The following is a 72,089-nucleotide window of genomic DNA, read 5'->3' as shown; positions in this document are numbered from 1 at the left end:
TAAATTCTGTTCTTGATTATCTTATGGTTGTCATTTATCCAGCTATGTGTCCTTGGGCGAGTCTCTTCACCTCCTCTAGACTCTGGTGCCTCCACCCCAGTAGAGAGAAATAAAACATCTATAGCACAGGGTTATGGCAAGGGATACATGAGAGATTGTATGTCAGGATATTTTATAAAAAAAAATTTAAACACTAGGCAAACAAAAGTAGTTAAGTGGAAGGAGTCTGGGAACCATAAACGCTGGAGCTAGTCCTGACTGTCCCTGATTAGATGTGTGACCCCAAGTTTCTCCATTCCCCCTTTAAAAATTAATCTGTTGGACTTCACTATCCTGTGGATCCCTTCCAGCTCGAATATTCTTTGTATGAGACTATGGAGTGAGCACCGAGGGGAGATCTGAGCAGTTAGATGAGCAGAACTGTATTGACAGGAGAGTCCATATAGGAATCAGAAGTAGAATCCAGGGCACATCAAACAAGTAGAACAGAAATCTGAACATCAACACACCTGAGTCTTGCAGCTTCTTTACCTATCCCATGTCACTTTACCTCTGAGTCCCTTGGTTTTCTTCTATAAAATGGAAGTAACGGTTCCGCCATAGTGGAAACTGTGTGAAATATACCACTCTCTAGAAAGTGCCTAATCAATTATGGCCTTTCAGATAACTGGAAGCGAGGTGGAAGGAGAAGTGGAGGGAAACGCATCTCCTCTCTTAATTGTGGCAATTTTTGTGCACATGAGGTTCTGAAACACTAGACTGAAAACGGGATTAAGAGGAGTGATTGGCAAGGGAACCTGCAGGAAAAAAACCCAGGTATGCAGGACCTATGACTTAAATCTTCAAGCTTTCTCAGATCAGAACTGGGCCTCCTTCTCCCAGCTCTCAAGTTTACCAGCAGCATGGCAGTCACACCCACAAACGTCCCCTGGTGCCACATAATCTCATCAATGACCAAGATCCAGAGATTCAGAAATAAAGTTCCTGGAAGAGAGCAACATAGGCCTTACCCATGAATGAATCCGCTCTATAATCATATTCTAAATTTCAGAATTCCTAGAGCGCATGTCTGCTCTCATACGCTACCCCACTAATATACCAAGAGTAGTACAAATTTATTTGGGTTTAACATAAATGTTAGTGATAGCACAGCGGTAGGGTGTTTGCCTTGCACTCAGCCAACATGGCCGATCCGAGTTCGATTCCTCCGCCCCTCTCGGAGAGCCCGGCAAGCTACCGAGAGTATTCGATATGCCAGACACAGTAACAACAAAGTCTCCAATGGAGGTAGCGATAGCACAGCGGGTAGGGCGTTCGCCTTACAAGCGGCCAACATGGCCGACCCGAGTTCGATTCCTCCGCCCCTCTCGGAGAGCCCGGCAAGCTACCGAGAGTATTTGATATGCCAGACACAGTAACAACAAAGTCTCCAATGGAGACGTTACTGGGCCCGCTTGAGCAAATCGATGAACAACGGGAGGACAGTGACAGTGACAGTGAACATAAATGTTAATAATCTCTTATACAAGGGCTTAATGGCTCCAGAGTGAAATACAACAATCTTCACACACTTTCCTCTTATGGTGATGTGAAGGTACAGTGGTGGTGGGGTTGATGTTTGAATATTAAACGTAATAAATTACTGTAAACAACTTTATAAAAATAAAATTAAATTTAAAAAAAAAAGAGGAGTGATTTGTTCAGAATGATGGTGGAACTCCAAAGGTGGAAAGGATAGTGGTAAAGGATAGTGAATTTTATGTTGAGTTTTAGGAAACAGAAATAATTGGATAAAAAAAATGATATGTCCCAGATCAGGAATGTTTATGAAGGTAAGAGGAGAACCAGAGAATCTCAGAGCCGTGGACTCTGGGAGAGAGCGTTTTAAGGATAGTAATTGGTCAGTAATGCAAATGGCAAATCCTGAGGCCAGAAGGATGAGGGTTCTGAGTGAGGAGCTGCTTCCCTCCTTCCCACACTGCAGAACTGGAATTTCCCCTTCCTGATTCACCTACCAGAACATTCTATTTCACCTACATGTCCTTTTTTACACCTTCTTGGGGCAAATGTAAAGCCTTTCTTCACCTGGATCTGCCCAATTTTCACCCGTTATCTTGAGACTTCTGAGCCAGGAAGCTAATAGTACAACCACCTAATGGACCCTATCCTTGGCAGGCAGGTTTGCTTCTCTCTGAGCCACAGCTCTTCTGAGCCACCAGACTTCTTCAGCACCTGCCATGGGTGCATTCAGACCCGACCTGCCTCTGTTGTAGCCGTGGAATCTGCTGGAAATGACTTACTTCCTGCTTTACACCCCACTAACTTTCTGTGCCCAGTTTGTAGTTTCCAATCCCTTCCAGTCTATCTTGGTGGATTTTGTGTTTTATCTTCCTAGCAGGCTGTTAGATCTCTCAGGAACATCTAGTGGAAGTCAACAGATGGTCTTTGGAGTTCCATTACCGAACTAGTTTTCTCTGCTGTAACACTGGTTCCTATTCTGCCTTCCCCCAAGCTGGTCCCTTGAAGTATTAGGCCTAACCCTTGAGCCCCTGAATGCAGTGGCTGTCAGGCTCATAACCACTGTGTTTTGTGCCTTTTTCAAAAGTGCCGGTGATGAGATCATAGAATTTCTCCCAAAAGAAAAATTCCCATTTATATCCAATCTCTTCCACCTGATAAACACCCTATTAAATCCTAATCTCTCCTCTTCTGGTAGAGAAGAAGGACAGGACTCCTGGTCAGGGAGGTCCAGGGCATTTAGGGTGTGGGACAGGAGGGTGCTCCTGGAAGAATCTGTACAAGTCTGGAAAGGGCCATAAAAGTAGCACTGGAGATCCCACTCATGCTCAGTGAAGGAAAGTGTCCTTCTGCATAAGGCAGAGAAAACTAAGTTAGAGGTGACATACACAACACACACTGTCACTCCCATGTTCATCGATTTACTCGAGTGGGCACCAGTAACGTCGCCATTGTGAGACTTATTACTGTTTTGGGAATATCAAATACATCACGGGTAGCTTGCTAGGATTTGCCGTGTGAGTGGGATACTCTTGGTAGCTTGCTGGACTCTCTGAGAGGGGCGGAAAAATCGAACCAGGCTCTGCCAGGTTGGGCGGGGCAGCTGTGAGCAAGGCAAACGCCCTACCCACTGTGGTAGCCCTCCAGCCCGGAGGTGACATAAGGCAGACAAAACTAAGGAAGACCCCCAGTGTCCTTCTATCTCACCTGCAGACATCCACACCTTCTCTTCTGTCAGAATATCTCCTTTCTTCTACAAAGCCTTCAGTCTGGCTTCTCTGGTCTCTGTGTTGCCGTGGAAAGCAGGTCACTCCTTCTCCCTAGCAAGGAGGTCATGCAGAGGGGATCTTATGAGTGTTTTGGTTACAGAGAAGCCAGGAGGGAGGGACTTCCAGCTGGCAGCCCCAGGAGTCTTCTTCACATCAAAATGAGGTAGGAAGGTGCATCATCAATCCCTTGCCAGCTGAAGCTTCCTCGTCCACAATGTAACACAACATAGAGCCCCATGCCAGATTAGATTAGGAAGATTAATCCCCCAAGACATTTCAACCTTTGTCACTAGAGCTAGTGAGCTGGACATCCTTCTGAAATTTCCATTTGGGAACTGAAACTTCTTTTCACTGAGACTTAGAGGAGAGCAAGGTTTTACATGTCTCTGTGTGAGTAGTGACGACACTAGTAAGATGTGTTTGGTTTCATTCTGTAACCTTTTTTTTGTCTTTAATATCCTCAGTCATATCATATCAATAATAATAATAATTGCTATAATAAAAGGAAGGAAGAAAGGAGAGAGAGATAGAGAGGACATGGAGAAATGAGAACATATCCCCTGTTCATGGATTTAGGCAATTAAAATCATTAAAATGGCAATACACTCAAAAGCACTGTACTCATTCAATTCAGTCCTCATAAGGATACCCATGTCACTTTTCAAAGAAATAGACTAAACATTCCTGAAATCCATATGAGACAATAACCACCACCACCATTCCGAATAGCTAAAGCAATCCTTAGGGAAAAGAAAATAGAAGGCATCACTTTCCCCAACTTCAAACTGTACTACAAAGTAGTAGTAATTAAAACGGCGTGGTAGAGGAATAAATTCAGACCCTCAGATCAATGGAATAGAGTTGAATATACTGATAAAGACCCTCAGGTATATAATCAGTTCCTCTTCAATAAATAATCAAAAAACATGAAGTGGAGCAAGGAATGCCTCTTCAAGTGGTGTTGGGAAATTTGCCAAAAAATATAAACATGCAAAAAAATAAACGCAGACTTCTTTCTATCGCAATACACAAAAATCAAGTCAAAATGGATTAAAGGCCTCAATATCAGACCTGAATCTTTAAGGTACATAGAGGAAAACATAGGCAGAACTCTTCGTGACATTGAAGCTAAAGGCATCTACAAGGACGAAACACAACTGACCAAGCAAATGGAAGCAAAGATAAACAAATGGGACCACATTAAACTAAGAAGCTTCTGAGCCTCAAAGGACACAATGACCAGGATACAAAGACAGCCCATAGAATGGAGAAATTTATTTACTCAACACCAGTCTGAGCAAAGATATATGTAAGACTTTGGTAGAACTTTACAAGAAAAAAACACTCAGCCCCATCAAAAAAAATGGGAAGAAGAGACAAACAGAAACCTCCTCAAAGAAGAAATACAAATGACTAAATGGGACATGAAAAAAATCTCTACACCACTAATCAGGGAGATGTAAATCAAAACAACAATGAGGTATCATCTCATGCCTCAGAGACTGGCACACATTAAAAAAAAAAAAAACAAGAACAACCAGTGCCAGTGATGATGTGGGGAGAAAGGTACTCTCATTTACTGCTGGTGGGAATGTTGACTGGCCCAGTCTTTTGGTAAAACAATCTGAATAGTCCTCAAAAACACTTGAAATTGAGCTTCCATATGTCCCAGCAATACTGCTCCTGGGAATATACCCTAAGGTCCAAAAACACTATGCAGAAAAGTCATCTGCACTCCTTTATTCATTGCAGTACTTTTCACAGTAGCCAGAATCTGGAGCAACCAGAATCTGGAAACAACCAGAATCTGGAAACAAGTACCCAAGAACAGATGAGTAGATGAAGAAACTATGATGCAGCTACACAATGGAGTACTATGCGGCCTTTAGGAAAAATTAAACAATAAAACCTTCTTATATATGGATGGTGTGATAGCACAGGGCTGGAGTGATAGCACAACGGTAGGGCGTTTGCCTTGCATGCAGCGAACATGGTCGACCCGAGTTCGATTCCTCCGCCCCTCTCAGAGAGCCCGGCAAGCTACCGAAAGTATCTCACCCGCACGGCAGAGCCTGACAAGCTCCCCGTGATGTATTCGATATGCCAAACACAGTAACAACAACGTCTCCAATGGAGACGTTACTGGGCCCGCTCGAGCAAATCGGTGAACAACGGGAGGATAGTGTGACAGTGTGATATATGGATGGACATAGAGAGTATCATGCTGAGTGAAATGAGTCAGAGGGAGAGGAATAGACATAGAATGATTGCTCTCATTTGCGAGATATCACTTAATCACTTAATTTGCGAGATATATATATTTTTTTAAAAAAACATGGTTTGAGAATAATACCCAGAAACAGTAGAAATGAGGGCCAGGAGGACTGGTCAATGGTAAGAAATTTTCCACAAGTGAGGGGGAGTGCAGTTAGGACAGAGAAGGGACCACTATGACAATGATAGTTGGAAATGATCACTCTGGAGAAGAACTAAGTGCTGGAAGGAGGTAAAGTGACATACACGATAGTTTTTCAATAGCAGTATCATAACCCACAGTGCCTAAAAGGAAGAGGAGAGATAGGTGTGGGAAGAGGAGAGAGAGAGAGAGAGAGAGAAAGAGAGAGAGAGAGAGAGAAGTGTCTGATATAGAGGCAGGCTGGTGGGTGGATCTCTAGGGACATTGGTGGTGGGAGGATGGGTGGTAGATCATTGTATGACTGAAACTCACTGTAGCACTGTCTTCCCGTTGTTCATCGAGTTGCTCGAGCGGGCCCAGTAACATCTCCATTGTGAGACTTGTTGTTACTGTGTTTGACATATTGAATATGTCATGGGGAGCTTGCCAGGCTCTGCCATGCAGGCAAGATACTCTTGGTAGCTTGCCAGGCTCTCCAAGAGGGGCAGAGGAAATGAACCTGGGTCAACCGGATTGGCCACGTTCAAGGCAAACGCCCTACCAATGTGCTATCACTCCATTCATGAATAACTTTGTAACTGAGTATCTTATGGAGATTCAAGAAAAAATTAGAGAGAAAGAGAGAGAGAGAGAGAGAGAGAGAGAGAGAGAGAGAGAGATGGGTAAACAATTTGAACATTCCTCAAAAACACCTGAAGTTGAGCTTCCATATGACACACTACTCCTAGGTCTTTGAGTCCAAAGTCATCTGAGTAACTTTGTAACTGAATATCTCATGGTGACTCAAGATATACACAGAGGTTAATTCAAGTGGATTAAAGACCCCAATATTAATCTGAATCCAGAAAATGTATTGAGGAAACAGGAAGAACTCTCCAGAATGTGAACCTTGAGGGGTCTTCATTGACTTGACTGTATTGGCAAAGAAAACAAAACCAAAGAAATTAACGACACAGATCACAACTCCGGGTTCAGCCTGAGTGAGTTCCTGTGCGTGATCAGAAAAGGTCCTGCTTGACCTTCTGGCCCCATGCAGGCCACTTGGTGCTCTGAGTTTCCAAACCTGCATCTGTCAGACAGGGTCAGTAATGCATCAAGCATTTCTCATGTATCATATGCCTCAAAAAAACCCGGTCCCCACTCCCCCAGCCAAGTATTATTACACTAGAAAGAACATAGCTCCTTTTCACAGGCAGGAAACCAAGGCTCTGGGAAGTTAGCTGACCAACCATATCTGTCTGATGACAAATCCCTGGGCCTTCTGGGCACCAGCTGCTTCCCCGGAGGAGGTTGTTGTCTTCAGAGCCTCCTGAGCAGCAGGGCGGGGCCCTCCCTGTGCCCTCAATGCCGAGTGTCTGCAGGGGCTATAGGCTGGCTCCTGATTGTTGGACAGATGCACCTGGGAAATGGGAGGGATCAGGGCATGAGGGCTTATCTAGAAGGGAAGAGCAACCAGACCCCCTACAGCCCTCAGAGGAAAGGCAGGGCAGGTAAGGGCTCCAGAAGGGCATTGGGGTTCTGGAAGCAGGTGAGGGAGGGAGGAGAGTGTGATAGGACGTGAGAGAGTGGGCGGCAGAGGGTGCCTCAGTGGTGTGCCAAAAGGAACAGACTTTCAGGTTCCTCTGAAGCAGTGTCCAGGTGTCCAACGAGCACTGGCAGGTGTGAGTGCCAGTCCCAGGGAGGAAGTGGCAGGCGCTGGCACGCCCTTTCCCAGGGAGGCTTCAGAGACAGATGCTTAGCTCTTGGGGCTCCTGGATTCTCAAGTTCACTCCCAGGAGTGGAGATTTGGTGACTCTGCAGTTTCCCAGATCAGATCTTGGGGTAAAGGTAAAAGGTAAAGGCCCTCCCGTTGATCGTCGATTTGCTCGAGCGGGCCCAGTAACGTCTCCATTGGAGATTTTGTTGTTACTGTGTCTGGCATATCGAATACTCTCGCTGGAGAGATAGTACAGATCTTGGGGTGCTACTGAGAATTCAGGAAGAGACTTGTAACCTAGAGCATAGAAGAGTAAGGTCAAGAGCTGGTCAGCTCTTGTCTGCCCTCCACACTGAGTGAAGCCCTGACCATAGTATCTGAGGAGACTTGAGATGGACCAGGGCTGGATGCCAGGGGCTAGACAAAGTCCATCAGTGTTCTTGGAAGCACACATGTAAGTAAGGTGTTCTGTGCAGGGGTGGGAGGTGAGGGGCACAGCCCACACTGCAGCCCCAGGGTCTGATACCCCCAGGCAGTTGAGAGTCCATCCTTTCCAAGCTAGTGACCCTCAGTGCCATGCCCTGACATTGTCTGCCCACCATGTTAATGATGCTCCTTGGTGGTCTCTGGGTCCCTCCCGCCCCATCTGTCTCTGCTTGGGACCTTTTCCATCCTTGTGCCCTTTGATGGGTAGCACCTGACCCCGACTTTGGCAGCCCACTGTCTTTAGTCTCCCAGGTTCCTCTGGCTGCTCGGGGATCTCACAGTTCACTCTACCTCTCCCAAGCCCTTAGGGAAGTCTTGCTGCTCGAGGCTCCCAGCCAACCCCCCAGCTAGCCCTTTCCCACCTTCCCTGGCCCCCAGAGGGTTCCAGAGGCTTCTGAGTGTAGCGTGAGGGGGATATGCACGAGCAGCCTGCTCTGGCACCACCTGCCAGGGCTCTGCCCTTCACTCAGGGCATCCGTTCCTCTGGCAAAGATCTGGGAAGGAGGGGGCTGTGGAGTGAAGGGCAGACAGGATTGGAACAGGCAGGGAGGAGACCCTGCAGCCTCACTGCTGCCGGGCGGCAGGTGCCCTGCCCGCTGTGCTACCGCCCCACTTCTCCTCCTGGTCCTGCTCCTCCTGCCCCCTTGTGCCAGCTTCTTCCCTGGAGGAGGTATGAAAAATGAGAGTAAGAGAGAGGGGTGGCAGGGAGGAGGGAGGACCTACACTGTGTTCTTGTCACAGAGGGGTGACAGCCATGTTCCTGGGCAGCCGTGTCATCTCTTTCCTTTGTCTGAAAAATAGGCTGAGGAGCACGTCATTCGAAGGTTGGCAGTGCAGGGCTCACGCTCAGCCTGTGGGCACTCAGGGACCTCCTAGTCCTGTTTGCTTTCGCAGGTAGCTGTTCTGATTGGAGGGCACCCAAATTAAAGGTTAAATTTCCAACTATCACCCTCTTATGGAGATAAAATACAAGAATGCCAAACACATGTAATTGTGTGTTGCAATAACTAGGAGGTAGTAACATTCTTAACATTATTGCCCTAATGAATTATTATTATTATTATTATGTTTTGGCCTGGATAGGAGTTGTAGATATGAGTGCCAATTCCACCCATCTTTTTCCCTCAAACCATTTGTTGAATTCTTGATTTCTCCCAGGGCACCATGACCTTTATTCACAGGTAATTTCTTCCAGGTCTCTGAGGAACTGAAGGGAAAAGCATAGGGAGATAAAAAGAAAAATCTAGAAACTTTCCTTCTCTTTTGGTCAAGGCTGCCTTGTGTCTCTCTGATAATTACTGTGAGATTACAGAAGGAAGCAACAAAATTTGGAAGCTATAGTGCTTGGTGAGAATGTACCCAATATACAGAATCTCTAATAAAGCCTTGCCATGAGCTGGAAAAGGGTCCAATGAACTGAGAAGCTGATAGCCAGGGGTTCTGGATACTAATTTTAACCATACACCCAACTCTCACTGTGGCACGTCATGTCTTCTCTCTTCATGTGGTATCTTGGGCCACTGTGATAGCTTCTCTATCACAGTGAACCCTTGCAACAGCTAAAATTCTCTTTACAGCCTCACTTGTCCAGAAGGCTCGTGACCAAAACTAGTGTGATTCATAGGAGAAAAGCCAAGATGTTGGTATAATGATCTTATTTTGTTCCCTATAGACAAGGAAGTCCTTTGAAGGTTTGAAATGGTGGTATGGCCATAGTTTTGATCTAGAAAGAATGCTCTGGAAACCACTACAGAGAATGGATTGGGCATGGATCTGGGCTGAGGGGTCTGAGATGAAAGCCAGAATAAAGGGAGATGTCAAGAGTTTGAACTGGACAGTGGCCAGGGAATTGGAGAGGAAGTGTATGGGCAAGAGGGATCTTGGAGGTGGCAGCTGTGAAACTTGGTGATGGGTCGGATGAAGGGGCATGAGAACAGAGCTGAGAGTTTTCCAAGTTTCTGATTGATGTGTCTGCCTGGGCATATACACCACTATCCCTAGATCCACATCAATTAAATTAATTCTAACACAAGATTCTTTGCCCTCATTAGTTGCTTTTCCCCCAGGATAATCAAGGACAGACAATGTGTTAGCAAATTGAGTATTCCGCTCAGTTCATTCTTGTTATAAGTTTCAGTTTTGCTGCACATGGGAATTCTTCCTGCTGCTGAAGATAAGAAGACTCAACCAAGTAGTGACTTTTTGTGTCTTTAAAACCCCCACCTGTGAGATGGAGATAATAATTCCATTCTATACTTTCCAGAGTCATCATGAGGCTCATAGAGAACATGACTGTCAAAGTGCTTTGTAAGATAGGCTCATGGCTTCATTCTCTATTTTTGATGCAAACAGAGGAAGAGAGCTCAGATCTATCATGGAAGTTATTGTATCTCCCTTTGTTATTCCTCACAGTGATTTTCTGGTTCTTATTCCTGAACATTAGGTAATTTTTCTCTAGGAAAAAATTTATCGTAAGGAGATTCAGTGGAAGGTTGATGGAGAGAAAGGAATCTGGGTGTGAAATAGCATCTGTAGGCATATGGATCTTCATAAATAGCTTGTTCCAGCTGCCAACAGCCTCCTCTCATGGTTAAAAAGGGTTGAATATTCTCTGACACCAGTTTTTAGCACAATCTCGTTGTATTAAAAAGTTAGATGTGGAAGAACATTTTCTATGCATGGCCTCAATGTAAAATATTTTCATTTCTATTTTATAGGAAAGGAAACTTATGCTGAGTAAATGAACTCAGTCCAATGTCAAATAGCAAGTAAGGCCAGGGATAAGATTCAGCAAAACTCACTATTTCTTTCTTTTAGAGAGAGAGAGAATAACGTACTCAAGAGAAAATGTGGGCTACACTAGAGTGAAGAGAGAGCCCCAGTACACATTTCAGCATTAGATACGAAAATACACAACTCAAGAGGGGATATATGGATGACACAGGTGCTTGGGCACCACATGTTCTGGGCAGCAGCAACACATGGGCACAGTCAGCACATGGGCTTGGGCAGCACATGAGTGCCAAAACCCAGTATTTCTAAATCTATTTCCTTTCTATCTGGGGAGACGAAAGCCCCTTTGGTCAAGGATATAGATTTATACAAAAGCTATCTGCCAGGCCCCTAAAAAGTCCTGGATAATACCTCTAAAATTCTATAAAAAAGCTTAAAGTTTCCAACTGTGCTATGTTCTTTGAAGTCAAAAAAATCGTTTGATATATTAAACAACATTGGCTGTTGTAAAGATACATTCCTGATGCTCCAAAGGAGAATGAGCAGATTAGAGAACTGCTTATTATCATGTCAGATAAGTTGGTGCAGAGGCAATAGCACTGACAGCATCAAGAGTTCTCCTCTTCCCTGGGACCAGAACGAAAGTACATGGAGGAAGGCATTGACTTGCATGCAGCTGAACTGGGTTCAATCCCAGCATCCCATATAGTTCCCTGAGCACACCAGGAGTGATTCCTGAGTGCAGAGTCAAGAGTAACCCCTGAGCATCGCTGGGTATGGTCTGAAAACCAAAATGAAAAAGAAAGTTCTTCTATTCCCTAAGTACTGACAAGGCATCTGACTGCTTGCTACTGAGGCTGTCCTCCCCTGTTCTTCACCAAGAAATTACAGCTCAGAGAAGTCATGTTGAACGTATCTTAGAATTGGTAGAATTTTAAAAGTGAACGTGATACTTACTCGTGTGAGAAGAAGCAAAAGAGATCAGGCATCTGAGAGAATGAAAATTAATAAAGGCACCCAGTATGGTGCAATATTGTTAAGAATGTTTGTTCGAATAGCTAAGATTGCATTGAAGTCTGGTTATGAAGAAACATCCATATTTTTTAGCTTAGATCTTTTGGGTAATTTTTTTACACAAAAATATCATTGAGTCCTTACAGAAAACTTTAAGTAAAACTATAGTAAGGAGACATGTTCTCATTTGTACTGAAAGAGGGAATGAAAGAGATACAAGGTTCATTCCAGGTCATTCTTTAAATATATTATAGAACCAGGAGTTAGAACTTAGCTCACGTTGTAGCATACCAGAGCCTGGGACGAAGTTAATGGTAGTCAGAAAACTGCCTTGGCCTGGGGGAAAACTGAGAGTACATGGAAAATAAGTTGATGTCTTCAATATGACTAAGTAAGTTCTTTTACTAATGAGCCAAATTACAGAGTCTGTACAAATAAATGCTTGTGTAGAAAAAACAAGTGTAAAAGTATAAACAAATATTTACATATTAAAAGTAAAAGGCCCTCCCATTGATCATCGATTTGCTCGAGCGGGCCCAGTAACGTCTCCATTGGAGACTTTGTTGTTACTGTGTCTGGCATATCGAATACTCTCGGTAGCTTGCCGGGCTCTCCGAGAGGGGCAGAGGAATCGAACTCGGGTCGGCCATGTTGGCCGCGTGTAAGGCGAACGCCCTACCCGCTGTGCTATCGCTCCAGCCCTATAATACATTATACATTATCCAGCCCTATAATACATTATAGGGCTCCAGCCCTATAATACAAATTATAGACAAAAAAGTATAAACAAATGTTTATTGGTAGATGCTGGTTGCCTTGCTAAGAAAGGGATGTAAAGGGGAAATAGAGCATCACTTGCCCACAGTTCCATTTCACAGAGTAGAAACTAAGGCTGAAATGGGTATCCTTTTGAGTCAGAGGAAGAGCATGGAATGGATGTGGAAGCCCATATCTAGTTTTCAATTTCCCAGGAGTTACAGCAGTGGGCTGTCACATTGGGGTGGTGGATTATGGTATTTCATCTTCACTAGACATTGACCCGTCCTAACCTCAGTAGTAGTTTCTACCATGGTCCATCGCTTTGCATGTTCTCTGTCTGAAATCGTGTCTTTCTTTTTCATTAAGAGGTAGACCACAATGCAAGTGCCTAACCAGTCCTCTGTGACTGAATTCATCCTCCTGGGCTTCTCCTTCAATCCCAGGAATACTCCCCTGCTTTTCTCAGCCTTCCTGATAATCTACCTATTAATTATTCTGGGGAACAGCTTGATCTCCATCCTCATCTGCCTGGATTCCCGCCTCCACACACCCATGTACTTTTTTATTGGCATCCTTTCTATGCTAGACCTGGGCTACACCACTACCACTGTGCCTCAGATGTTGGCACATCTGGTCAGCAGGAAGAAGACCATCTCTTTTGCCAGCTGTGTGACCCAAATGTACATTTTCTTAGTTCTAGGCATCACTGAGTCCTGGCTCTTTGCCATCATGTCCATAGACAGGTATGTAGCCATCTGCCACCCCCTGAGGTACAAAGTCATCATGAATCCATGGCTCTGTGTGTCAATGGTCATTTTCTGTGGACTTTGGGGTGTCCTCTCTGCTTTGGTCTATACTTACTTTGCCATGCGCCTGCCCTACTGTGGCCCCAACAAGATCAACCACTTCTTCTGTGAAATTCCTGCAGTCTTAAAGCTGGCCTGTGCAGATACCTCAATCAATGACCGGGTAGACTTTATTCTTGGATTTTGTGTCATCCTAGTCCCACTCTCCCTCATCCTTCTTGTTTATGTCAACATATTCATTGCCATCTTGAGAATCCGCTCAGCCCAGGGGCGAATCAAGGCCTTCTCCACCTGTGCCTCCCACATCACAGTGGTCACCATGTTTTGTGTTCCCGCCATGGTCATGTACATGAAGCCTGGCTCTCAGTCCTCCCCAGAAGACGACAAAAAGTTGGCTCTCTTCTACAATGTCATCTCTGCTTTCCTCAACCCCATCATCTACAGTCTCCGGAATAAGGATGTCAAGAGGGCTTTTCTCAAGGTGACGGGGTGTGGCAAGGCCACACAATGAGACCCAGAAGGACATTTGGGAACTAAAAAATACAATTCAGCATGCATCCTAAGAACTCACTCACATGGCCCCACAGCATCAGAATAGCCCTGAATCTCAGCTTAGCACAGGCCATTGGGGGACAGCCCACAGTTTGGCTATCTGACCCATCATTATGCTCTCAGACACAAGTCCTTCAGTTCTTTTTGGCTTTGGAGCAGTGTTTCTCAAAGTGGGTAATCCCCTCCCTAAAGGAGCCATCCAGGGGACACTAGTAACCCCAGATCTACAAACATCTCCCTGACTAGATGTGTGCTGACACCTAATTTTGCTCTCCCCTCTCCTCAGGTGTGTGTTGACCAATTATTTGCCATAAAACTAAAATTTGAAAGAAAAAAAAAGACTCTGGGAAATTTCTGTGTTTGTTCACTCACAGAATATACAGAAGGTATATTTCTAGGGGTGCACTGAGTGATTTTTTTCCTGAAAGGGAGCAGTTGACTGAATAAGCTTGAGGACCTCTTCACTAGAGTCTTAGTGGTACCAAAAAGAGGTGTCAGCATCATTAGAACCTTTGGTTTCGACAAAAGGAAAGGCCCATGGGCAGTTCCCGGTGCCTGGGTTTTGAGAAAGTTTGAGTACTCTGGAAGTGTCTGCATGGTGTTCTCTGGACAGAGAGGGAGGAGCACAGACTGAAATGGAGGATCCTGGTCCAAGGTGGACCCATAAGTGTTAGTACAATAACTTACAAGATGCGTTTATTTATTTTAAACTTCCATGCAGATTGAAGACAAGCTGGGATGGACCAAGGCCATCTGGTCTCTTCGACTTTCCCAGGCTTATCTCAGGTCACTCTGTTCCCTTCTTCTCCCTCCAAATAAACTGGTTTTCTCTCTGTGCCTTGATGTACCATACTCTTTCCCATCCTACCCATGTTCTTCCTCAATTCCTCACCTCCAGCCTCACACCACCTCCATCCTTTTCCATTTTCATGTCAATTCCTATTTCTCTGAAGAGTTCTTGCCATAACTGCAATTTCTTAAAGAAACTATTACTTGAGACTCCACGGTGAGTTAACCTTCCATATCACATTACATCTCTCATTTAACAATGTGGCTCAACAACTGAATTTTCTGCAAAATTGCAAATTCCATGAGGCTGAAACCATGACTGTCCAGCTCACTAGGCGTTTTTATTATTTTTGGGGGGAGAGGGGAAGAGGTGTTGTTTGGTTTGTTGGTTTTGAACCACACCTTATAGTGTTGAGGGTTTATGCCAGGTTCTGTTCTCAAGGATTACACCTGGCAGGCTCTGGGAACTATAGAATGTCAGGGATTGAATAGGTCAGCCATGGGCAAAGCAAGAGTCCTGCTTGCTGTACTATCTCTCCGTCCCATTTCCAGCTGACTGTTTTGTCCTGAGATCAGATGAGATCGGGCGCGTTCAGGGTGGTATCTCGCCCGCATGGCAGAGCCTGGCAAGCTACCTGTGACGCACTCGATATGCCAAACACAGTAACAACAAGTCTCATGATGGAGACGTTACTGGGCCCGTTCGAGCAAATCGATGAACAACGGGAGGACTGTAACCGTGACCGTTTTTGTCCTGAGGCTCTAGTTCCACGCATTCCATATACCCACCCTCAAAAGATAAATAGCATTTAAAAAAAAAAGACTAATATATGCTAAACCTCAAAGAGGAAAGGTGGGGCCAGTAAGTGGGGTATTCAATGAATTAGGCTTAACAAACTGTGGGGGGAAGTTGCAGGGAGTAGATAAAAGGATTAGATGTTGCTATTCAGCTACATTATTTGAAAAAAAAAAGCTACTTGCCTTCAGTCCATAAGCATGGACTGAAGCAGTGGAATAGCATTGCTTTACCTGTCAAATTAGTGAAGTTAGAAAAATGGTAACGATAATCACCATTACCATTTTTGAGAAGGATGAGCTGACTGAACACCCATACTCATTGGTGAAAAGAATTTTATTTAGGGAGCAGTAAAATAGCTCCAAAGACTGGAACACAGGTTTTGTAGGCAGCATGTGGAAGACTAGGTTTGATCCCCATCACTGCATGATCCCCCCAAGGACTAAGGTGGAGTAGCCCCTGAGCACTGTCAGGTGTAGCCCAAAAAGAAAAGGAATAAAAAAGAAAAAAAGGAAAGGAAAGAAATCAAGAATTTTATTGGCTTTTTTATTAGTTTTTAGATCAGTGCCTTCTACATTGTAAACAATTAATACATTTGTGAAATGAGCAATAATAGTACTCATAATTCTGGCTTTGTTTTTTGAACTTAAGTGCCAATACAGTTTTATGAATTTTACATATACTAGTTCAGTTAGTAAAAATATCAACAAATACAAAGCACCCAACAATATATATCATGAGCTTTTACAATTTTGTATACTTGGACCTAGTAATTTTACTTCTACGTCCAAAGAATAGAAATAGACCAAGTTTTATGTACTCTACTCATCAAAGAATATCAGAAGTAGCTATATCATGTATCAACTATATGAAATAGTATGCAATCAGTACAATGTTTTCTTTTTTGGCTTTTTGGGTCACACCCGGCGATGCTCAGGGGTTACTCCTAGCTCATGCACTCAGGAATTGCTCCTGGCGGTGCTCAGGGGACCATATGGGGTGCTGGGAATTGAACCTGTGTCGGTCATGTTGGTTGCGTGCAAGGCAAATGCCCTACCCGCTGTGCTATCGCTCCAGCCCCCAATCAGTACAATGTTTTGAAGTAAAATTTATTTACTTTGTAAACTATGCCATGTTATATGGGGGAAATGAACATAAAACTGTATATAAAAAAATGAACCCACAGTTGTGAGTCAGAGGTAGAGTGCCAGCCTCACATGTGTGGGACAGTACTTCCAATCCCCTTATTGCTACACACTGCTGTGTGTGATTCCTGATAGCACCAGTGTCAACTCTCAGAAGCCACTCATGTAAGCCCTAGCACTGACACAAATCTAGGTTCCTGGACAGTGCAACAATGACAATCAACACCAAGGGAAGGAAAGCAGAAGACAAATCAAATAAGACATGGAAAAGTACCTTTCAAAAAGTTAATTCAATTTTAATAAAGTGTGCATATGGACTTTTTATATATGGAAGGATAAATATTAACATATTAGCAGCGGATATCTCTGAGTAGTAAGATAAAAGGTAAAAGGTAAAGGCCCTCCCGTTGTTCATCAATTTGCTCGAGCGGGCCCAGTAACGTCTCCATCGGAGACTTTGTTGTTACTGTGTCTGGCATATCGAATACGTCATGGGTGGCTTGCCAGGCTCTGCCGTGCGGGCGAGATACTCTCGGTAGCTTGCCGGGCTCTCCGAGAGGGGCAGAGGAATCGAACTCGGGTCGGCCATGTTGGCTACGTGCAAGGCAAACGCCCTACCGCTGTGCTATCGCTCCAGCTCCTTTTGGCTAAGATCAAGTGTAGAGTAGTAAGATAAGTGATCTTTATATTTGCTTATAATTTACTATTTTTTTAAAATTTCTGTCATCATACATATTATCTTTAGCAGAAAGAAATAAAGGGTTTTTTTTTTTTTTGGCTTTTTGGGTCACACCTGGCGTTGCACAGGGGTTACTCCTGGCTCATGCACTCAGGAATTACTCCTGGAGGTGTTCGGGAGACCATAAGGGATGCTGGGAATCAAACCCAGGTTGGCCGCGTGCTAGGCAAATGCACTACCCGCTGTGCTACCCCTCCAGCCCCAAGAAATAAAGATTTCTTGAAGAATATTTGTTGTTCTGACGGGGAAAAAAGGCCATGGTAGCAGCATCATTTATTCATCACTGCCTCCTCTATGGCAGACCTACCTCTGGGTCCCATGACTATATGATAAAGAATCTGTGTTCCAATCTTGTGAGGAATAAACAAGGGATCAGTCAAGGTGCCACAAAATACTGCTAGACTCGTGTTTAAAACTTGGAGGGAGTGAGAAGTGAGGAGGTGGGCTAGGCTTTACAGATGATGCCACAATTCTGTTGAGTGTTAGGAAGCATTTGTTAGATATCCTGGAGAAATGAGTCAAGGGATGGTTGAGCATATTTCAAGACAGCAAAGACCAGATGCTGGAAGTTTGGAGAGTGGAAGGACATTTTGAGGAGAGGTCCAGGCAGGGAGAGCAGATGTGTCATGTAAAGAACTGGCAAGCTATTAAAGAAATCAGGAATTTTCCTTCTTTAGAAAGGTATGTCCCAAGGACTGGTACCTGTAACTTTTATTCTGAAAAATATTGTAAAGCAAATATTTCCTACCCAAATGGGCTCAGAGGGGGTATGATGCCACCAACAGATCAATCTGTACCTGGGTGAGTTCATCAGCAGTCTGATGGTGACTTCAGGCTTCCTGACACCTCAAAATTGTTGCTGTGCCTTTGGCCGGACCCCAGCAACTTGGAACCAAGTTTGCCAAGAAATTAAATGGCCGAAAGTTAGGTATGTGGGAGCCATGCTCACAAATCACCTCTGACTCAGCTATACAAACTCACTTATTGGCCTTATTTCAGAGACCCATAGATAAATTTTAAAAGAGATCAGAAGACACAGTTAATCTCAGGACTGCGCATGGCTGAACAGACTGGGGTAAGTCAGACGAGGGCGGCTTGGCCTGGTGGCCCACCCAACAAGAGCCCCCAGCAACCACTTCCTTCCACAATCCAAAATCACCGCTATATCCCCGGCCTGACTCCACTGTCTCAGGACGGATCTCACCAAGATATAATCTGTTGAAAATTCTGGGATGCGGGTTTGGTGACTGAAACCTCCAGACTTTCCCAGAGTTGGAGTGGGCTACCTCCCCCCACTTCCCAATACTCATGGGAGCACTGGCAGTCACACCCACAAACCAACTCCAGCACCATCCTATAAGCTCTACTACATGGTCCTGCTTCAGAGACCCATAAATAAATCACTAAAGAGATCAAAAGCCTCAGTTAAGCTCAGACCTGTGCTTGGACCCACGTTTCAGCATGGACCTCACCAAGATATACTCTGCTGAAAATTTTGGTATGCAGGGGATTTTTGGGATTTGTTGTTGTTGTTGTTGTTGTTTTTGCTTTTTGGGTCACACCCGTCGGTGCTCAGGGGCTACTCCTGGCTCTGCACTCAGGAATTACTCCTGGTGGTGCTTGGGGGGGGGGCATTATGGGATGCTGGGGGCTTGAACCTGGGTTGGCCGCATGCAAGGCAAGTTCCCTACCCACTGTACTATAGCTCCAGCCCAGTATACTGGTTTTGTGACGAAAATCTCCAGGCTTTCTCTGAGTCGGAATGGGCTACCTACCCCCCCACCTCCCTGTACTTCCAGAAGCCTTGGCAGTCACATCCACATCCCAAAGCTGCCATCCAAGTGAAAAGCTACTTTAACCTTACCATCCCGATAAAAATACCGAATGCCCTGAGCAAACACCTTGACCTCTTAGCATCTATATTGCAAACCATAAAGCATAAAAGGAAAAGGAGAGAGAAAGCATGAAGGAAAGGGGGTGGGGGACAGGGGATGGTGGTAAGGAGACAGGGACATTGGTGGTGGGAAATGTGCACTGGTGGAGGCATGGGAGCTGGATCATTGTATGACTGAAACCCAATCATGAACAACTTTGTAATGGTCTATCTCACAGATATCCAATTAAAAAAATTTTTAAAGTAATGTGAAGTTCATGCCCAGTCCAATTAGCTCAATCAATGGCTGAACAAATAGCAGTACTCTTACATTTTTAAAAAAATGGTCTTAGAAACACTGGTTTCTTCACCTTTCCATGCTTCATAGCCTATAGTGGTACATAAAAACTCTGTGAAGATTGAGAAAATCAGCAATATATAGGTAAACCACTTAAAAACAAGAAAACACCTATGTAATGAAATATTTCCAAATATTGGTGGGTCATAGAATCCTTTCCTCCTGGGAATAATCCTTTCTTCCCAGGATTAGTCCAAGATACTGGTACTTCTAAATATTTACTTTGAGAAAAGCTACAGTTTACATGGGTGATTTGACGGGGGGAAGGAATACTGACATCTGAAGAGACTAATGTTTACCAGAAATTCCAGCCCTGTGTTAGGAATAGGTGCTGAGGCAAATCACGCATTCCAGAGGCCAGAGCGATAGTACACTGGGTAGGGCATTTGCCTTGCACACAGTCGACCCAGGTTCAATTCCGGCATCCCCTATGGTCCCCCAAGCACTGCCAGTAGTGATTCCTGAGTACAGAGCCAGGAGTAACCCCTGAGCATCGCCGGGTGTGACCCAAAAAGACAAAAAAAAATCATGCATTCCAGCCCTATGAGACATCTAGCCTTCTGAATTAACTCTTACTAATAGCTTTGTTGATTTATATGCTTTATGTTATTGGTATAATTTCACCATTACTTTTATGTCATATGCTTTTATTGTCCATAATTTTACTTTACTTTCTTTCACTTACTTCAATTTAAATATTTTCTATTGACCTGACTTCCAGTTTACTAATATCTCATTAGTTGTTATGTTATGCTGCTGTGAAACCTAGAAATTAATCCTCAATGATAATATTCATATTTAGTTCTAAAATTTCTATTTTAATCTTTTTTTAAATTTACAAATCTCTACAGAAATTCTTATTTCTACCATATAATCATAGTTGTTTAAGTCCAAATCTGATGGTTCCAAGATCTACATTTCTTAGAGATCCATTTCCCATTGCCTCTGTTCCCCCTTAATTTTTTTTATTTTTATTAGTGAGACACCATGAGGTACAGTTGTAGACTTATAAATTTTTGTGCTTGGGTTTCAATTATACAATGATCAAATACCCATCCATCCACCAGTGCCCATTTCCCACCACCACGGATCCCAGTATCCCTCCCACCCCCCACCCCACCTCCATCCGTTAGGCTGTTAGGAAAATGCCTCTGTGGCAGGGCATTCCCTTTTGTTCTGCTCCCCCTTAATTTTGAATCAATTATTAGTTATCTTTTTGTTTGCCTATTGAGTTATTATTTTTGATCGGGCAAAGATCTGGTCACACTCTGCAGTGTTCAGGGGTTTTCTTGGCTCTGTGCTCAGGAGAGACCCCTGAGGGTTTTTAAGTCCATATTAGTACTGGGGATTGAACTTTGGTCCAATGCATGCAAGGCAAGAGCTTCACCCCTTTATCTCTCCAGTCCATGCCTAGTAAGTTTTATTTGAATTCCAGAAACTGTGTATTAAAAAACCTTATACACATGACTTCAGGCTCTGGTTGAAGATCACTTGAAAAGTGAATTTACTTTTTGCTTCTGATAAGCAGCTGGGCAGTGGTAAATCACATTAAGCTATCAGGTTTTGAATATACTTAAAGATGAACCTATGTCTTTGCATTTATTTCTAGTTGACTCCGTGATATTTGCCAGGTGCCTCCTCTGCAGACTGTCAGAAATCCAAGGTTTTGCTTTTTCATGAGGGAGGGGTTTGGTCAGTCTGTTGGTACTCAGTGGCTACTCCTGGATCCCAGCAATACTCAGGGGACTGTGTGGTGCTGGGGATCAAACATGGACCTCTGTATGCAAAACAGAGGCTTCATGTTTTGTCCTTCATACCTCTGAACTCAGCATCTCAGTCGCTAGTCTTCATGTGTCTTCATTTTTCTCCAAAAGAGAAGTAAGATGTAGTTAAAAGGAACCTAATGTGAATTTTATAACTGAAAATGTTAAGGTACTAAAACAAAACAAAATGAATCCGCTAACCTAAAGAGTTACCATCATTGCTTATTCCTTCGGTTGTTGTTCACGATCACGATCACGATCATCCTCTTGCTTGTCCATTGTCTCGAGCAGGCACCAGTAACGTCTCCTTCGTCCTAGCCCTGAGATTCTAAAAAGTGCCATATTCAAGGCTCTTTCAGGGTTAAGAGAATGAGACCCATCATTGTTACTGGTATTTGGCAGATTGGGTATGCCACGGGGAGTTTGCCGGACTCTGCTGTGTGGGCAGGTTACATTCGGTAGCCTGCCAGGTTGTCCAAAATAAGAATGAGATAATAAGATGCCTATAGAAATTTTTTTTTCATATGAAAACGGAAGAATTGGGAAGGCTCCGCTCTGGCAAGGACTTCCTACCTGGTTTGTGGGAGCAGGTGGGCACCAGGTAACCGTGCCAATTTAATGGGTCCTTTAAAACTTTGTCCAACCAAAGACGGAACAGGTCAAAGCAGACGATGGGGTAAGATAGTTAAGAGTGCCCGTTAACAAACGAGTGGTTAAAGAAACCATGGCACAGCTACACCGTAGAGTACTACACAGCTGTTAGGAAAAATGAAGTCATGAAATTTGCCTATAAATGGATGAATATGGAGAGTATCACACGGAGTGAAATGAGTCAGAAGGAAAGGGACAGATAGAGAATGACTGCATTCATTTGTGGGATATAATATATATATATATGTGTATGTATATATATATGCCTTCTTGAGCAAATATATATATATATATGAGCTGGAGTGATATCACCGCGGTAGGGTGTTTGCCTTGCACGCATCCAACATGGCCGACCCAAGTTCGGTTCCTCCACCCCTCTTGGAGAGCCCAGCAAGCTACTGAGAGTATCTTGCCCGCATGGCAATGCCTGGCAAGCTCCCTGTGACGTATTCGTTATGCCAAACACAGTAACATCAAGTCTCATGATGGAGACGTTACTGGGCCCGCTCGAGCAAATCGATGAACAACAGAAGGACTGTGATTGATATATATATCCCTAAGCACAGAGCCAGTTTGAACACTGCCGGGTGTGGCCAAACCAAACAAAGAGAAATAGTTAAGAGATGGGGAGCCCCCCCCCAAGACCTGAGTCATTTCCTCTTTGCCCGCTTCCATGCCCGAGAGACTGCAAGGTCGTCACCCCAATGCACGTGGCCATGACCAGAGGCACTCACGACCATGTTAGTTGGTTGTTGTTAGTTTGAAAAAAATCTATTCCTCCTTTAAATCTGAAGGATAACATAGCTGGGAAGAGTATTCTTGGTTGGAGACCTTTCTCATTTAACAACCCCCCACACACACACACACACATAATGATATATACAATATATATCATGTTGTTCTCCTCTTACCTGTAGAGGTTTTTTGGAGAAAGTTACTTATATTTTATGGGGTATAGCTTATGTGTGTGAGTTTTTGCTTTTCTCTTTCTGTTTTTAGAATCCTCTCTTTATCTTTGATTTTGACTATTTTTATTATATTTGGGGGACATACCCTGTGATACTCAGGACTTATACGGTTTCTGAACTCAGGACTAAGGGATCACTCTTGGCAGGCTCAGGGAAACATATGGAACGCTAGGGATCAAACCTGGGTCGAACACATGTAAGGCAAATGCTCTACCCTCTGTACTATTACTACACCCCCCATTTTCATGATAATGTGAGTTTCTGTGTATTGTTTTGATTGATTGTGTTTGGAACTCTTTCATATTCTTGGATCTGACAGACTAATTTTTTTTTCAAATTGTGGAAGTTCTCATCTTTTATCTCTTCAAATAAAAACTCTACCTCTGAAAAACAAGAAATGGCAGAGCTGGAGTGATAGCACAGCGGGTAGGGCATTTGCCTTGCATGCGGCCGACCCGGGTTCGATTCCCAGCATCCCATATGGTCCCCCAAGCACCGCCAGGAGTAATTCCTGAGTGCAGAGCCAGGAGTAATGCCTGTGCATCGCCGGATGTGACTCAAAAAGAAAAAAAAATGGCATAAGGACAGTGGTGGAAGGTCTTTGTGGTGGTAAAGGTAGAGTAGCTTTGTACAGAAAAACATTAACATTAACATTAACACTATTGCAACAAAGTTACCTAAACAATGAAAACAAAAAATCTTAAAAATTTAGAATAAGTAATCACTTGATCACTTGACTTCCCATTAATCATCGATTTCCTCGAGCGGGCGCCAGTAATGTCTCCATTCATCCCTGTCGCGTGCTAGTGTAGCCCAATGGTGTCTGCTCGTTCTAGGCACACGAAATGCCTCAAACCGATCATTCAGGGTTTTGACAAAGAAGTCTGACCATCTTGTAGGTGGGCGGACACACAGTCTTTTGACTTCCCTTGGAATCCAGTCAGTAACGGCTCTAGTCCAGCGGTTGTCTCCAAATCTCATTACGTGTCCAGCCCATCTGATTTTCGACGCCTTGTGAAAGCTAGTATTTCTTGTACAAAAATAAAAGAAGTCTTTCTCTTTTCTCCTGAAATTACTATGGTGTGACTATTGCTCCTCTTGGTTTTGTTCTGATGGTTTCAATGCTATCACTGTTTTTTATTATTGGCCAGTGAGGGTGGGGATATTTTTGGATGTTTTCTGATTATATTATTTTTGTCTTATTCTATTTTGCTATTTCCACACCCCATCATTGTATTTGTTTGTTCAGCTACTGTATTCTTTAACTCTAGTATTTATTTTTTATTTTTTTTGTCTCATACTTTCTCCTTATTGTTGAAGTTCTCTTTCAGTGATCTTTTTATTCCAGTAAGGATCATTAGCATGCTTTGAAGTTTTAGCAACTTGCATCTATCAATATGTGTGAATCCCTCTGTTTCCTCACTATATCTGGTGCTTTATGAGGGTCTCATTGGGGGTTGTGAAATTTACAGTCATACATAACAGTCCCTTCTGGGGCACTGAGTTCAAACAGGCCTAGGTGATTAACAAAGTCTTAAAATCATACATACATTTTCTGGGGCATTTTGATTGATTGAGCACACTAGCTGGGCCCAGGACCTTCCCAGGTAGGTTCAGGCTGGCTAGCTACACACTGTTCCATTGCTGGGAGACTGAAACTGTTCCATTCCAGGAACTGAACCTGAGGCCTAGCTGATTTTGCTGATTTCTGCCACCTGTGGCGTAGTTTCTGCCTTACAGCTTCAGTGCCTACTGATCCATTGAAATGGATCTGGCATCGGTCATCCTGTACTTCCTGAATTTTCTATTATCTGCATGGTTTATGTGTCTTTAAAAAAATAACCACACAAAAGAAGATCTGGGCCAGAGCAATAGGCAGGAGAATACGTGATGACTGAGCAGCATTTGGACTCAGTTTCTTTTTCTCTCAAACATAAGGTTTGGGGCTGGAGTGATAGCACAGTGGGTAGGGCGTTTGCCTTGCACGTGTAGATTAGTACCAGGAGGTTTGCTTCATGGCTTGGAGGCCAGCCACACATGCTAGGGGGAAAGGGAGCTCAGATAGAGAAAGGAGCACCAAATAAAGGGTGTTGGGAGGATCCTCCCAGGATGGGAGAAGCATGCTGAAAGTAGACTATAGACCAAACATGATTGCCACTCAGTGCCTCTTTTTCAAACCACAACAACACCCAAAAGGAGAGAGAGAACAAAAGGGAATGCCCTGCCACAGAGGCAAGGGGGTGGGGTGGGGGGATGGAGGGTGGGAGGGATACTGGGATCCCTGGTGGTGGAAAATGGGCACTGGTGGAGGGATGGGTATTTGATCATTGTATAATTGAAATCCAAGCACAAAAATTTGTAAGTCTACAACTGTACCTCATGGTGTTTCACTAATAAAAATTAAAAATAAAATAGAATGAAAAAAACCATACATCCATGGGGGCACCTGTGTGCCGAGTTTTAGTGCATCTTGATGTCGTTAGCTAGATGTTTTCTGGGGAACCCAGAAGTGGTTTCAAGAGGAAGCTAACCTCTTGGTCCCAAATGGCGATAGGACATACTCTCTAAGGCTGTCAGGGAGCAGACTGAGAGACTGAGGAATGACAAGGGAACACAGCAGGTGCTGACTAGCTTGTTCATATTCAGGAAGTCTGCAGGGTGCTTTCTGTCTTTAGAGTTTCTGGTTTGCTTGCCACCAGTAAGCAGATCTGGGCTAAGAGGCGTCCAATCTGTTTCTCATCTAGGCATATGCAATCTTGGCAAGTGTGTCTCTGCCCCACCTAGTTCAGTTATTTGCCAAGAGTGAGTGGAGCTTTCCTTAGGAATTTGCCCTCATAGCCTGTTACTCTGGAAAGAAAAATCTAACTTTTTATTCCCTTTGTGATGCCAGGGACCAAATCAATGATATTACACCTAAAAGGAAAAGTGTTCAACCTCTGATTACCTCTGAGCTATGTCCTTGGGCCTTGGAGAACAAGCTCTAACATGACATCTGCCAATAAGCTTACACACAGACCCATGGTTATACCCTAACATATCCCATCTTCCATCTCAGTGTTATAAGTATGGTACCTAGGAATGGGGTGCCAGGTGCCCAGTAAAATTCCTCCTTGCTTTCCACAATGGTGTTCTACACCTCAGTGATCTCTGCCTCATTGCTTGTTATTGCTCCATGGTAGGCTTTCTCCTGATGAGCACATCATTCTGCTCCAATCACTCTGGGTGTTCTCCTTAGTTCCCTCAATGTGAAAACTTTGTCAGGTTTCCCAGTTATCTTGTGTGTAAATAATCCAAATTTTGGTATGGATTTGCTATAATTGATGGAGGAAGAAAACATAAGTTCTCCCTATATGGTCACCTTGGTCCCAATATGATTTTTTTAAAAAAAAAATAGAATATGTTGAAATATTCTCATGACCTGAGTGTCTCTGAAAATATTGCATTAGAACAGATGATCAGCTACCTCCCTCCATTTCCCAAAAGTATTGATATAATGATCACCCAGGTGTATAAATCATTAATTGAATTTAGATCTTGTTATCAGATAGAGGGGGCTGCAGCGATAACACGGTGGGAAGGGCGAGCCCGGCAAGCTACTGAGAGTATCTCGCCCGCACGGCAAAGCCTGGCAAGCTACCCGTGACATATTTGCTATGCCAAATACAGTAACAACGAGTCTCACAATGTTACTGGGCCCGCTCAAGAAAATCGATGAACAACGGGAGGACAGTGCGACAGTGCAGTGCTATCAGATAGAGCCTTAGATTTTGCTGCCATCACAGAATAACTTGGACCGAATAACTTAAGAAACTCAAATTTATTTCTCACAGCTCTGGAGAATAGGAAGGCATCTGTGCAACTGGTATCTGGGGAGGTCACTCTTCCTGATTTGTGTCTCTTGCTGTATCCTCTCTTGGAGAGAAGTGAGCTTGTAAGTCCACTAACCCTATTCATTGAAGGCTTTATTTTCAGGACCTAAGGGCGTTTGCCTTGCACGCAGCCAACATGGCCGACCCGAGTTCGATTCCTCCGCCCCTCTCAGAGAGCCCGGCAAGCTACCGAGAGTATCTCGCCCGCACGGCAGAGCCTGGCAAGCTCCCCGCGACGTATTCGATATGCCAAACACAGTAACAACTAAGTCTCCAATGGAGACGTTACTGGGCCCGCTCGAGCAAATCGATGATCAACGGGAGGGCCTTTACCTTTACCTTTACCTTACTACCGCCCAAGGTTCCACCTTGATTTAATTGGGACACAACACGAAGTTCATAGCAGGTAGAGCCTTCCAAGGAAAGTGTTTTCATTGTCTTAGTTCTTATAGACAGATAATTCTTTTTGTTTGTTTGGTTTGGTTTGTATTTTGGGGTCACAGCTGGCAATGCTCAGAGGTAACTCCAGGCTCAGTGAATAGGACCTACTCCTGATGGTGTGGATTGCTAGAGATTGAACCTAGGTCATCTGCATGCAAGGTATCTCTGGCTCCAGACCAAAAAGTCTTGACTTTCTTTTGTGGGAAAGTTTATAATTAATTAACTTGGGGGGGGGCTCTTATATTATGCCAAAGGTGACTTAGGCTAGTGGGGAATAAAGGGGGTAATCTTGAGTAGTACAAAATAGTGCTACCACCTTTCTGTTTGTCCCTCCATGGTTACAAGGGGAGAATCTTAGAGGAAAGTCCCTGGAGTAAAGTCACTTGATCACTTGATCACTTGACTTCCTGTTAATCGTCGATTTGCTCGAGCAGGCGCCAGTAACGTCTCCATTTGTCCCTGTCGCGTGCTAGTGTAGCCCAATGGCGTCTGTTCGCTCTAGGAACATGAAGAGCCTCAAACCGATCATTCATGATCTTGATGAAGAAGTCTGACCATCTGGTAGGTGGGCAGCCACGCGGTCTTTTGACATCCCGTGGAATCCAGTCGGTAACAGCTCTAGTCCAGCGGTCGTCTTTAAATCTCATTACGTGAGGTTTTTGACACCTTGGCAAACGAGACAGCGTCCCTGATTCTTGATAGTCGACAGATGTCAGAACTCCGGATTCTTTCTCTCATTTGAGTGAAACGTGATATTCCAAGCATAGCTCTTTCAGTTCCTCTTTGAGAGACCTGAATAGCGTTCTCATCCTGTTTGCGTAGGGCCCAGGTCTCTGAGGCGTATGTTAATGCAGGAAGAACAGTGGAATCAAAGAGATGTGCCCGGAGCCGGAGGTTCTTCGTCCTCTTAGCTATTTCTTCGACGCTCTTGAAGGCATTCCAAGATGCTCTCTTCCTCCTGCGCAGCTCGGGTGCCAGGTCATTTGTCATGTTGACCTCTCGACCTAGGTACACATAGCTGTTGCATTCGGAGATGGTCGTTCCGTTGAGAGCGAATGGGGCATCAGGAACGAGGCTGTTTCTCATAAACATTGTCTCTGTAAGATTCAGCTGTAGTCCAACCTTTCCACACTCACGGCCGAAGTTGGCCAGCATTTGTGCCGCTTGGCTGATGTTTGGTGTTATTAAGACAATGTCATCAGCAAAGCGGAGGTGGTGTAGTTGCCGACCATTTATCTTCACTTCCATTCCTTCCCATTTCAGTCATCGCATGATGTTCTCGAGGGTGGCACTGAAGACTTTCGGTGAAATGGTATCACTCTGCCGAACCCCTCTCTTGACATCAATGATTACTTCGTTGTAGAATGGTGAGATCCTGGAGTAAAGTCAAGACTGGTAAAATTTGCTGTGAACATATATGCATCACGAACATTTGTATCCAAACCATCTCCACGAGGCAGCTGTCAAGCAATGCTTGAAGTCCACTTGATCTACATGGTAGAGTAACTGATATCGTCCACCTTAGTTCTCTGGGAGTCATGTCTGAAAGAGGAAAGTCAGTACTGACCCCTGAGCATATTTCCCAGGACTGGTACTTTCCCTTATAAAGAAAGATTTCAGGAGGACACAGATGATGTAGTAAAATGGTTCTTATTTAGAGAAATATGAGGTGATACAGAGGAAAAGAGAAAGGAAGGGTAGAAGATGGAGAGAGACAGACAGACAGATGGAGATCACAGGCTTCTCCAAAGGGAAAATATTCAATACACTTCTCACGTCTCAGGTTGAGATGGAAGTACAAGAATTAGTTATTTCATGACAAGATATAGATGAATCTTCAAGTTGGAGAGAATATGCTGCTTATCTTTTCAAAGTTAGTTTTATAATAGACTTTTTTACTAACTGCCTCCACCTGGCTAAGAGTCAGTTGTTAAGAAGAGTCTTGGAGGGCTGAAGCAATAGCACAGTGGGTAGGGTGTTTGTCTTGCATGAGGTTGACCTGGGTTCGATTCCCAGCATCCCATATGGTCTCCCGAGCACTGCCAGGAGCAGTTCCTGAGTGCATGAGCCAGGAGTAACCCCTGTGCATCGCCAGGAGTAACCCAAAAAGCAAAAAATAAATAAAACAAATAAATAAAGAGTCTTGGAATCTTTTTTCCCCTTATATTTGGAGGGGAGGGTTGTTTACTTGTTTTTTTATTAAGACACTGTGATTTACAAAGGAGCCTTAGATTCCTGATGATTTTTAAAATATTCTTATCCTGGATAAGATATCCAGAGTTAGGCAGAACCTATAAAAGTTCTGGAAAAAGACACTGGAAGTAGGTTCTCAGGCGGAATGGAATATAACTGAAATCCCAGAGACAAATTCTCAGCTATATGGTCATTTAATCTTCAACAAAGGTGCTAGGTGCAGTAAGTGGAGCAAGGAAAGCCTCTTTGATAAAACTGGTTGTCCGTGTGCAAAAATTTTTTTCTTTTAAATAATAGATCACCCACACATGAAGGTTAATTTACAATAGATTTTAGACACATTAGACCAACATCTATTAAATACACCAAGAAAACATAAGCAGAACCCTGGAACATTAATTTTTTTTTATTATTATTTTTTCCCCTTTATTGTATTTTATTTTTTTTAAAGTTGTAGATTTACAATTTTTTGTGCTTTGGTTTCAATTATACAATGATCAGATACCCATCCCTCCACCAGTGCCCATTTTCCACCACCATGGATAATATCCCTCCCACCCCCATCCCCCCATCCCCCCTGTCTCTGTGGCAGGGCAATCCCCTGTGTTCTCTCTCTCCTTTTGGGTGTTGTGGTCTGCAAAAGAGGCATTGAGTGGCAAACATGTTCAGTCCATAGTCTACTTTCGACATGCATCTCCCCTCCTGGGAGGATCCTCCAAACATCCTTTATTTGGTGCTCCCTTCTCTATCTGAACTGCCCTTTCCTCTAGGATACCCGGCTGGCCTCTAAATTATGGAGTAATCCTCCTGGTGCTGATCTCAGCTATTCTTGGGTATTAATCTCATACTTTGTTACTTTATATCCCCCAGATGAATGCAATCTTTCTATGTCTATCCCTCTCTTTCTGACTCATTTCGCTTAGCATGATACTTTCCATATTGTACCACTTGTATGTAAATTTCATGACTTCATCTTTTCTAAGAGCTACATAGTACTCCATTGTGTAGATGTACCAAAGTTTCTTTAACCAGTCATCTGTTCTTGGGCACTCAGGTTTCTTCCAGTTTCTGGCTATTGTAAAGAGTGCTGCAATGAACAAACAAGTGCAGATGTCACTTCGACTATACATTTTTGCCTCTCTGGGATATATTCCCAGGAGTGGTATTGCTGGGTCAAATGGGAGCTCAATTTCTAATTTTTTGAGAATCGTCCATACTGTTTTCCAGAAGGGCTGAACCAGTGGACATTCCCACCAACAGTGAAGGAGTGTCCCTTTCTCGCCACATCCACGCCAGCATCGGTTGCTTTTGTTCTTTTGAATGTGGGCTAGTCTCTGAGGTGTGAGATGGTATCTCATTGTGGTTTTGATCTGCATCTCCCTGATGATTAATGATGTAGAGCATTTTCTCATGTGCTTTTTTGCCATTCGGATTTCTTCTTTGAGAAAGTTTCTGTTCATTTCATTGCCCCATTTTTGGATGGGGTTGGATGTTTTCTTCTTGTGGAGTTTAACCAGTATTTTGTATATCCTGGATATCAACCCCTTGTCAGATGTGTATTCGGTGAATATCCTTTCCCATTCTGTAGACTGTCTTTGTATTTTGGTCACTGTTTCTTTGGAGGTGCAGAAGCTTCTTAGTTTAAGATAGTCCCATTTATCTATCTCTGTTTTCACTTGCTCGGCCAGTGGCGTGGCATCTTTGAAGATACCATTAGCTTCAGGAACATTAATTTTTAACAGTACTGCAAATCAAAGTGCCTGGTTTTTTTTTTCTAATGATGTGATAGAAAACTAAAATTAAAGTGAAATTGTCTTAATCTACTTTCATTTCATGTTTTGAGATATTTCTCTGTCCTATTAAAATAAATATAAGCATCTAATAGTTACTACATTCATGTGAGTTGATGTATGGGTTGAATTTGAGTTATAACATCAAATTCCTTTATTTCATGTAAATGATTATGTTCTAATGTGACTTTACGTGCTCCCATTTGAAAACCTTTCAATTTTTTTTCTCTGTAGCATTCTTCTCTACTTGATACTTCTTGCTTAAAATTTTGTTTTCTCCTTGCTTCTCTAGCAAATATTAAGGAATTAGAAGAAAAACTTTCTACTAGAGACCAAACCAAACCTGGGTAAGTAACCTGAGGTTTCATCTTGGAGAGGACTAAAGGGATAAATAGTTCTGAATAAGGAACTGATCTGAAAACACAGAGCTGTGCATATCAAGGTATAAACAAAAATTATTCACTGGGGAGAATTGAAGTCCTTGGGGGTAGCCTGGGAATTTCCAGATTGATTGTCAAATATCAAAACAAAGAAAAATAAGTCATGGGGAAGAAAAGAAAATTTGTTGAGAGAAGAAGATGTCATAGATGTAAACTCTAAAGTTCAGTACCATTAAATAAAATCAACTCCAATTCCACTGAGTTCTTGAGATTCAGTATAATAAAACTTAGAATGTTAAAACTCATGAACATTCATCTGGGTACCTCTACTTGACTGACAACTATCTCAGAGGCAGCTCAAACATAAACATGTTCAAAAAAGAGCTCATTACCGTTCACTTAAAATCTGTTCCTCCCATGAGTTTTACATTTCATCAAATGGTGCCATCATCAGCCCAATTGTCCAAAGTAAAAGAACACCCATCATTCAAGTAAACAATTTAATTCTCTCTAGTCTTCTTCATGAAGGAGGCCCGGATGCCCAGATTTGATCCCTGCATCATATGATCCCCAAGAACCACCAAGAATGTCCCCCAAGTACAGAGCTGGGAGTAACTCCTGCCCTGTGCCTTCCCTCCCCACCAAAAAAAAAATCTCTTTAATCTCTTCCTTTCTTTCCATCCCCAGGAACCCTAGCCAATAATGTCTGGTAATTTTGACTTGGACTTCTTTAATAGCTATAAATTGACCTTTTTCCTTCCACTCTTAATAACCAAGAAAACTAACAATCTTCCCAAAACATTATTCTGATCATCCAATTACAATTTCTGGTGAGTATTTCATAATGAGTTCTCTTGGAAAAAAAAAACCAAACACTCTCGTTTTTTGTTTGCCAGTTTCTTTGGTATGAATATTCCAACAACAGCTAATTTACCAGTGTGATATCACTGAGCACACAGTAGGAAAATGGTGAACACAACTGGCTCTCATAAGTTAGCATTCAACTGAACCACTCTCTCGAATAAAATTTTCAGTGGATCCTTGATACACTTAGGCTACCACATGAACTTTAAGCCTGGCCTATAAGATCATCCATGAACTGGCTTTGAACAATTTTTCAGCTTGCTTATTCACCATTTGCTAACACCTATCCAACAATTCTTTTTGTGCTCTAGTCCTTGGGGACAACAATGAGGGGAAGAGATTTCTTGGGTCCCATGATGGAGAAATTAAAAAGGGTGGGCAGATACAGAAGTGAGAAGAGGTCAGGAAAGATTTGTAGTTAGTTTGACCTTCAGTGGGATAGAGATAAGACCTCGCATGATAAGAGACCTACTGCTCATCCTTGCTCTATCTTTGTGACTTCCCACAGTTATTTCTACACTCTGGGCCTCTGTTTTCCCATTTCTTCAATGTCACTTTGGGAAGGCAATGCCTAAGGTCTTTGCAGTTCTGACATTCCGTTTCTTTAGTGGACCTAAAGTTCAAATCAGACAAGCAGAGCAGCTAAAACTTGGGCTTTTGGTGTTAGCATCTTTGTTGTACTTACTGAGGGACCCCCAAAATGAAGGTATGAATAAAAAGATCAATTTCCACACCCTTTCTCTGCGGTTCGACTTTCTCCAAATCTTGGCTTCTTCAGCAAGGTACACACAGAACTTCTATCTATTCTCATTACTTTCTTGTTGTTTAACATCCTGAATAACAGGATCCCTCAGGACTGGGAGGTTCCTGAGGTCACACTGGGATCTATTTGCGGTACACTTTGGGACTCCTTGATCCTGGATACCCAAGAGCCTCATTAATGCACCAATAAGAACTCTTCCGGGGATATCGGAAGACACTGTTGGAATGCAGCATCCTCTGGAGCGGCGTTACCCAAAGACCCTCTCACTGACTCATACAACAATGCTGTAGCTTTCCCGGGGAAATTACACAGCAGGGGTGTGGAGGACAGGTGAGTATTAGATCAAGGTGGGAAAGTTAATTAAGAGGCACTGTATCACTGTCCTCCCATTGTTCGTCGATTTGCTCAAGCAGGCCTCGTAACGTCTTCATTTTGAGACTTCTTGTTACTGTGTTTGGCATATTGAACATGTCATGGGTAGCTTGCCAGGCTTTGCCATGCGGGCAAGATACTCTTGGTAGCTTGCCAGGCTCCCCTCTGGGATGGAGGAATCAAACCCGGCTCGGCCAGGCTGGCTGCGCACAAGGCAAATGCCCTACCACTGTGCAAACCAGGAGCCTGAGGAGGTTACTACTGGCAGGTCACTGTCAGTTAGAGGCCTGGCATTGTGTCACCTGCAGCTGTTGCAGAAGCAGCGGAACCCAGTGTAGAGAGGTAATTTGGAGTAGACAGATCTAGACTGTGTTCTGTACCAGTGGGGGTATAAACTGAGTTACTCTAATTTCTTCTTCTCTGAGTTCTAATTTCCTCTCTAATAATCTAGACATTTGGAGAAAATATGTGTGAGGATAAAGTAATATAGCAACGAGATCACAGAACTCTTTCTACTGGAAGGGAATATAACATGAAGCCTGCCATAGCTGTGCCACTGGACTCCGCGCCAGGCTGTTTCACTCAGGGCACCCCAGAGGGGGGTGAGTGAGAGCCCTCCCCGCCCCAAGGGACCCAGCCCCGGCAGCCGAAAACCTCCAGGACCCAACTACCGCCATGCTCAAGGTCGCACCCCACATGCTTGGGCCAAGCCTCACGCATGGGTGAACATATTCTTGGACCACGCGGCCGCATTAGCAGCCGCACAACACATCATAAGACACTCCCTACCCATTCTCCATAAGTACCACACCACATTTGATGGGATTCAGATAGTAGACAACAAATCTTAGAGGGAAGCACTGCACTGTTGAATATATATATGCATATATACCTATTTTCATAAATAAATTCAAAGGTTCACATCACTCAACCTTTAACAACATGTTAGTGATATCCTAAAGAATGTCTTAATGGCCCCTGCCAAAACAGAACAATCTTCACTCTGTTTCCTATGTGAATACTTTTTTGTAAGCATTTTCAGCAGTTCTTCATAACAGACAATACAAAATTTGGTGGTAGAAAGGTGTAATGGTGGTGGGATTGGTGTTTGAATATTAAATGTAATCATATATTGTGAACTACCTTATAAGATAAAAAATGTAAATAATAATATAGTAACAACAGGTACTCTTTTTTTGAGCACTAAATTAATCTGTAGGCATAATATTAAGCAATTTTGCGCGTATGTTTTCAATTAATCATCTGGACAGTCCTTTGAGGATGTTCTTTTATTATTGGCTTCTAGAATAAGACATTGACACCTAATGTTTAGATCCTTTTCCCAAGGTTACTCTGTCAATTAGCAATGGAGTCAGGGCTAGAATCCGGGTCTGGTTCTGGTTCCCATTCTCTTACCCATTGTCTTATCTACACTGCCCTATCCACCTATTCACTTTGTATGTAGATTGCTGCTTGGCTTATAAAGGGTCTACCCTCCCCCCCCCCCCCGCCTTAAAGTATTTTAAGTGTTACAAAATGAGACTTGGAAGAGAAGCTCATTTGAAGAGATAGTATGAGAGTAGTGTATATGTTCTTGATTTTATTTGCCCTGTTTTCCGCTTAACTCTGCTCAATTTAGCTAACAAATTGCCAAAGAGAGAATTTGGTTGTGCTGTGAATGGCTGACCTAAGGGGAGGTCCTCAAGGAAGAATAACATGAGCATTAGAATTTTTCTCTAAGTTCTGTCCATGTCTGATCCAAATTGATAGCTACCAGTCTTTTCACTACCAGTGCAATGTCTTTCTAATTGTCCTTATGAAGTGTTATTTTCACATTATGTGTTAAAATGGTGCTATTTGAACAAATTGATAGCAGTCATCTTTTAACTGCCAATGAAAATGGCTCAGATGTGACACTTTAATCCAGTGTTTTAGAGCTTCCTATGGAGAAAAAAAAACCTGAGAACTGGCAGTTTTGTGTATTATGCATGCTCTGTTCTTTAAAAACATTAATATACAGGCCAATTTTTCCTCACAGTATCTCCCTAAAGTGGGCCTATTGGGGGAGGGGGCTCCTAAACCCTGCATGGAGTTTGATGATGTGAGAGGCACACTTCCGCTTAGGATGGTGGTAAGAGCATGTGTCTTGGAGTTTGAGTACTGTGTCTGTTACTGTCTCTCTATGTCTCTCACCTTGAATTGGCTGACTCTATGAAATGAACATAATGACTTCACTGTTCTCAATAGGTCATGACAATAATGTAATGAGGTCATATTTATTAAGAAATTTGGGGGCTGGAGCTATAGCACAGTGGGTAGGACATTTGCCTTACATGTGGCTGACCCAGGTTCGATTCCCAACATCCCATATGGTCGCTAGAGCACTATCAGGAGTAATTCCTGAGTGCGTGAGCCAGGAGTAACCCCTGTGCATCACCAGATGTGACCCAAAAGGCAAGTTAAAAAAAAAAAGAAAAAGAAATTTTAGGAGCAGCAGGCCAGACAATACAGCAGGTAGGAAACTTGCATTGAGCACAGTCAACCCAGGTTCTATTCCTAGCATCCCATATGATCCCCTGAGCACTGCCAGGAGTGATTTCTGCATGCAGATCCAGGAGTAACCCCTGAACACTGCCAAGTATGTGCTGCATCCCCCCCAAAAAAAGAAGAAATTTTAGAAACTAGAGTTGTAGTACAGTGCATAGGGCACTTACCTTGCCTGCGGCCCACCCAAGATAGATTCCTTGCAAGGGATCACTATTCCATGCCCTCAAGGAGTGATCCTGAGTGCAGAGTGAGGGGAAAGCCCTGAGCATACTGTAGGGTATAGCCCCCACAGAGAGAGAGAGAGAAAGAAAGAAAGAAAGAAAGAAAGAAAGAAAGGAAGGAAGGAAGGAAGGAAGGAAGGAAGGAAGGAAGGAAGGAAGGAAGGAAGGAAGGAAGGACGGACGGGAGGGAGGGTCAGGGAGGGAGGGAGGGAATGTGAGGGAGGGAGGGAGGGAGGGAGGGAGGGAGGAAGGGAGGGAGGGAGAAGGAAGGAAAGAGGGAAGGAAGGAAGGAAGGAAGGAAGGAAGGAAGGAAGGAAGGAAGGAAGGAAGGAAGGAAGGACGGACGGGGGGGAGGGTCAGGGAGGGAGGGAGGGAATGTGAGGGAGGGAGGGAGGGAGGGAGGGAGGGAGAGGGAAGAAAAGAGGGAAGAAAGGAAGGAAGGAAGGAAGGAAGGAAGGAAGGAAGGAAGGAAGGAAGGAAGGAAGGACGGGAGGGAGGGTCAGGGAGGGAGGGAGGGAATGTGAGGGAGGGAGGGAGGGAGGGAGGGAGGGAGGGAGAGGGAAGGAAAGAGGGAAGAAAGGAAGGAAGGAAGGAAGGAAAGAAGGAAGGAAGGAAGGAAGGAAGGAAGGAAGGAAGGAAGGAAGGAAGGAAGGAATTTTACAGTTTATAATGACTGTTTGCTTCTTTGAACTCTGGAAAAGATATCAATCACTTGGAACCAGAAAATGGACTAAAATTAAAATAACTGATAAGCGGAAACCGCAAAAGCATTTATTCAAAAAGACATATGCATACCTAAATTCATTGTACCTCTTAGTACAGTAGCCAAGGTATGGCAATAACCCAAATGTCTAACTATGAATGAACAGATCCAGAAGTTGTGAGATATGTGTGTATCTATATATACAATGGAATACTGTGAGTGGTAAGGAAGGATGAAACCATGCAATTGACTGCTACATGGGTAGAACTAGAGAATATTGTGCTGGGTGAATTCAGTCGGAAGGAAATAGAATGATCTCTCTCATGTGGAATATAAAAATACACAGTAAGGGAGTAACAATTGCCAAAGGCAACAGAAAACTGGAGAGTTGGTCCACAGAGCTGAGTTTATAGCAGGGATAGGAGCAAAGGTTTGGATGGAAGGGGTCTTTGATACATTGGTGGAAGAAAGTGGACACTCTGTTGGTGAGTATGGTGTTGGAATAATGTATGCTTAAAATTAGTATTGACATTATTGTAAGCCACAGCCTCAGTAAAGATGGGGGTGGGGACTGGAGAAATGGCACAGCCAATATGATGCTTGCTTTGTACATGACCAACCCAAGTTTGATCCCCAGCACCCCACACGGTCCCCCGAGCTCACTAGGAGTAATTCCTAAGCTCAGAGCCAGGAGGAGTAACCCCTGAGAATCACCAGGTATGGCCAAAAAATGTTTAAAAATTACAAATAAGTTGGGGCTAGAGTGATAGCACAACGGGTAGGGTGTTTGCCTTGCACGCAGGCAACCCAGGTTCGATTCCCAGCATCCCATATGGTCCCCCGAGCACCGCCAGGAGTAATTCCTGAGTGCATGAGCCAGGAATAACCCCTGTGCATCACCGGGTGTGACCCAAAAAGAAAAATAAATAAATAAATAAAAATTACGAATAAGTAAAAAAAATATTTTTTTTTAATTGGGGCTAAGAGGCTTAGTAGCATGTTCTTCCCTCAGACCTACCAAAAACTGAATCAGGCAGTGAGTCACACTAACAATGAAGATGATTCCAACAACCACCCAACTCTCCTCTCTAAGTAACTAATTAAGAGGAGGGCTCCTTACTAATTTTTAAGAAAAAAAAATTCCTGTCATATACACCTAATGTCCAGGTTTAAAAAATGGCTGCCTTTATTTGAAAAATGCCAGGGACACAACAGGTTTCCCTGGACTTCAGTTTTGAGTCCCTGACCATCTTAATAATTAGTTGGGACTCAGCGGAGCGGCGGAGGCCGGACGAGGCGGCCCGGGGCGCTGAGGCGCGAGCAGCGCTGGGTAACGGCCCTGCACCGCGGGATAGAAGAGCTCCTTTCAGCATTTCTGATAAGGGAGATATAATGGTGATGAACTCCTTCAGCTTTTGTTTATTTAGTTCTTGGTGAATATTTGGATGAAGCCATTAAGTTAATTGCTGCCATCATGAGCAGAAGCAAGCGCGACAGCCACTTTTATAGTGTAGAGATTGGAGATTCTACATTCACAGTCCTGAAACGTTATCAAAACTTAAAACCTATAGGCTCAGGAGCTCAAGGAATAGTATGATAATTGGCCTTTTGAATGTTTTCACGCCACAGAAATCCCTAGAAGAATTTCAAGATGTTTACATAGCCATGGAGCTCATGGATGCAAATCTTTGCCAAGTGATTCAGATGGGACTAGATCATGAAAGGATGTCCTACCTTCTCTATCAGATGCTTTGTGGAATCAAGCACCTTCATTCCGCTGGAATTATTCATTGGGACTTAAAGCCCAGTAATATAGTAGTAAAATCAGACTGCACTTTGAAGATTCTTGACTTTGGACTGGCCAGAACTGCAGAAACTAGTTTTATGATGACACCTTATGTGGTGACCCGATACTACAGAGCACCAGAGGTCATCCTAGGGATGGGCTACAAGAAAACGTTGACATTTGGTCAGTTGGGTGCATCATGGGAGAAATGATCAAAGGTGGTGTTTTGTTCTCAGGTACAGATCATATTGATCAGTGGAATAAAGTTATTGAACAGCTTGGAACACCATGTCCTGAATTCATGAAGAAACTACAACCAACAGTAAGGACTTATGTTGAAAACAGACCTAAATATGCTGGATATAGCTTTGAGAAACTCTTCCCCGATGTACTTTTCCCAGCTGACTCAGAACACAATAAACTTAAAGCCAGTCAGGCAAGGGATTTGTTATCCGAAATGCTGGTTATTGATGCCTCTAAAAGGATCCCTGTAGATGAAGCTCTTCAGCACCCATATATCAACGTTTGGTATGATCCTTCTGAAGCAGAAGCTCCACCACCAAAGATACCTGACAAGCAATTAGATGAAAGAAAACACACAATAGAAGAATGGAAAGAATTGATATACAAGGAAGTTATGGACTTAGAGGAGAGAACCAAGAATGGAGTTATACGAGGGCAACCCTCTCCTTTAGCACAGGTGCAGCAGTGATCAATGGCTCTCAGCATCCATCGTCATCGTCATCTGTCAATGATGTGTCTTCAATGTCAACAGAACCGACTTTGGCCTCGGATACAGACAGCAGTCTGGAAGCATCAGCTGGACCTCTGGGCTGCTGTAGATGACTACTTGGGCCTTGGGGAGGTGGGAGGCTGGGAGGGATGGGGAGTCATTTAGTCATTGATAGAACTACTTTGAAACAATTCAGTGGTCTTATTTTTGAGTGATTTTTCAAAAATGTAGAATTCATTTTGTAGTAAAGTAGTTTATTTTTTTTAATTTCAAGTGATGTAATTTAAAACTTAAGTTGTGTTTTAAAACAGCAACAAAACTGTATTGTATTTTGCTGTAATTAACTGTATAATGTAAACCTAATTATTTTATCATGGTTTAAATTTTTGCATATTTGCTTTATCTTATGCTGCTGATTTTTTTTTACTTAATTTGTAAGATTTTGTTTATCAAAGCAATTATGTGGTGACTTGCCTATATCATGAATTATTTAAGATTTTTATAGTTTTTTATATTAGAATTTATTTTAAATGTTTTGTTCATGATGCTATCCTTCAGGGTTATGTGCTTATCGATGAAATTACACCCTGAGGAGTGAGGGAAAATAACCTGTAGCCAGTTATATTCAGGAATAACTACTGTAAATGGTGAACGTGTTTTGAAGACCTCCAACATTTGCTACTTGCCAATCTTAATTTAGTTATATAACAGAACTATTGGTAGTTAATTCTATATGAATAGTGGCAAAAAGCCCCATCATCTAAATGGCAGAAAAGCTCAGAACATGTCTTTGAAGATGGTGGGCATCTGCCACCATCACCCTCTTTTCCCCCCACCTCACCTGACAAAAGTAAAATTAAGAGAGTATGATGTTTTCTGCAAATTTGTGGCATGCTCAAAGCGTATGATCACATAAAGTCAAGAGGATACTTCATGAATAATACATTTCAATGCAAATAAACAGATGGTTCACTTCTACTAGCTATGAGCCTGTTTTTGTATACACTGAGTTAATCTACTCAGGCTGTAGGTCCCAGCAGTGTTTTAGAGTTCGGTCTTCCCTGTCCTGCAGCCTTGGGCCGTTGGACCTTTCCAGTTTCCTATTAAAGTGTCAGTCAGTTGAGCACCAAAAAAAAAAAAAGTTGGGTTTTTTCTTTAGGCTTTTTGGGTCACACCCAGCGATGCTCAGGGATTATTCCTAGCTCTGCACTCAGGAAGACTCCTGGTGGTGCTCAGGGGACAATATGGGATGCCAGGGATTGAACCCAGGTTGGCTGCGTGCAAGGCAAACGCCCTCCCCACTGTGCTATCACTCCGTTCCAATAATTAGGTCTTTGTAGTTGTGACTGTTACAAATAGGAGTGGAAAGGGAGGCTTCAGGGGATAATAGTTCTCAAGGGAAGGGTTCTCTTCCCTGAAAGTTTACTTAGTGTTCTTGCTTCCCCTGAAATTTTATGTTGTATGAGTTCTCAAAAGGCAAAAAATTTATATTCTGAAGAGAAACCAGAGTACTCACGGCTGCTTCTCCTGGAAAGGAGCATAAAATGAGACTCCCATAACCATGCCACCAGCCTCCGTGCCAGGCTGTTTTCACTTGGGGCACCTCAGAGTAGGGCAGGTGAGAGCCCTCCCCACCCCAATTGACCCAGCCCCAGCAGCCGACCTCCACTACCAATCTGCCTCCATGTTCCAGGACGCTTTCCGGCCACGCAACACATCATAAGACACTTGCTACCCATTTTTCATAATTGCCACATCATATTTGATGAGTTTCAGACAGTAGGCAACAAATCATAGAGAGAAATGTATATATTTATGCCTCTCGGAAAGCCTGGCAAGCTACCAAGAGTATCCTGCCTACACAGGCAGAGCCTGGCAAGCTCCCCATGGCAGATTCGATATGCCAAAAACAGTAATAATAACAGGTCTCATTCCCCTGACCCTGGAAGGGCCTCCAATCATTGGGAAAGAAGAGTAAGATGACTGCTAAAATCTCAGGACTGGGAGGAATAGAAACATCACTGGCGCCCACTTGAGTAAATCGACAAACAACTAGATGACAGTGATACAGTGATACAGTGATACAATGATGAGTTCTCAAATGTATAGAATAAAGAGTAGGAAGAAAGCAAAGAGAAATACAGGTTTTTCTTTTTTTCCATATTTACACAATACTTTGCAGCAATTTGCTCAATAGGGCTGGAGCGATAGCACAGCAGGTAGGGCGTTCGCCTTACAAGCGGCCAACATGGCCGACCCAAGTTTGATTCCTCCGCCCCTCTTGGAGAGCCCGGCAAGCTACCGAGAGTATTCGATATGCCAGACACAGTAACAACAAAGTCTCCAATGGAGACGTTACTGGGCCCGCTCGAGCAAATCAACGATCAACGGGAGGGCCTTTACTTTACTTTACTTTGCAGCAATTATTCATCTTGATATTAGAATGACTTTTTGTTTGGGTTTTTGTGGGGAGAAACACACAACTGTGCTCAGAGATCACTCCTGGCAGGGTCTCTGAGACCATATGAAATACCAGGGATTGAACTTTGGTCTGTAACACATAAGACAAGTTCCCTACCCACTGTACTATCTCTCCAGCTCCAAGAAAGAATGATTTATCAGAACTGCAGATAACTCTAAGTCTTTCTGAGTTAACATAAACCATTTTTTTCATTTCTCTGGCCTCCTCACTATTATATGTGTCATGTGTGGTTGTGTGTGTGTGCATGTGTGTTTGTGTTTTCTTCAAAACATGACTTCTGCTGTGTATATCTATTGGACCCTTGGAATTTTATCAGCACTATCTAGACATTCCAACATTAGGTTGTGAAAGTGGACCCCTTAGCTGGATTGCTTTACTCTAAGATGTCTTTGGTCCATGGATCTATCAATCTCTATGGTATTCTCTCACCGAGAATATGATATTTTCTCCCAGGATATTCTTTCGCTGAAAAGATTCAGAAATACGCATGTATCCTTTTCTCAGGAGAAAGGCCTTTCATAGCTGAGGCTGGAGGAACATTTCTGTAACTGAGTTTATTCTCCTGGGATTCACCAGAAACTCCAGGACCAACTGGATCCTACTTTTCCTCTTCCTTTTCCTCTATTACTTACTGTCTTGGCCAATGGACTCATTATCACTGTGATCATAATAGATGCATGCCTTCACACCCCCATGTACTTCTTCGGCGTCTTCTCTCTGTTGGACCTCAGTTATGCCACCATCGCAGTGTCCCAGATGTTGGTAATTTTCATAAGCAAGAACAAGACCATCTCCTATATTGGTTTTGTGGTCCAGATGTATGTTTTCCTGACTTCAGACATTACTGAGACCTGAATTTTTGCAGCAGCCATGGCCTACAACAGATAGAAATATGCTTTCCACTCCACTGGTAAAGATGGGCTAAATACTATATATTCTCCTGGATGTCAGCTCTGCTTTTTGTGATCTCATTTGTTCTCTTCTCTCCCAGGTCTTTGCCATGAAACTACCCTACTGTGACCCCAGTGAGATCAAACACTTCATTTGTGAAATTCCTGCCATCTTGAAGTTGGCTTGTGCAGATACATCTCTCAATAACCAAGTGGACTCTATCTTGGGTTTCATCTTGTCCTGATCCTATTATTCCTCATCCTAGATTCATATATTCATATCTTCCTGGTTATTCTGAAGATCCATTCCATGCAAGGAGGAATTAAGGCTTTTTCTACACGTGCTTCCAACATCCCAATGGTCATCATGTTCTATATTCCACATATGGTCATGTATATTCAGGCCCTGCTCTGAAGAGCGATAGCACAGCGGGTAGGGCGTTCGCCTTACAAGCGGCCAACATGGCTGACCCGAGTTCGATTCCTCCGCCCCTCTCGGAGAGCCCGGCAAGCTACCGAGAGTATTCGATATGCCAGACACAGTAACAACAAAGTCTCCAATGGAGACGTTACTGGGCCCGCTCGAGCAAATCGACGATCAACGGGAGGGCCTTTACCTTTACCTTTACCTTTACCTTTGCTCTGAAGCCTCTTCTGAAGATGATAAGAATTTTGCCCTGCTTTACAATGTAATTTCTGCCTCTCTCAATCCTATCATCTACAGTATCCAGAACAAGGATGTGAAGAGGACTTTCCTCAAGTTGACTGTAAAGAGTGAGGACACTCAATAGCCAATGGTTAGAATTGTCTGCAATCTCTCTGGTCCTGTATAAGCCATTCCCACTTTCACTGAAGTCTTTGGACTTAATGGCAATGCCAGGATAGAAGTGATAGCTGGAGGAAAACTTGACATTAATTTGGCCTCTGTAAATATGAGGAAAAGATTCATGGAGAATTGTGCTCAAGGTTTAAATATATCAAAGATCTTTTGTGACTTTAGAAAATTCACCTAAATTATCTGGAGTTTAATTTCCATGTGTGTAAAATGTATATATTTATTGTTCCTACATAATAACTGGAATTCCAATAGAAACATGCCAAGTTGGATGAGAAGGTAACATAGGAGCCAATTAAACTCAACAACCGAAAAAAAATAATAACTAGAAGGCTCAACCTGCAACAAACGGCTTAGTAAATCCTCAGAAAAAGACTTAACCTCATGGTGAGATAGAACAACTTTCACATATTTCACATATTCTTTTCCTGAGTATTTTTGAAAACCTTTTTGCCATTTGGTTATTACAAGCAATATAAAGCATATTATTGTGTGTCTGCTGTAAGGGGGAAGGCTTGGGGAGCGGTAAGGAAAATAGAGACAATGGCGAAGGGAAAGTCACTCGGGTGGTGAGATTGGTGGAATATCAAAAGCCCGTAACAACTCTACTATGAACAACTTTTCAAACCATGGTGTTTAAACCATTGAGCTACAGCGATAGCACAGCAGTAGGGCATTTGCCTTGCACAAGGCCGACCCAGGTTCAATTTCTCTGTCCCTCTCAGAGAGCCCAGAAAGCTACCGAGAGTATCTCGCGCACATGGCAGAGCCTGGCAAGATTCCCGTGGCGTATTCAATATGCCAAAAACAGTAACAACAAGTCTCACAATGGAGACGTTACTGATGCCTGCTTGAACAACTCGATGAACAACAGGAGGACAGTGCTACAGTGCTACAGAGCTAAATAATAACTGACTTTAATCCCATGCTGAGATGGTTGGGCATATGGGGATGTGAACAGGGAAGGAGGTAGGTGAGACATATCATGAGACTTTGGGCACCTCAGCTGCTGACCAAGAGCAAGTTTCCAGCGTGGAGAGGGCCTGGGGATGCACTCCACCTTGACTGTGTCAACAAGTTATGATATCCTCTCATACCAACCAGGTTACCGGGAACCACAATAGCAAAGTAAAATACTCAAGGTTCCCCAACACAGAAGATGATTGTATTAAAGTCATCAGTTTATGAAAAGCCATTGTGCTTTCTCCAGTGTTGATTTTTATTGTATCTTTGTCCTGAACTCTATCCTGTTGGCTATATCAGCAACAGTGTGATGGGGGCAGGAGTGGGGGAGGAGGACTGTTCTCATTCTAATCATTGGCACACGGTGTTTTTGCTGGGATTTTATCACCTGAATATCACCTTCTATGCATCCAAAATCTATCAGGATTACTCCTTCAGTGACATTTCAAATGACTGGAACCCACCTCAACACTGAAAAGTGTCACAGATGGGAAAATCTCAACTTACAACATGAGAAAAAAAATAAAGATTGCTAAGCGCTAAAGTATTTTGCTGATTGCAGAAGTTTAATAAAACAAAGTTAGGTTTTTATGGGTCCATCCTAAAGATGTTAACTGAATTTACAATTAACTAATTAGAACTGTTATGTTTCATCTCCTGCTCCTGCTTAAAACTCCTGACAAGTTTTTTCACAGGAGTGTTGCAATGTTGACTGCATGGGGAAGTAGGAATGTATTCTACAGTAAAGAGAATTTCTTCCATCACTTTTTCTAGAACTGAGTAGCTCTTTCCATTGGTTCTATTGTCAATTTGTTATTGTGGAAGAATATGGTATGTCAAATTTCTTATTATTAGATTTTCAAAACATCTAAGTATATTTTCTTCTACACTTATCACTCGCCTGCACGGCAGAGCCTGGCAAGCTCCCCGTGACGTATTCGATATGCCAAACACAGTAACAAGTCTCGTGATGGAGATGTTACTGGGCCCGCTCGAGCAAATAGATGAACAATGGGAGGACTGTGACTGTGACTGTGACTGTGACACTTATCACTAACTTCATATTCTACTGGACAACCTTGTGAAGTTCAACTATTATTGTGGTGTGTTCATATTTTCTACTTTTTTTTATTACTAAAAGTCAAGAATTTTTAAAAACCTTAGAGAAAAATTTTAAATGTATATAGAGGGCCAGAAAACTAGTACAGCCAGTAGGTGCTTGTCCTGCATGTGGTGAACCCAGCTTCAATACCCAGAACCCCAATATGGTCCCCTGAAACTACCAGGAGTAATCTCTTAGTGCAGATCCAAGAGTTAGCCCTGAGCACAGCTCAGTGTGTATGGCCCAAAATTTTAAAAATAAAATATAAAAACTTTTATAAATCACAAATCTTTGACCAGTCTTGATCTGTTTCTCCAAGAAGTTGGCCAGATTATAATTTAGGTCATTCTGTCCTTTGTACATTAACATGTTCTGTATAACACCTTTACACACTGGATTAGTGGCTATTATCTAAGAGATATGGAAATAAGTGGTCCGATCTCGTTTGGAATTTTGGAACAACAGCGACATCAGTCCGGTAAAACCATCGAATGAGGGGCCAGAGCGATAGCACAGCAAGTAGGGCATTTGCCTTGCACGCGGCCCACCTGGGTTCGATCCCTGGCATCCCATATGGTCCCCCAAACATTGCCAGGAGTAATTCCTGAGTGCAGAGCCAGGAGTGACCTCTGAGCATCACTGGGTGTGACCCAGAAAGCAAAAAAAAGGTTGATTGAATATGATGTGGTCAATTTTATTGTGGAACCATCCACCGAGAGACTCCCATGTCCAACGTTTGGATTCAGCCCTCTGGAACTGTGAGTTACCATGGATGGTCTTGGTCAACATGATGAACTCAGACAGTCTCTCACCCTGTTCGTTCCATTCTAGGCCATGGGTCCCGATGTGGAGTTCTTCAGCTGATCTACTCGGTTCTATCTTGGCATTAAAATCACCAACAATGATCTTGTAGAAGGTGTGGTCTTCTTTATAGAACTTCTCCAGCTCCATGTAGAACTTCTCAATTTCTTCATCATAATTGGATGTTGGTGTGTAGACAAAGAAAACAGAAACTGCTGGCAATGAGCCACATCTACTCAAGTGTAGTTGTCTGATTGGGGTTGTTAGACATTCAAATGAATCAATGATCATGGCCAAGTTCATGTTGACAGGAACACCAATACCACCAGCGCCTATTTTGTCGCATGTTCTGAGGAACAGTTCTTCTCCAGTGTTGAAAATGGCGTGATGTGGTTGATACCTTCTTGTCTTGGTGAGACCAATGATGTCGTACTTGATATTTTGCGCTTGCACCATCAGGTCCTCAATGGATGCATCCGATGCCAGTGTACGTACATTGAAAGTACAGACAGTCATTTTTGTCTTTCTTTGTTTTGGCAGCCTAGTTCAGCCTTGAGATTTTATCAGCCTCTCCTTCCTCATCCTTCTTAACGCTACTGTAATGGTGGCTCTGTCAGGGTCAGGGGAATGAGACCCATTGTATTTACTGTTTTTGGCATATCGAATACACCACAGATACCTTGCCAGGCTCTGCCATGCGGGCGGGATACTCTCAGTAGTTTGCCAGGCTCTCAGAGAGGGATAGAGGCTCTTAGGGCAGCCTCTAATAGCCCACATCATATTCAAGCGACGGTTTTGCCTGACGTTTGTCGCTGTTGTCCCAAAATTCCAAACAGGATCAGACCACTGTCTCCTTCATGAGAAATTCTACTTCACGGAGTGGGGAGAAAGGGTTGCAAAATTTAAGAGAATTCCCAGAACGACCACCAACTGGGAGCTCTTTGGCCTACTGCGGCAACATGAGAAGATGCCATCATTGACAATATTGATGAAGAATACGATCAACTGGTTCAGCACCTCCATGACTGTGTGAGGAACGCCAAGAGAGATAGCCACAAAAAGACGCCTGTCGTCGAAAACTCTCTAGCTCATTCACCAACGTGGCTTGGAGCGAGCCTCAGGCAACCGCAAACAAACATCCGAGCTTGCAAAGCAGTGCAGAGAAGCGATAAAGGATGACCTCAAAGAAAGAAGAGCAGCAGTGCTGGTCCATGCGGCAGAAATGGGGAAAAGCATTCACAATGCCCGCCTGTCCTTCACCAAGTACAAGACCAAGATGACTGCCCTCCAACGTCCTGATAGATCTATCACATCTTCCAGAAGGGCAATGAAGAAGATTATCCATTACTTCTACTCAGATCTCTTCGATAGCCACATCCAAATTCCACAGGATGGATATGTCGTTCCCAATGTTCTCCCTTCCAAAATCCAACACTCCATTTCGTCAGTAAAGAAGCAAACAGCACCCAACACAGACAAGGTCAGACTTGAACACCTGAAGAACCTGCCATCAGTACTCATCAATACACTGGCTCGACTCTTCACACACTACCTGTCTGAATGCAAGGTTCCGTCCCAATGGAAAACCAGTAGGACTGTTCTACTGTACAAGAAAAGAGATATCCACAACAGTGGCAACTATCTCCCAATCTGCCTGTTATCTGTCGTCTACAAGCTATTCACTTGAGTTATCCTGAATAGGATTGGCAGAACACTAGATGAAGGACAACCATGTGAGCAAGCCAAGTTCCTAAAAGGATTCAGCATGATCAACCATATCTACACGGTAACCAAGCTCATTGAGGTTTCTCAGGAGTTCAAGGTGCCACTCTGTCTAACGTTCATCAATTTAAAGAAGGACTTTGATTCTGTTGAGACTGACGCAGTCATCAAAGCCCTAGTCAAACAGGGCATTAAAACTCAATACATCAGGATCCTCCATGAACTGTATTATGGATTCACTACCAGGATCTCACCATTCTACAAGGAAGTGATCATTGATGTTAAGAGAGGGGTTCAGCAGGGTGATACCATTTCACCGAAACTCTTCAGTGCCACCCTCAAGAATGTCATGGGATGACTGGAATGGGAAAGAATTGGAGTGAAGATAGATGGTCGGCAACTACGCCACCTCTGCTTCACTGATGACATCGTCCTAATAACACCAAACATTAGCCAAGCGGCACAAATGCTGGCCAACTTCGACCGTGAGTGTGGGAAGGCCGGACTGCAGCTGAATCTCACGAAGACAATGTTCATGAGAAATGGCCTCGTTCCTGATGTTCCATTTGCTCTCAATGGAATGAACATCTCCGAATGCAGCAGTTGTGTGTACCTAGGTTGAGAACTCAACATGACGAATGGCCTGTCACCTGAGTTGTGCAGGAGGAAGAGAGCGGCATGGAACACCTTCAAGAGCATCGAAGAAATAGCTAAGAGGACCTAGAACCTCCGGCTCCAGGCAAATCTCTTCAACACTACCATTCTTCCTTCATTAACATATGCCTCAGAGACCTGGGCCCTACAAAAACAGGATGAGAACGCTATTTGGGTCTCCCAAAGAGGAATCAAAAGAGTTTTGCTTGGAGTATCATGTTTCACTCAAGTGAAAGAAGGAATCCGGACATTCATCTGGGGAATATAAAGTAACAAAATATGAGAGTAATACCCAAGAATAGCTGAGATCAGCACCAGGAGGATTACTCCATAGCTTAGAGGCCAGCCAGGCATTCTAGGGGAAAGGGCAGCTCAGATAGAGAAGGGAGCACCAAATAAAGGATGTTTGGAGGATCCTCCCAGGAGGGAAGATGCATGTTGAAAGTAGACTATGGACTGAACATGTTTGCCACTCAAAGCCTATTTTGCAGACCACAACACCCAAAAGGAGAGAGAGAACACAAGGGATCTCCCTGCCACAGAGGCAGGGTGGGATGGGAGGGATGGGGGTGGGAGGGATATTATCCATGGTGGTGGAAAATGGGCACTGGTAGAGGGATGGGTATTTGATCATTGTATAATCTAAACCCAAGCACAAAAAATTGTAAATCTACAACTGTACCTCATGGTGTTTAAAAAAAAAATTTTCGGAATTTCAAAATCACGTGGCCCTACTGCAGCCACGCAACATCATGTTATTCATAACCAGAAATAGAACACAAATTGTCTACTGTTGCCTTTTCAGCAGATCTGAGTGTTGGAGTAAAATCTCAAATAATAATAGTGGGTTTGGTGTCAAAATATTGAATGTGATCAAAGTAGAGAGAGAGTAATGTGGAGATCATCTGCCCCACAGGCAGGGGGAGGGTGTGGGATGGGGGTATACTGGGGTTTTTGGTGGTGGAGAATGGGCACTGGTGAAGGTATGGGTGTTTCATTGTATGACCGAGACTTAGACCCGAAAGCTTTGTAACTGCTCTCACGATGATTCAATAAATAAAATTATTTAAAAAAAAAAGAAGGAATCCGGAGTTACGACCTCCGTCAACAATTGAGAATCAGGGATGCTGTCTTGTTTGCCAAGGCATCGAAAATCAGATGGGCTGGACATGTAATGCAATTTGGAGATGACGACTGGACTAGAGCCGTTACCAACAGGATTCCACGGGACATCAAAAGATCATGTGGCCGCCCACATACTAGATGGTCAGACTTCTTTTTCAAGACCCTGAACAATCAGTTTGAGGCTCTTCATGTTCCTGGAGAGAGCAGACACCATTGGGTTACACTAGCCCATGACAGGGATGAATGGAGAAGCTACTGGCGCCCGCTCGAGCAAATTGATGAGTGAGTAATGGGATGTCAAGTGATCAAGTGATGAAAATAAGTGGTTATTTAGAATTTATAACTGCCCCCCATGATTGGCACCTCATATTATGATACAATTCAGTTGAGGACCACAGAACTAAGCCTGGATCCCTAAGTACTAATCTATGTACTGTTTTTTAACATAATACTGTGATTTACAAAGTTGTTCATCATAAAGTTGTTTCAGATATTCTTTGTTCCAGCAACAATTCCTCCACCAGTGTGACTTTTTCTCCACCCATATCTCTAGTTTCCCAACCAACACCAAGTCTGACACCTCAGGAGCCACAAACAACGTTTCCAAAAGGTTGGACCAATCAGTATTCCCATCCGCAGTGACTGAGAGTCCCTCTTTCTTCACATCTACACCAATGCTGGTTGTTTGTCCTTTCTGATGTGTGCCACTCTCACTGATGTGAGGTGATATCTCATTGTTGTTTTTATTTGCATTTCTCTGATGATTAGTGATGCAGGGAATTTTTCACAGACCGTTTGGTCATCCGTCTGTCCTCCTTGAGCAGGTTTTGTTCATATCTTCCCCACATTTCTGATGGGATTCTTTTGTTTTGTTGAGTTGAAATGGTGCTTTATCTTTTTTTTTTGCTTTCATTTTGGGGGTTCACACCCAGTAATGCTCAGGGGTTACTCCTGGCTCTGCACTCAGGAATCACTCCTGGCGGTGCTCGGGTGACCATATGGGATGCTAGGAATTGAACCGGGGTTCTCTGCATGCAAGGCAAACGCCCTATCCACTGTGCTATCGCTCCAGCCCCTACTTTATATATCTTGCTATAATCTCTTTATCTGATGAGTGGTGGGGAAATATCCTTCCAGTCTTTGGGGTATCTCTTTATTCTGGCCATTGTGTCCAAGTGCAGGAGCTTCTTAGTTTGATACAGTCTCATTTGTTATCTTTATTTCAGTTTGCTTGACCAATGATTTTGAATCATTGAAGGTACCTTGAGCTTCAATATCATGAAATCCTACCTGTGTTTCTCTCAAAGTAATTTATGGATCCAGGTCTGATACCAGGGACTTTTAATCTTTTGTGCATGGTGTTAGAAACCAATAGTTTCTTGAGGATCAACTGAAATAATGAGTGCAAGACTACTCAGGAAAGAGTAAACATTCTATCATCATTCCAGATCATAACTATAATATCAGATTCATAAAGGTTAGAACTATATTGGGTACTTTAGCTTGTCCTCATCAGCATTCCATCGCCTAGGAAATAGCACTGTGTAGTGGAATAGTAACTTCTCAATAAAGATGTATGGAGTGGGGCTGGAGCTATAGCACAGCACGTAGGACATTTGCCTTGCATGCGGACAACCTGGGTTCCCAGCACCCCCATAAGGTCCCCTGAGCACCGCCAGGGGGAATTCCTGAGTGCAGAGCCAGGAGTAACCCCTGAGCATCGTCGGTGTGAACTAAAAAGAAAAGAAAAAAAATGATATATTGAGTGATTTTTCTCAGCCCCACCCCTATTTGTGGTACAAAATTTCTAAATGTTTCTTTCAGATTTCTTCATTTTCATGCTCCCTTTTCTATTTCTATGGAATCTACTGCATCGGTGGTTTCCAGCAATTCAGACTTCTATTTACTGGGAAAGCATCTTAGGTTCTATTACTGAATTATTCTTTAATTTTTCTTCTTTTTTTTTCTCCTCTTGGGTCACACCAGGAGATGCGCAGGGATTACTCCTGGCTCTGCTCTCAGGAATTACTCCTGGCAGTGCTCAGGGGACCATATGGGATGCTGGGAATCGAACCCGGGTCGGCTGGATGCAAGGCAAATGCCCTACCAACTGTGCTATCGCTCCAGCCCCATTCTTTAATTGTTCACTGCTTCCAGGGAGGTTAGGTGGGTATGTAAAAGGTCCTTAACTTTAGCCTTAACAATTTGTTGAGATCATTTAAAAAATCTCCTATCTTTTTTGGAATCCAGTCCTCCTACCCCCATCTGTAAAAATGGTTAGAATGATCCTATCTGACTCTGGCAAATCTGTAAAGTAATCTTAAAGTTCAGATGAAAACAGGCCTTAAAGCTTAACTTCTTCAGGTGGTGTCAGAGGCTCCTGGCTGTGCGTGGGGCTCATTCCTGGCTGCCTTAGGTGATCATAGGTGGTGCCAGGGATTGAACCTGGTTCAGCCACATTCAAGGCAAGCAGCCTACCTATATACTCTAGTCCCGAAAATTTAAATATTTTTTATAAATTACAATTTAGAGTCACTGTGTTCAAAACTAGATACTTTTTTAAATGTTAAATGATTAACAGGAGCTTTTATTTTTCAACAACAAATGTTAAATTCAGGCAAAGCCATACCTTTAACAAACACACACATACATACAACTCATGAAATACAATAACAATTCCAGCTGCCACATTAACCCATAAACATTAACTCATGAAACACAGTAACAATACCAGATGCCACATTAACCCATTAACCACATTAACTGGCATCTAACTATTTCTAGCACCATCAAAGCCAATAAAATCTCTATTGCTTTGCAATTGAACCTGGCATAAAATAAATCTTTCAAACTAACTACTATATCTCTCTAATATGATTCCATGGACAAGTGTTCTGGTTATTCTTAGCAGCTTAGGAAGTTTTTCTTTGTAAACCAAGCAATTTCTGAATATTAAGAAGACCCAATAGACTATTAAATGCTAAGAAGCTGCCTTACTCATTAACAACTTTCTCCAGAAGCTAAATTGAGGGGAGCTGTCCCCCTCAAAACTTTCCCCACTCCCCGTGAGAGTGGCGTGCCACTGTGACAGAGGAAGTGCACGTGCCAGCCTTCCTGCCTGGAAGCCAGGGTCTCTGAGGATGCAAGCTCTGGGGAAATAGCAGACTTGATTTTCTGGAGAGAAAATAAATTATCAGCAAGATGTCTGGGTTGTGTTTCTTGGGGGGTTGTTAGGAAAATTGCTCTGGGGTCCTGAGAGGGAGCATAAGAGAATCATCTCTGAGACTAATGGTGCTTCCTGCTTGGCGCTCTGAGAATGTGGAAATTCACTCCATGCCCACCCAGCGTTCCTACTCCTCAACCATCACTCTACTCCAGCCAACCTTGACTCTGGGCCCCTCCACCTACAGTGCCCTCTCCTGCCAGCCACCTAACCTCCCTTTTTCGTCCAAGAAGGTGTCAGGCAGGTTCCTCCTTTAGGAAGTTTCCTATTTTCAGTCCATATAAAAGTAATTTCTCTCCCCCTGAATTCTATTCTGCCCACTAAGCACTCAACTTTGATCTCAGAAACAGACAGGGAAAGATCTGAGTCCAACCCTTTGGGGGCCTGGAATTCCTTTGTTGAAAAGAACCACCAATATGGCACTTCAAATATATTTGCATAAAGTTTAAATGCACATAATCTTTTTCTCATTTATGATTTTTGAAAATCTCAGCTAACTAAATAGAAGGAAAATTTCTTTCTCACCTCCCCCTCCCAGGAAGAAAAAAAAACAGAACACCTCCATGTTAAATCATATCAAATAGTCAAAGACTGTTTCCCCTTAAAGTAAGTATTAAAGCATGAATTCTTGCTCTGAATACTCATTTTCAAAGTATTACTACAAGTCCTAACCAGGGCACTAAAAAAAGAAAAGAGAAAAGGAAGAAATAAATCCATATCTGTTTTCTGATAACAAAATTGTCTATGTAAAGCAAAGCAAGAATTCTACATAAAAACTTCTCAAATGTATGGGTTTAGTGGTGCTATAGGATTAACACCTAAGATTCACATATATTTCTACAGACTAACAATGAACAATCAAAACTAAAATGCCGTGTAGTATTTATAATAATTGTTACAATTAAATATTTATGTACAAATAGACAAAAAATTGTGTTACTAAACTGTAAAACACTTAAAAGAAATGAAAGGTGACACAGGCATGTTGATAGATTGGAAAACTCAATATTGTAAGGATGCCAGTTCTGATCAAAATTGTTGTTTTGCTTTTGCTGTTGCTGTTGTCTTTTTGTTTGTTTTTGTTTTGGGGCCAGACCCAATGATACCCACGAGTTACTCCTGTCTCTACATTCGGGAATTACTCCTGGCAGCATTTGGGGACCACATGGAATGCCAGGAATTGAACCCAGGTCAGCTACATGCAAGGCAAATGTCCTACCCACTGTACTATCACTCTGGCCCCTGCCTAAGATTTTTTTACAGCTGAATACAATTACAGGAAAATTACTAGCAGTAATATTTGTTGCTGTGTATAAGCTATTCTGAAAACTCTTATTAAAAGTCTCCAAAACTAGAATAAATAAAGCAATTTTGATTAAGATGAATATATATAAAAATCTGATTTTAAGACTATTATGATCCAGAGAGTGTGATATTAGTGAACAAATAAGCATGTTTATCAAAAGCTGGACTACTCAGTACAAAAATGGGCCAGACAATTAGGGAATGGAAAAGCAGTATGAGAGTTAAGCTTTTTGCCTTGCAGGAGGCTGACCCTAACTCAATCTTCACCACCACATATGGTCTCCTGAATATGGCCAGGAATGATTCCTGAGCAAAGAGCTAAGAGTAAGCCCTGAGCACTATTAGGTGTGGCCCACCACTGCCCCCTGCCTAAATGGGCCAGACAAGTATGGCCAGATAATATTTTTTGAATCTGTAGAAGTATTAGATGTAGAAATGATAGAACTTTCAACACACAGTTAAACAATTGACCGTTCACTAGAATATAATACAACTCAACTAAACTTCACATCTTAGACAAATATTAACTCAAAATGTATCACAGATCTACATGGAAAATATATAACTACAGAACTTTTAGAAAAATGCAGGAGAAATATTCCTTTAAAGATATGAAATTCCAGGGCTGGAGAGATAGCACAGCGGGTAGGGCATTTGCCTTGCACGCGGCCGACCAGGGTTCGATTCCCAGCATCCCATATGGTCCCCTGAGCACCACCAGGAGTAACCCCTGAGTGCAGAGCCAGGAGTAACCCCTGTGCATCACCAGGTGTGACCCAAAAAGCAAAAAAAAAAAAATTCCTTGACCATTGACTAAAACATAATCTTCAAAATCAAAATTTGATATAATGAACCTGTTAAGAGACTTAAAATATAAAATGTTAGTAGATTTGGTTTCTGCTGTTACCTCTCACCTGTGCCTCTTGGTGTCGATTCTGTGTTGATGCATCCTCAGTCTTTCTGTGTCCATTTTTTTCTCTTCCTAAAAAGATACCATCTAATTGGTTTAGGGCCCACTCTATGATGTCACTCAACCCTAATTACCCTTTAAATATAATCATATCATGGGTTAGGGTGAAAAATATATAAATTGGAGGCAAGGAGACACAATTTCATCCATAAAAAAAAAACAGACAAAAAATGTAAAGGAAAAACTGGTGAAATCTAAATAAAGTCTAGTTTTGTGAATAGTATTGTACTAATGTTATTTTCTAATCTAATAACATACAATGGAGGAAGTTGGATAAAGAGCACAAAATAACTCTAATTTTGTAACTTCATGTATCTGAAATTATTTCAAATAAAATCAAGTGCAAAACTCCTATTCCTGTAAATGACTGAACACCTAACTGAGTCACCATGTGATGAGAGGCAAACCAAATAGCTTGGTATTGTCTCTCCATCCTTAATTGTCTGGTCCATTTTGGTAGTGTGTGATCAAGCTTTTTATACATGTGCTTATCGTTCACCAATACCAAACCAAATCATAAGCTGGTGATGTATGTGCAGGCATGCACAAAAGAATTCCATTGTGAATAGAAGCAATCTTTATTATTTTTAATTTTTATGTTATTATAGTTTTGGTAATAAGGTTATAATACTGTTCAACTTTCTAGTATTGATGTCTAAAGTTCCTATACAGCCCCAGTCATCAAAGTACCCATGACCCTTCCTCCTCACTCCTATTGTTGATTGACAGTTACGACTCTTATGCATACTGTTACCTCCCTTAGCACTACCCATGTGCTCAAGAACTTCCACTAATAATCACTTATGTTACTTCCTGGCAACCTATATTTCTCCTCCCCCGACCTCTTAGACTTGGCGCACTCAGGTCTGTATTCCAGTATCCATAGTGTATTATCAATTGATATTGTCCATGCCCTTGATTTGTTTCTCTCTATATCACAGATGAGTGAGATCTTCCTGTATTTGTCCTTCTGCCTCTGGTTTATTTCACTCACCATGATACAGTCTTTCCATGTAAGTTTCCACAAACCGCATGAATTCGATTTTTTGAGTAGCTGCATAGTATTCCATTGTGTAAATATACCACAACTTCTTCGTCATTTGATCTGTTGTTGGACATTTGGTTTGTTCGGATGGAAGCAATTTTTATGAGGTTGGGTCTAGGTGGTGGGCTTCACAAATCATCCTGGGTCCTGCTCCTACTTCTCTGCTGCTGCTCCTTCAACCTTCAGGACCATATTCTCTAACTAATTAGCAGAAGGTGGAGGTGGGGGAAGGGGAGTTCAGTGCATTGCCACCATCCTCAATAGAGGAAGCTCCGGGTGTGGTGAAAAAAATTGCCTTGATGGGCAGAACTTTGGATGGCATGTCTGACCATTCATTTTATAGGGAGTGAGAGACATCCTGAAGTCAGGCTGTACGCTACTTCATGGGCGCTTGCTAATGGCAAGAAGACAGTCAAGGACTTGGAAACATAAATATTAAAATATTCATCACAGGGGTCTAGAAAATGTTATGTGACTATATCGCTCTCTTACAGACCTAGAAACTGAAGACAATTGTGGGGCCAGAGAGAGAGAGAGAGAGTACAGTGGTCAGGGCACTTGCCTTGCATTTGGCTGATCTGGGTTTGGTCACCAGTACCCCACATAGTGCCCCAAGCACCACCAGGAGTGATCCCTGATCAGAGATAAGAGTATACCCTGAGTACTACTGCTGTGGCCCCAAAATGACAACAATAAAAAACGAAGGAACATTGAATACACAACAGCAAACTTCCACAATGGGTGTGTTCTCAAGAAGCTGTGCATAGAGTCAACCAACTGAACTCATAGGAAAATCTAGGGACCCGAGAGGGGTCTATATACCCACACAGTCAGACCCTCAAAGTACTTACTAATTGTCAGGATTTTTGAGAATCGGAGCAATAGCACAGCGGGTAGGGCATTCGCCTTACAAGCGGCCAACATGGCCGACCCGAGTTCGATTCCTCCGCCCCTCTCGGAGAGCCCGGCAAGCTACCGAGAGTATTCGATATGCCAGACACAGTAACAACAAAGTCTCCAATGGAGACGTTACTGGGCCCGCTTGAGCAAATCGACGATCAACGGGAGGGCCTTTACCTTTTTTTTACCTTACATGTTTTCTAAACTTGCATGTGTTATACATCATTTCACTCACCCCCCACCATCCAAACAGGCAGAACTGAGTCGAGCTTTGCTCAGTGGAATATTCAGCTGGGGGCAAATAGATGAGACCTCCGTTGAGTCTCATACAAAATCTGTTCACAAAGCTCAATAAATCCTCACAAATATTCTGGGGAACAAAAATCTCTGCTTAAACCACAAAAGTAGAACAACCATGTGGGTACAGTTAATAGTGGGTGCTGGATTGGGTTCATTAGGAAGCCCCGTCTCCCCTGACCTGACACAAGGCTCCTAACATATAATTCAAGCTGATGCCTCAGAAAGATTGCAGATAAAGATAGACTAGGGTTTCTCAGAGTTCAAAACGTTGCTGGAAACACCAAATGTAAGCCAGCAAGTGAGAAGTAGAAACTGTAGCACACAGTCTATGATACGGTACATAATCATGATGGTACCAGCCTCCACGGGGAGGAAAAGGAACGGAGCATCTCCTCAAATGGAAAGACGCAAAGGTGACTCAAGTTCAGAAGCAGCCAAATATGAATGAAATGAATATCGGGCTTAAGGTGCAGAGACGTCTCCCCACCCTGTGCCAGGCTGATTTCATCAGGGCACCTCTGAGGGCGGCAGGTGTGTCCCTCAGTCTGCCTCAAATGAACCCCAGCAGGCATAAACATCCAGAACCCAATCGCCACCACACCATGGCTGACCTTCACAGGCTCATCCCCAGCCCCTCACACATCAGAATGAATCCACTGTAAAACCCAGTATGCAGGACCAGTGACTGAAAACTCCAGGCTTCATGGAGTCAGGGATGGGAGACCTCCCCAAATCTCCCTTCGGGTTTCCTGGCAGTCATGCCCAAGAACTGCCTCTGTGCCCCGTTTAAGCCCATCAATGACCATGATTCAGAGACTCACAAATGAATTTCACGAAAGAGCAGCACACCACAGAGATGTCTCCGGACTTCAAATATTTTTTTAAAAAATTAATTTTAGAATTCCAGGAGTGTGCGTCCACTTTTGTGACTGTGTGACACATCATACTTCTCATGGCAAGCAGTACAAAATAAATTAGCATCTGCCTAAGGAGCAGGCTGGTGTGGTGGTGGGAAGATTCAAAGTAATATAGGTGGGAAGGAACAATGGTGGTGGGATTGGTGTTGAAATACTGAATGTAAACAATTGTGGAACAACTTTATGAAAAATCTATTTTAAAAAAATTTTAAAGGGGGACTGGAGTGATAGCACAGCAGATAGGGCATTTGCCTTGAACGCAGCTGACCCAAGTTCAATTCCCAGCATCCTATATGGTTCCCCGAGCACCACCAGAAGTAATTCCTGAGTGCATGAGCCAGGAATAACCCCTGTGCATCGCCAGGTGTGACCTCCCCAACAACAACAAAAAAATTTAAGTAATGAGGAATTCATGCCTATTTCAATCAGCTTAATCAGTGGCTGAATAAATAATGAACAGTATTACTCCTACATAAATACACACACACATATATGTATATATATGTGGTATGTATATGTTGGGCTTAAAGAAATGAGTGCATTTCAATACAAATGTGGTAGAATTGGTAGAATATTTACTCCAGTCTTCATGAGTTCACTTCCTGCCTGGCCTGATTCTATACTGAACATGCCCCATTTATCAGCCAAGTTTAGCTATAACCTCACTAGAAACAGGATCAAATCCTAGGAATCGCCATTGCTTGGGACATATTCCATACCCTGTAGGAGGTCTGTCCCTTGGGGGCCCATAAGATGTCAGAAGCCATGCAGGCAAGGACCCAGCAGGCCTTGTCAGTGAATAGAGCAGGGATATGGAACTGAGAATAGAGAGGCGCTTTCCCTTCCATCCCTCTTCTCAAACCTCTTTCCTTCCTTGTGCTTATGGAAGTCTTCCCTTACGCTGCCCATCTAAGAATACTCTGAAGCTCACGCATCTGCCCCCTTGAGCAGTTGGGAGAGGCCTGTGGGAAGCACCGGGGGAACAGCCAAGAGGCTCAGGGGACCTGGTGTGCAGACCTTGAGTGCCAGGCTGGAATGCTGTGATGTGCCCAGGGCTGCAGAGGGGCGGGGACACTGCCGTGGGGCCTGGAGAGTCCCACGGCACAGGAGTTTCATAACAAGCTACTTGATTTCTCCTCCCTGAAGATCAGGAGCACAATATCAGGTGAGGACCCAGCCGTCTCCTGGTTCTAATGTCGCTGAGCCCAGCATCAGGTAAGAAGGGGAGCTTCAGGGTCTGGGCTCTGAGCCGTGAGGAGTTGCTGCGTGACACTCCTGCTTCTCCCTGTGTATTTGTCTGTGTCTGGACACTTGCCTGCCTTCTCCTCCTTCCACCCACACCTTCCCTTCAGGCCTGAGCCTCTATGCTACCCCCAGCCTCAATCCTTCTCTGCTTACTCTGCCTTTCCGTCTCCCTCTGTCCTATGGGCAGCCCCTTGGTTGAGTGAAGAGAAGCAAGCTGGAGCATGGTTGCTGTGGAGCGGAGGCGGCTGGCTCTCCTTTGAGGAAGGAGGGTACAGGGCAACCTACTGCCAGGAGAGGAAACAGGAGGATGACAAGCGCTGAAGGGGGTTAGGGACCTTGAGGGTTCAGGGAATGTTGGATGTTAGAGGAACGTATTGGGGCTAGACGGGACAACTGGAAGGCGACTGCCTTCACACAGGAAAGGAGACCCCAAGTTCCCACTCTGACCATCCTGAGAAGCCTCATCTGTCCCTTTCTAGCCCTTTTATACACCTCCCCCCCTTCACTCGCTTCTCTTCTTCCCTCTATACCATATTCTGGTCACTGTGTGTGTGGCAGGGAGTGAGATGCAAGTGGAATGCAATGGGCCAGGCAGCTGGTATTGGTTCCTGGTGAAGACGGAAGGAGAACACAGGGGAATAGCAAAGTCTTCACTCTTCCAGAAAGAGTGGTCCAGAGGCGTCCTGCTCTGCCTGCAGGCCTGGCCCCAATGCACCCTGACATTTGTTTGATCCTGTAGTGGGGTCATTACCTTCCTTACCTCCCAGAGCAGTTCAACCCATCTACAAACCCCACTGAAGTAATTTGGTTCTATCAAGCTGAGACCCGTGTCCTCAGTTTAAGTCACAGATGGCTTACCAGGGCCCACCCAGTGCAAGTCTCCTCTGTCGGCCACACAAAAGCCTTTTAGCGTTCACCCTCTATTTCCAAAAGGCCCTTCGCCTTTCATTTTGCGTGGCAAACATCTCTCACACAGCCTTCTTGGCTTCAACTCTTCCAGCATGTGTGGTTTCCACACACTTCCTGGTTTCCTTGTTCCAACTGGCTCATGCTCCCCTTAAAACGTGGCCCTCCCATGGGAAAGATTCCCCAGGTGCAGCCTAACGCAGGACAGCTCCGTGTCCCCTCTCTGGTCTTAGCTCTTTCCTCCTTTCACCCTCTCCCAGCTCACTCCTTGCAACCCAGATATCTGACTTCTGCTCTCATTGCTCTGAAGAGGTTTCTCAAACTTTGCACTTCTCTTTTCCTGACCCTAGCATTTGGGCCCTCTGGCATTCTTCTCTCCTGGAGGCTGGGTGTTTGAATGGTGGCATCAGGCTCTCCTGCCTCCCTACAGCTCTTGTTCTGTCAGCCAACAGCGACCCCTGTTTCACTCCCCAATGTCCATGTTCCCATAGGTGTCTTGGGAGCCCCACCTGTCTGAATTTTCCCAAAAGGTTATCCCTCATCCTGTGTCTTAGTCACTTTTGTATTTGTATCTTGGGCTGGAGCGATAGTTAGGGTGTTTGCCTTGCAAGTGGCCAACATGGCCGACCCGAGTTTGATTCCTCCACCCCTCTCGGAGAGCCCAGCTACCAAGAGCATCTCGCCTGCATGGCAAAGCCTGGCAAGCTATCTGTGACATATTCAATGTGCCAAACACAGTAACAATTGTCACAATGGAGATGTTACTGGGCCCGCTTGAGTAAATCAATGAACAATGGGAGGACAGTGACAGTATTTTTTATCTTACACTAAGAGTGTGGACATGTCATTCTCTCGAAGTCCATGTCCTCAAGAATGCCCCATGTTCAAACTGTGTTTGACAAAAGTCTGTGGGTGACAGAATGAATCCTAAGTCCCAGTCACTTCACCCTATCTCTTCCTCGCCCTGGGTTTGGCTTGTACCAGTATGGCTGCCAATGTGGGTTACCAACCTAAAACTTCGAGCTCATTCTCGTTTCTTCTCTTTCTAAGCTCCTGCCCTTTTCATTACCAAGTCATGTTCATTCCATTTCCTACACCATTTTCTAAGCCCTCCCCCCCTGTATTATCATAAATATTAGCTTTCTTATTCCTTTTCCCTCACACGTCAACTGGTCTTCCTCCAACTGGCCTTCTCCTAAATTCTACCCAAGCAGTGATGTTTCTTTTATCCATTTCTTCTTTTAATTGGAATATAGATAACATCATCATAACAGTGCTAGCATTCATGGTTTTGATACATAGTTACTGCACATTCACCACCACCAAATGCCCCAGACCCTCTACTTCCATCCTTCTGTCATCTCTTGTCCACTTTTCCCTCCCCACTCATCTCCCAACTACCAAGTAGTAATGTTTCTTAATCTAATCCTGAAAAAATTACCTTCTGCTTAAGAGTCATTTGTTGGGGGTCAAGAGAACTAGTACAATCAGTAAGGAACTTGCCTTGCATATGGCAGATCCAGGTTTAATCCCAAGCACCCCATAGCCCCCTGAGCTGCCAGGTGACCCCTGAATAAGCCCAGCTAGGAATAAGCCATGAGAACCACCAAGTGTAGCCCCCAAACAACGAAAGACTTATCTGTGACTTTCATGCGTCTAAATCAGTGTTTCCCAGCCAGAGGCTGTATATTCCACCAGCCTTTGTTTCCCAGAATATTCCAGGGATGCACATGTAAAAAAAAACCACACAAATGTGAGGAGGTACATAGCACAAGACTGGAAGTACACCTGGTAGAACAGGAGAAGTAACAGAGAGGAAACACAACCATACGGGGGCCACAGTGAGAAAAGTTGAGAAACACTGGTCTAAATGTCAAGACCATGCTCCTTATCCAGGTACACAAGATCCTTCAAAATTTTTCTCCTTCCTCTTATATTCCTAATTATTCCTCCATGTATATATAGTCGAGCGGGCCCAGTAACGTCTCCATTGGAGACTTTGTTGTTACTGTGTCTGGCATATCGAATACTCTCGGTAGCTTGCCGGGCTCTCCGAGAGGGGCGGAGGAATCGAACTCGGGTTGGCCATGTTGGCTGCGTACAAGGCAGACACCCTACCCACTGTGCTATCGCTCCAGCCCTATATTTGGACTTTATGGCTTGAGTTCCCTAGTTAGTTACATGATACTTTTCCTTGGCTATGACCGTATGCATCAGCAGATGCATCTATTTGCAAGTCTCATTCTTGCACCTTCTTCTTGGTAACTCCTATTCACCTCTTAACATCATGCATCTTCCTGAAAAAAAAAGTCTTTCCCAAAACTAGCCCACATACTCCTTTAAGGAATAACAATGCTCCAGTACTTAATCCTGTCACAGTACTTCTCACCGGTTGTCACTCTTTATTATCTGGATCCTCACTCTCTATGCTGCTGGAGGACAGAGATTTTACCTTCTGGGTACCTAGTACCTAGCACAGAGCAACGACTGCCAGCATGTCTTTTTTTCTTAGACCCAAACACATTTGAATGTCATCTGTGTCTCTTCCCCTAACCGGATTAGATGTTGCTTTTAGGCAAGGAATACACCTTGTCTGTCTTCATATCTTCAGCTCCTACTACAGGGTCTCATAGGTAATAGGCAATCAATTAATGTTTGTTGGCTATCTGATGAGCAACATCAGAAAAAAGAGAACTTGGTGGAAACAATTTTATATTGAGTTCACATTTGCAATACTTGTGATGCTTTGCACATATTATGAGGCTGCTCTTTATGGAGCTCTTCCTGATCGGTACTGGGTCCATCTAGCAGAGCAGGAAAGCGAGTCTCAAGGAGATTAAAATACTTTAATAGGACCATAGTGAAAGTACCAGGACTCCAAATTCCAAATCCCAAGATTCTCCTTTAGAACATGTCACCTTTTCTGTCACCACAAATAAAAACCTAATTTTAAAGACACAAACTAAATGCCATCGCTGTCTTTAATTGGGGCTATTGGAAAATGCCTATTCAAAAATCTCCACTCCAGGAGAGAAAGAGACTTCAAGGGACAGGTGACACCTGGGAAAGCTATTCCTGCCACAGTCTAGGGACCCAGAGAGGTTAAATTTTCCTTTCAACAAGAACAAAAAAGATATTATTCATCAACTTTAAATGGAGTTTGGAAGTCACTCAGGAAGACCCTCGTCTCTAGTTGTAGGTAAATTCAGGGAAAGGTAGATTGGTAAGCAATCATATCTAAAATAAAATCAGATGAGGGAATCATCCTGAGGCCCAGAAGACCCATGGATATTTCCAAAGTCACATGTCTGCTCCACATCTGACTTGTCCTGTATATGTAGATGTATGTGCACCGATCAAAGTCCCAGACACTCAGAACTGGAGAGAAAGCATAGCGGGGAGGGCATTTGCCTTGCATGGAGCCGACCTGGGTTCGATTCCCAGCATCCCATATGGTTCCCCGAGCACTGCCAGGAGTGATTTCTGAGTGTATGAGCCAGGTGTAACCCTTGTGCATCCCCAGGTGTAACCCAAAAAGCAAAAAAAAAAAAGTCCCAGACACTCAAGGCACCCAGAAAAGGATTTGATATAAAGGCAGATGGAATTATCAAAAGACAGATCAATAATCTCTGTGATGATTGTTATATCTCGCAATGGTGATAATGAAGTACAAAAGAATAAAAGTCATTCTCATTGCCTGAGAATCTATTATGCTGGTTGATGCTGATTGAGTCTTCTGTGTTATTGTTTTTGCTCATTGAGCTTGGTGCTCTTCTCTGCAACTTTTCCATCAAACTTTCTTTGATCCTAATGGACTGACAGTACTGTTAAGTTTGGAGGTATTGTGCAGCCATGCACTCCAGGAGCTATAAAGCTGGAATGGTTTGGTGTCTTGGAAACTTAATGAGGCTCAGTTGTGGAGCTGGGCTCTTGCTATGTTGGAAGGTGTCAGGTGTGGCTTCAGGCGACTGTGCCTTCAGAATAAAAGGAGAATCTGTCCATACCCATTCCAAGAAGTCCCCTGAAATATCAGCCCAGAACAGTCTACCTAGGAAGATTCAGCGACATTATGTTCTTCTTGAGATTAGTTATGTCTATTTATTTTCTTCCCTGTGATGACTATCATACTTGTTTCAAGTATAGGAGCTAGTTTTGCTGTGTCTTAGAAGTACCCTTTAAAAGAAAAGGTAAAATATAAATGTAGGAAATATATAAGATCATTTTCTTTGTCCTGAAAAAGATGGTTACTCGTATTCTTTGTATTAAAAAATAAGACTTGAGTCTAAAAGAAAAGGAAAGAAAGAAAAGTGCTTGTTTTATGAGAGGGGAGAGTTTTATCACCTCTCTTCAGAACTGGGTCCAGGGGAGAGGAGTCACCATATGCTGTCGGCTCCTGGAGGGAAAGAAAGCATATGGTTCTGGGAGGACCAGGAGGGGATGAACAAGAACCTAGAGGTCTTGAAGAAATATTTGGACCTGAGAAACAGAAAATTCTGTTTTTCTGCATTTCCCAATTTAGATTATTTTCAGCTAGACCTTAGTCTCCTACTTCACAGGCTCAAGTAGAATCCAAACAACCACTGACCTTGCCAGCAACTTCAAAACACAGCCTAAGCTGGGCCATTACAGATCCATTTCTCTCTCTGCAGCTGAAGAAGGATGCAGGAATTCCCCTGGAAGAACCACAGCTCCGTGTCTGAATTCGTTCTTCTCGGTTTTTCCAGGGACTCCCAAATTAATGTGATCCTCTTCAACATCTTCCTCTTCTTATACATCTTGACACTTGGAGGCAATGGGCTCATTGTCACCTTGATCCACCTGGACTCTCGTCTCCACACACCCATGTACTTCTTCCTCAGTGTCCTCTCCATGCTGGATATGAGCTATGTCACCACCACTGTGCCCCAGATGTTGGTGCATCTGCTCTCAGAGAAGAAATCCATCTCCTATATTGGGTGTGTAGCACAGATGTTTATTTTCCTGGTGTTGGGCATCACTGAGGGTTGGCTGTTCTCTGTCATGGCCTATGATAGGTATGTAGCCATCTGCTATCCACTCAGGTACAAGGTCATCATGAGTCCATGGCTGTGTGTGGCAATGGTCATCTTTTGTGGACTCTGGGGCATCAGTTGCTCCCTGGTCTACACTGTCTTCACCATGCGCCTGCCTTACTGTGGCTCCAATGAGATCAACCACTTCTTCTGTGAGGTGCCTGCTGTTCTGAAGTTAGCCTGTGCAGACACATCTTTCAATGACCGAGTGGATTTCATCCTAGGTTTCATCCTTCTCCTTGTGCCTCTGTCCTTCATTCTGGCTTCTTATGTTCGTATATTTGCTGCCATCTTGAAAATCCGCTCAACCCAGGGTCGGCTCAAGGCTTTTTCCACCTGTGCTTCCCACATCACTGTGGTCACCATGTTCTGTGGACCTGCTATGTTTATGTACATGAACCCTGGGACTAATGCCTCCCCAGAGCGGGACAAGAAATTGGCCTTATTCTACAATGTTATCTCTGCCTTCCTCAACCCCATCATCTACAGTCTCAGAAACAAGGATGTGAAGAGAGCCTTCCTCAAATTAACAGGCCAGGGTAGAGCTTCTGAGTGAAGGCACAGAATGTCACAACTACACCAAAACCATAAGTTCTGTGGCCCTCCCCTCTAACTCCTTCCAATCACCCAATCACCCAACAAACAGGCTGATAGGAACAATGATGTGTAAGGTAAGGTTCCTAGGGGGGATTGACTGCAGCAGTTTAACGTATCAAGAGATTCAATTGTAGACACAATGCCAAAACAAGACCTGTCTGGTTAATTTTCACTTTCCCAGGACTCAGCAGGCTGTGTGGCACAAAATAAGCATCATTAACATTTGCTGATTGAGTGACTAACACAGGAAGATTTGGCATCTTAAATTGGCTCAGATGACGAAGGTAAAATAACTCAGAAACCAGACTAGTGATTTTGTCACAACCAGAGAAGGATCTAAAGGAGTGTAGTGTCAGGAGAAAGGAAGAGTGATGCAAATGATGTCAGGGCATGAGTGTGGTCCCTCCAGCTCGTCCATGGGAAGGGGGGTCTTGAGGTACATAGTGCATCTTACTCTAGCAAAGAGACTTGTCGCAGAGTCTCTGCACAGACAGAACATCATCCAAATCACATCCAAATCGCATCAGTTTTTATTTCGCAGGCAGCAGTAAATTCTATAGGATTGTTGTGAGTTCTTAAAAAAAATAAATAAATAAAAATAAAACTGTGCTTCAGCCAGAGAGCTAGTACAGGGAATAAATCACATGCCTTGTATACTATCAGCTCTAATTCATACCCCCTGCACTGTTCCCTAAGCAGAGTCAGGAGTAGCCCCTGGGCACAATGGGTATGGTCCAAAAAAAAAAAGTGTTTGACCTATCACATGCTGTCTATAAGTGCTGTTATTCTTCTTCTGATACACACATTCTATTTCCTAACACGGCAATTACCAAGCAAGCAACTGAAACCATTTCAACCTAGAGGAGTTGGTCATGCTGCTCTTGGGAGAGATGGTTACCAAGACAACACAAAGGAAGGCATATACTTCTCTCTGCCCTGGATTCAGCAAGTATGCTTCTGTCACCAAGAAGCTCAAAAACTCTGAGTTGACAGAGCTGTTTTGTAAAAGATGATATCCCCTTGAGATAAGAAAGGAAGAAACTGATCGCAATAGCCAGTGCTCCTCAGATAGCCTCCCTGGTAATCTGAAATGCTAGCACTTCTACAAAACATGGGCTCAAATGTGAGTGAGTGACAATAACTAGAGCAGTTCATTAAAGAGGGTACAGAGAGGTGTGGTGGATCATGAGGACCCTCGTGAGTTGGCTTCGCTTCCTCGTGTCAGAGCCTTTACCTAACACTTACCTCAGAGTTCCAGCACCTCCAAGGACATGCCAAGAAGCTGTTTCACAAAATCTTAGAAATTGTTGTTTATCTCATTTTATTTTTACAGGGGGAGGGAGGCTGTCTCCATCAGTGCTCAGTGTCCAGCAGACACTTCTCTTGAAACAAGCGCAACCTGGCTAAAAAACAGTTCAATGCCACAACCTAGCAACAACACAGTGGCTTAGGCTCAGAGGTGCTGGGGACCTCCTGGGTCACTCCAGTGGTGCTCCAGGGCCTCGAGAACTCTCTGACAGTGCTAGGTGGGCCACACAGTGCCATGGCTCCAATTCAGGGCCCTGTGCATTATAAAGCATGCACCACTGACCCCAGAGCTATCTCCCAGTCCAAAATCTCAGGAACTATAATGTGCACACTCTGTATTAGACATAAAGGCAAAGGAGGCCACAGTGAAGCTTGAGTCAGAGAGGCAAGCTTCCCCCAGCGATGCTGCATCTAATCACGTTGGTGGAGTTTTCTTCAACTTTCACCTTTATTCATTTGACCAAGGGGTGGGGGGAGGGGAGAGTAGGAGTTCTTAGCATTCCTTTTACCCTATTGTCATTCTTTTTTTTTTTTTGCGACCGGCGATGCTCAGGGGTTACTCCTGGCTCATGCACTCAGGAATCACTCCTGGCGGTGCTCGGGGGACCATATGGGATGCTGGGAATCGAACCTGTGTCAGTCATGTTGGCTGCATGCAAGGCAAACGCCCTACCTGCTGTGCTATCGCTCCAGCCCTACCCTATTGTCATTCTGACATCCCCAGAGTACACCAAAACTTCTCAGACTTCCTGCTTCAAATCTAGTTTTAAAAGTCTTGAAATTCACCCAGTGGTAGGTGATTTAGGGAAATACTGCCTCGTTGCAGTACTGATATATTTCTATTTTGAACAAAGTAAATTAAAAATTATTAGACTTCTGAGCATTATGCTTTGCATGCTAAGACCCCAGGTTCAATCATAGTATAAATGCTCCCCTGAGCACCATCAGGAATGATCCCTAAACACCAAGTCAGGGGTATCCCCTGAGTTTCTCCTGGGATGGCTTCATAAAACAAACTTTAAAAATCATTTAGCCTTCCTTTGGTAAATATCAAGGCTAGTTAGAATCATAATTATTGAATCTTCATAAAATAACAGTCTTAAATAGAATAGTGATGGTTACAATTAAGTTGATAGTCCAATCAGATGTCAAAGACAGTATTTTTATTCAATAAAAAGATAGTGATAATTACAACATTAATTAAAGTATAGTTATAATATGATTAGAAAGAATATATTCAACTTTCTAGGGCATTTTAAAACATGTTTCTGAAATTATAAAGGAAGGGAGATTAAATAGAGATGTTGGGGCACTGGAAGATAGAACCAGCAAGAGGAGTCATTCATTCAATCAAAAGATTGGCAGGATGCAGCAAGGTCTCTATTCCTAAGATGGTAGGGATATTGTAAGATCTGAGTCATGGTATCCAGGACTGGTACTTTAGGAAGAAGTGAGAAGACAAATGTATTTGAATGATCCAGAGAACAGACTGACAGGCAGGAGAGAACTGTGTGGAAGTTGCTAGAAGAGACTATAATACAGGAAATTTAGATACCAGAATGTGAAATACTTGAGGTGATTCTAAAAAAAAATTATCCCAGAAAGAAGTCCCTAAGAAAAATGCAGATTAGGGTAAAGAAGCAGAGAGATCACTCATTTAGGCAATTTGCTATATGCCTTCATTTTAGGGAGACTGACTCTGGAATGAAGCATCAAGAGAAGCAGCTCAGTACAAGAAAGAATGACTGGATGGATGAGTGGTTGGACTCAAGGATGGAACATGTAGGTGATTATAAACAAAATGAAGTTTAAATCCCAGTTCCTATATCACTAACCTTGGAACTTCAGACACAGCTCCTAACCACTGTGTGCTTCAGTGTTTCTCTTTAATAAAATACAGATAAGAAGTTAGCTTTGAAAAGCTAGACTGTGGTTCTTTGAATTCAATAAGGAGAGAAACTACTCAGTAGGTTAGATAAGAGATATTCAACAGAAAGAGTTAAATACTGTAAGATGAAATATTTGCGTATGTTTCAATTAGTGTAATGAAACTCTACATGAAATGCCAGGGCAAAAGATAGTAGTCAATGGGGGCCGGAGCGATAGCACAGCAGGGAGGGCGTTTGCCTTGAACGCGACCGACCTGGGTTCGATCCCCGGCATCCCATATGGTCCCCCAAGCACCGCCAGGAGTAATTCCTGAGTGCAGAGCCAGGAGTGACCCCTGAGCATTGCTGGGTGTGACCCAAAAAGCAAAAAAAAAAAAAAAGATAGTAGTCAAGGAGGAACAGACTTGGGAGGGGGTTGGACCTCAATGGAAAACGTGTGGTCCAGGGAGAACTACAGTGGAGAGGAGTTCTCTGTTTTGAAGCTAAGTTAGAGTTGATTTAAAGTCGCTAGGAAAACTAAAGTCATCTTACAGAGTTCATGTGAGGGTCATGCAGTTAAATGCAGGGAACCATTAGGAGCAGAAAACCTTTAGCATTGCTCTGGAGACAGAACAGCTGTCCACTTTAGATCCTGAGCACTGCAGGTACCTGCATACCACCAGAAGGCGTTCATAGGGAGCAACTTGAGACCACTATAAGGCTTGCTGACGGAGTAAGGCAGATGGCACAGGGCCATGTCTTCCATGATGAGAAAACAGCTCGACAAAGGAAGCCTAGTTGCAATGCCTTCTGGATAGCCTATAACTTGGGCTAAAGTTGCAAAAGCACTTGTTCTCCTGCAGTGCTGCCCTAGAACCATCAGAGGAACCTTAACATCAGTCTTATTTTAATCTTAACATCACGCTAAGCATCACTTGATCACTTGACATCCCGTTATTCATCGATTCACTCGAGCAGGCGCCAGTAACATCTCCCTTCATCCCTGTCACGTGCTAATGTAGCCCAATGGCATCTGCTCATTCTAGGAACACGAAGAGCCTCAAACCGATCATTCAGGGTCTTGACGAAGAAGTCTGACCATCTCATAGGCATATATATACTTAAGTGTACACTTAAGTAGAGTCTATGGTTTATTTAGATAGCACAGATTTAAAAACTTCATTTAGAATTGACAGGTGGTTAAGTGGTTAACTGTTACAATCCATTCCTTTGGCTGCTCAGCTTCCACATACATCCAGCTGTGAATAATTCCAATCTCTTACAATTAAAAAACTCTATATTTCTACTACCAAGATCATCTATCCTTCTTACCAGTGAAAATGATTGCAGGTTATGTTACTTATTCCTCGGAATTTACCAGAATTCCATGAAATATTCTGTTACTATAAAGTTATTTTCCAATAATATGTGCATAAAATGATTTTAATGGTCACTGTCACTGTCACTTTCCTCCTGTTGTTCATTGATTTGCTCGAGTGGGTCCAGTGAAGTCTCCATTGTGAGAGCTGTTGTTACTGTGTTTGGCATATCGAATACGTCATAGGTAGCTTGCCAGGCTTTGTTCTGCGGGCGAGATACTCTCGGTAGCTTGCCAGGCTCTCCAAGAGGGGCCGGGCGGGGTCAGCACTGGAGGGCCCCAGACCTACATTGTCCACCGCTGCTTGGGCTCCAGTGCCCAGGCCACAGGTTTCAAGTGGAGACACCTGGAGGTGGAGCCTTCTGCAGCCCTTCTCAGGGTCAGCCATTCAGAAAGCTTTGAGTCGGCAGATGCCACCATGTTGACTCACATCATCCCTGCTCAACCAATTCCCAGCTAAAACTTATGGAATCATTGGTTCTGCAGCTGAAAATTCCTGGACACCCAGTGAGGCAGGTGAGCCAAACACTGACCCAGCCAAAGCTCCAAGTAGCTGCACCCACACCATACCACTGCAGACTTGCCAAGAGCTCAATTCCACCACTTCACAAGTATTCTCTGCAGAGACGCCAATCTGCCAGTAATTTCAAGTACAAGGTGACCAGACTAAGATCTCTGATTTTTGGGGTTGGCGTGGGCAGCCTTCCCCCAACAACCCATACTTCTAGAAGCCCCAGCAGCCACGCACACCTTCCACAGCCTCCAACATGTTGACTCATTGGCCCAGACCATGGAGCCTGAGTCTCTGGACCACATGGCTATGGGACCCCTCCTAAAGCAACAAACATTGCAAATTAACTTATTTAAGCAACAAACGGTTTAAATAAACCCTTAGATAAGGACTTAGCCCAGTGATCTGATAAAACAATTTTCACATAATTGTTGATTTTTGATTTTTGATTGATTTTTGATACTTATTGATTTAAATATTGGAGCTTTGTTATCTAAT

At 43.4% G+C, this 72,089-nt stretch overlaps 2 protein-coding genes and 2 pseudogenes across 2 annotated transcripts; all 4 read left to right on the top strand.

The window, feature by feature from the left end:
• Nucleotides 1-12,769: 12,769 nt before the first annotated feature.
• LOC130039112 (olfactory receptor 2A12-like) lies at nt 12,770-13,708 on the top strand. Its single transcript, XM_056130980.1, has one exon. The coding sequence runs from the start codon at nt 12,770-12,772 to the stop codon at nt 13,706-13,708; it is 939 nt and encodes a 312-aa protein (XP_055986955.1).
• A 24,611-nt stretch (nt 13,709-38,319) lies between these two features.
• Nucleotides 38,320-40,198, top strand: LOC130039090 (mitogen-activated protein kinase 8-like; annotated as a pseudogene).
• Nucleotides 40,199-42,462: 2,264 nt separating this feature from the next.
• Nucleotides 42,463-43,656, top strand: LOC130039093 (olfactory receptor 13D1-like; annotated as a pseudogene).
• A 21,881-nt stretch (nt 43,657-65,537) lies between these two features.
• LOC130039115 (putative olfactory receptor 2B3) lies at nt 65,538-66,485 on the top strand. The gene has a single exon (XM_056130983.1). It carries the CDS (start codon nt 65,538-65,540, stop codon nt 66,483-66,485), a length of 948 nt encoding a protein of 315 aa, XP_055986958.1.
• The last annotated feature ends 5,604 nt before the right edge of the window (nt 66,486-72,089 follow it).

The sequence above is a fragment of the Sorex fumeus genome, unplaced genomic scaffold (genome assembly GCF_029834395.1).
Source record: "Sorex fumeus unplaced genomic scaffold, SorFum_2.1 ptg000082l, whole genome shotgun sequence".
Lineage (NCBI taxonomy): Eukaryota > Metazoa > Chordata > Mammalia > Eulipotyphla > Soricidae > Sorex > Sorex fumeus.
This window is presented reverse-complemented; position numbering and strand designations above follow the sequence as displayed.

Excerpts from the sequence above, each read along its gene's own strand:
- LOC130039112 (XM_056130980.1), top strand. The coding sequence starts at position 12,770 with ATGCAAGTGCCTAACCAGTCCTCTGTGACTGAATTCATCCTCCTGGGC.
- LOC130039115 (XM_056130983.1), top strand. The coding sequence starts at position 65,538 with ATGCAGGAATTCCCCTGGAAGAACCACAGCTCCGTGTCTGAATTCGTT.